Source organism: Papilio machaon, chromosome 13 (assembly GCF_912999745.1).
Source record: "Papilio machaon chromosome 13, ilPapMach1.1, whole genome shotgun sequence".
Taxonomy (NCBI): Eukaryota; Metazoa; Arthropoda; class Insecta; order Lepidoptera; family Papilionidae; genus Papilio; species Papilio machaon.
In genome coordinates, this window is record NC_059998.1 from 7,449,524 (window position 1) to 7,512,283 (window position 62,760).

A 62,760-nucleotide genomic window follows, 5' to 3' on the forward strand; every position below is an offset into this window, starting at 1 on the left:
ATATTATTTTTAATCATTTTACAATTACTTGAAAAAAATCAATTTTACTACTTAAAAAAAATCATAAAACCTTTCAAAAACCTTGCATAATGTAGGAAAATCTAATAAAAGTAGCTACGGAAGTAATTATCGAATGATTTAAGTGTGGTCTATAAAGAACTTCTTTCAGCCTGCAATATAGTCGTAATCGATTAGGGTATTTGTCGACGGCTTATTCCCAGGAATCCATTTCCTGAATCGTCCCTAAGGAGGTGAGAATTGAAAAACGACTATCATTTTAGATTAGAAAGCTCGAAGTTAATCTGTTCATGATTTTATTTATATTTAAAGAGGCATTTGCAAGCGACTTCATTGGCACGAAATTAAAAAAAAAAACAGGATAAATAGTAATATATATCATTTGAGACTTTGTTCTATACTTGTGCCAAATTTAACAGTGAAAGATCTCGCAACAGCAATATTTGTTGGGTCCACGAATTGGCCAGGTCGACCGGTGAAATACCACGACCACGAGGCGTGAAGTGGAAGCATTTGCGCCTTTAGTCTGATGATGACCTTTAGATGATGATGATGTCTGATGTATGGTGCTGAGGCCTAATTTTAGTCCTCTTTCCCTGTATTCTACAAAAACCAAATTTCATCAAGGTCCGTTGAACCGTTCCGTAGATACCTTCTAACAAACAACCATCCATCTATCTTAACTTTCGCATTTATAATATTGATTTAAGATATGTAGACAAAGCAAGAAACAAGATCGTAGAATTGTTGTACGGTTGTGCTGCTTGTTTTTAGGATTTCAATTAATTCAAATTATTATAAAAGACTCATTTACGACGAAACTTAAGTATATAAATTTTTTGATACGACATTATTTTGACGAATTATTACATAATCATTTGTAAGAATCCTTTAATAACCAACCAGTTCTTAGTGCCACGACTAAAAACAAACGAACCGCTTTATATTTTAAGATTATTTTACGATTAAATTTACCTATCAAACATACCAAGTTAAAAGCTTTCAGATTTAATTTTAAATTTCGAACAGAATCGAACAGATTCTATCTGTTACATAATAAAAATCGACTTTTCCAATTTAGCTCGCCGCGGTGGTTACGCATTTCTCCCGCGTATTTTTTACTCCTATTTTTTTCACAATCTCATCAGGCAAAGACAACCGCAATCGCTAACCCGCACCACTTGAAACACATTTGTTAGAACCGTTCTGTTCGTAACGCCTATTTTCTCGTACCTATTAATCGTATGGTCCGAGTTATAAACTTTAACCTCTTTCACCTTATAAAAATAGGTGACATGATCAATAAGGGAGTGACAACTGAGATGACGGTAGATAGATCGAAAACTGGCGCCTACTCGATGTACGTTAATGTGATATGGAAAGAGAGGTGATAATGTTGATCTTACAGAACTCACAATTTTTTTTTTCATTTCATATAAGCAATTGATCCACTAATTTTCCTATTTGATAAAAATCTGTAATAAATGCAGTAAAATAAAAATGTAACGTGACTTTAATATTTTGTATTCACAACATTAGCAACATCTTAATTTTAATTTAATTGCATTTTCTCAATATAATGATCTGGATATGATAGTTCATTTAATTTGCACCACACACAATACGGTAAATCCTCGAGGGAAACCATTCCTTCATCATTTATTTTATCTTTTGTATTACTGTTTTATCTTGAACGACTTCACTGACGACCTTAAACTGAATCTGATTCAGTTCCAACTGAACACTCTACATATACAGTGAAACTTGGTTAAGTGGGACCTGGATAAGTGAGAAACCTCCATAATTGGAACTCATGCTGAGGTCCCAACACTTTGGCACTGAATTACCTCTGTTAGTGGGACGAGGTAAACCTCTATATCTGGGATTTGTTCTTTCGATTTATCATCATAGTTACCTCTATAACTGAGACAGCGAGTAAATTTTATATGCATAAACCTCTGTAACTGAGATAACATTGTTTTTTTTTGAGCTTCGAATTTGGAGTTTCAATTACCTTCAGTTTTAGTTTCGCTTTACTATCATACAGATGTTTATTTGAAAAATGTCAAACTGAAATAACTGAAATAACCTGTATACTCACCTTTTAACATATACTTTAAGTTAGTTGCTATTTGAATAAAGTTAGGAAACTTTTTTTCCAATAAGTCAATGGCAAATCAGGTTGAAAAACTTTTAATCAACTAACTTTGAAAATATAAGTTCTACTTTTGGTAATATGTTACGTAAACCAATCATTATTTCTAAATGCTCTATTTCATAAGCGATCAAAAACACAAAAGTACAAAGTCCTACATAAATCTAGGTACAAAAAGTATAATAGGGAACACTTAAATATCTAGTTCAACAATAAACCTCCGCGAACTGAGCATAATTCGTTTAACTCCGGAATAGGATTGAGTTCATCTCCACCGGGGGATGTATTTGTTTGCTTATCTCCCCCTCTATTAACTTACTTAATACAGCCCTGGTGCTTATGCTCCGAAGCTTATTCAGGGACATTATAATAAAATAATACCATAATTAAATAAGTGTGGAATCAGAAAAATTGTATTGAAGCTTTTACGACTGGAAATCTATCTCGAATATTTTGCTTACCCGCGGTATGTTTCATTATTTTTAATCCATTTATATGATTTTTGGAAAAATTTGAACTTTTGCTTGAATTAAATTTAAACGATCAACTACGTAATAATTTGATTCAGAAGTTCCTTAAAAACACTCAATTGCAAAATTCAGATAGTACAGACATTTTATGTCCAATTTACACATTAATTTTATAACACTTTATAATTTATCCATCCATAATACTTATATTCTAAAGGTGCATACTGACGTACGTTACGCGGTGTTATGTAACACTCGCACTCTGTGGCTCGTTATTCCCTGGTTTGCCATAACTACGTACTGACTGCATGATGTTACGCAGTGTAACATGTTACACCGCTTAACAGAAAAATGCAGATAAAATTAAGTAATATAATAATCTACTTTATTTGTTAGCTACAGTATTTTTGTTATAGAGATAGTTGAAACAATTTCGCAATAAATTTAATATTCAATTTTATCTATTTTGTGTAAAATCTTTGAAGGAAATTCGAAAAATATTTCACATTTTAAGTGCGAAGCATCTATTTATATGAAAATTTCAATATTTATTGTGAAATATGAATATTTGCAATCTCAAATAGAACGTGTGCTATCGTTTTCTTTTCAATATATGTGCAATATATTTTCCAAAGTTCAAATAAATATTTCATGAAATAAACTTTTTTAACTCCAAATAAATAGATAAAAAACTGTTGTGTTTTTAAACATGCAAAATTTTACCCAACTAATAATCGAAATATGTATGCAAAGCAATTTTAATTCTAACTCATATAAAAGATAGATTATTAGAACCGAAAATGAATTCTCAAATCTTACGAAAGCAATCAAATTCAAATACGATCTTAATGCGTTCTTTACATTGTCACATTTCATATTTCTATTATCTCCAACCTTTGAACACATTCACCTTTAATGGGCTACGTATCAAAGAGGGCGGGTTTTAATAAGCTATTAAGTAATCCAAAAGGGAGAGATCGCAGATACGCGCTTAAAGGAGAAATACGTAGTAATTATTTCTGAGACTTAATACTACGCACAATATTACCGCGTTAAGTAGAGATATATTAAATTATATGTGATAACGTTTAATTTTATGTGTATTATAAATTATGAACTTATCTTAGATTCGTGTGTGTAAAATGTTAATGTAATAACTTTCACGTATTAAAAATACCCAGCATATAAATACCAATTTTACTCAAAGAATTCTTGGAAAATTATTATTATAAAATAGAATAAATACATGATAAAATATAGATCATCAGATTAGCTTCCTAAACGGTTGAGAGTAAACACCGATTGTTTCTTATCAGATGAATTATCAAAATTAATAATGACGGTAAATAATTCCTTATAACTGGTTAATGTCAGTTATAATTGATTAATGTTGGTTATAATTAATTAGTTTTGATTAACATAACAATAGTCGAAATAAGTGTAATTAATTCATCATACTAATATTATAAATGCAAATGTTTGGATGGATGGATGAATGGATGTTTGTTTAAAAGTATCTCCAGAACGGCTCAACGGATATTGATGAAATTTAGTATAGATGTAGAATATAGTCTGGAAGAACACATAGGATACTTACTATGTTTTTTTAGAGTCGCGAGCGACACCTTGTATTATATATATTGGATTTATAAATAACAATATAATGCATGACGTAATTAAAGGAATTTCTTGTAGGGAAAATGTATTTAATATATATAAAACATATATCAAAGGATGCTACTAAGTGCCTATACACACCAATCCTCAGTAGGTCATAAGACTATTGTTGACAAAGGATTCCCCGAGATCAAAAGGATTGCTCACAATCGCCGCTGTTCGATTTAATTGGCGGTCGCACTATTCAATGATACCTTTTGAACCTTTTCATATATATTTATAATCTTAGTTATTGAATCATCAATGGACTTAAAAGAGATTATTAACTTTAAATTGTAGGTAAGCTACAATTTTATAATGTTTTCTTACTCATTTTTATTTTTTCTGTATTTTGAATTATTTATTTTATATTATATTTAATTTTACCAAATTCCTCCCAAGTAGGGTTGGCGACAGGCAGGCGGCCGGTCATAAAAACTAAGGCCAAAACTATAACGTTTATAAAATCTTGTGTGCAGACACCACGTGAGTGGGAAAAGGCCACGGAGATGATGATTAACCTTACCTAAATATTGTATTTGAATAAAGATATTATTATCTTTTTTTAGTATTAATTAAAAATAAAATATTTAAAACTCTACTAATAACTGATTCATAGGAAAGATTTATTCAATTGTTTCCTATTATTAGAATTTTAATCTGTAACAACATTCAGGTTTATATACAATATAGTTACTTAACAAAAGATAAGAAAGGCATTTAAAAGATTTATCACCAACTTGAAGTATTTAATTGGATATTTGGTACGTATTAATTATTCTACTTTTAATTATCTGAAACCGTTAATATAACAATTGCTTGATAAAATATTTTATCGCATCGTAATTTAATTGACGTTAATTGTAAATAATATCTTTGGGAGGTGAGAATTTTACTAAAATTGTCAGCGACATTTTGGGTTCCCGATAAAATGAAACGTTCATTTACATAATTGTCCCGCTTTGTAATAAAATTTAAATATTATTCTGATATAATGATTATTATAGAAAGTTGTTGCTTGGAATTCATAACAATATATACAATTTTAATATAGAACAATGTGATCAAGAGCTTTAAGCTAAAAGCATCACTTATCAATTTTAGAATCTAAGAAACGAAACGATTTTAATACTTACAACTAGAAGTATGGTAGTATATGCGATATATTTAAAATTACTCTCCAATAAGCGCGTCGGTGGCTCAGGGGTTAATCACTTGACTTGCAATCTGCAGCTCCTGGGTGGAATCCCGCCATGTACCAATGTGTTTCTTGATTTTCCATTTACATATGTACCTTTATCTGACGTTCGTACGGTGAAGGAAAACATCGTGATTCAACCAGCACATATGTGTGAATTCCAGTGAGAAAAAGACGGCGATGCGGCTCGCCACCCATAACGTTCCGTCTCCCGAAATGGCGAAAAGCGGATTGCGGAGTTTCATTTGGCCACACCAAATGGTGGTCCGGGATCTCTGCCTACCCCTTTGTGTTACAGAAGTGAGTGTGCAGTGTTCCAGCAGTATGCATTTTTATCTTAATTTTAAAGGTAAGCAACGCATTTGCTGTTCTTATGGTGTTCCAAATATCCATTGATGTAGGTCACTCCTCTAGACTGGACACACTGACGTGTTAGCTCCTATCCAAAAAAAAAAAAAAAATCACATTTAACAATCTTGTTTGAATACTGACTATATTTCTTTTGTGTTATCTACTACTACTGTAACAGTTTAAGAAGCCCCTTTATCAGTGATAGATACCGCAGCAGCATTTGTTGCATGAAAGGCCTGCTCGACCGGAGCAATATCACGACCACAGTAACCTTGAGGATCACGTCTTCTGTCCCAAATAAGTTAAGCAATCGCAGTCGTTTATCATGTGGGAACTGTCAATGTAGCATTTAATAAATCGACGACCGCGCTCCCGTCAATGGTTCGTATTGAGACAGATTGCAGCAATTTCCTATCCAATATATTGAATACCTCCGCTCCATTATACCCAATTACAGCAAGAATTGATTTCATATAACAATCCTTAGAATTCGGCAATAGATTTGTTGATTGGAATTGTGAAGTGAACTTCTATACTTAACTAAGGGAGATTATACACAGACTTCTTGAATCTATCTGCATCAACTGCTTGAAGTAGTCCTTTTATGGCATTTAGAAGCAAGAACCTAGGACCTGCAGATTACAAGACAAGTGTTTAATCCCTGAGCCACCGACGCGCATTTCTTTCATTACTACAACTATAATTATAACGTAATTAAACACGAATGTTTGTATTAAATCAAAACAGGTTCACAAATAACATCCGGCGTTTTCTATTTAACATCAAACTACCTGTACTCTCTCATTATTACTTGAATATTGACAGACTATATTGGAGTAAAATTGCCTGGGATTCGAGCGCATGTAATTAGCACACTACGTTTACGGATCGAAAATTTCGATTTCAATGTAGGAAAGTTTGCCTTCAATCCAATATTTTGTTTCATGATGATGATGATGATGATGATGAACATGGTGATGATGAGTTAATAATTTTTATATACTATTGTTAGAATATAAAAGATGGAAACAGTGCTTTGTTACCATAATATTTCTTTTCTCATTACTCATTTAATTTATACTTTCCTTAAAGTTATTTTAATTTAAATTAACTTAACTTATTAACTTTTATTTTATATTAATTTAAATTTAAAAATAATTTTTGATCCTACAGTCAAATTATTTTAAATAGTTTTGTGGGACATAGTTGTATTTCCAAAGTTATTATAAATAAATAGTAATAAATAAAAAAGAAGACGTTTTTATTACAGCGATACAATGTCTAAAGTTGTTTCATACCGGCGAGTGTGAGATGACTCATCTAAATTAAATCGGTATTGCCTCAAAGTTTATTGTTAGTTATCAATTAATTATTTTTAAACATGTTTTGCTGCTAACAATATTTTAACTCGAGCTTGTATGTTTCTACGTACATACGTTCAATTGTCACCCCTAAATGATAGAACTTATTTTGACTAGTTACATTTCATTCCATTCGTATTCTTAGTAAGTGTTCTGGGGTACAGAGAATCAGGTATAAATTTCATTATGTAAATTAATAAACAATAAACAATAGAAACATCTAGAAATTGTATTTGATTAAATTTGTGCTACAGGTGAAATATTTCTTGATGCTTATTCAGAGCTCGTGGAGTTGCGTTAAGATTTCAAATCTCTTAAACAATTAAATCAAGAGAACTTCATCCGCAGTAGAAAACATTGAGCGTATTAAAACTTTGTAGGAGTTTGTAAATTCAAATGTCGTTTAATTCATTAATAAATCATTTGCTTATTTCAATCAACGCACATGCGTATATTCATTAAATTAAATTGCAGTTTGTAAAGTAACAAGTAACTTCCTTACTCAGAGTCCTTAAGCGATTACGTAATTTTATTTATTGAGAACTTAATATGAGATATCTAAAATACTCAGGGCCTTACCATAAAAAACTTACACAGTCTTTGACATACATTTTAGCTTAAACATACGTCAACCGTTTTATACTGTGACTCTAGCGCCCGGCGGGGATTTTTGACAAAACATGGTTATTGAAACATTATTATGCGCAGGCTTGGAAAATACGATCTTTACCAATAAATAATGAAGTACTTATACTAAAAGTATTGTGGTAATACTTAGTTATGTTGAAACATATTCACCACGTTGACGTCAATAATATTAATCAACGGCGGTCAAAGGGTTAAAACATGTGTTTAACTAAACTAAACAGTTTTTTGAAGCAATACAGTCACTTGTGCACTGTTTTTAAATTAGATCTCAAATAGTACAAAAGCGACATTCACTTTCTTTGACAACAAAACAATTTAAATGCGATATTCAACAATATTCATGTTTGGGTCACTTCAAGTAGTCCGTCTATCTTCCAAACTATAATCCCTTATCAAAAAACTGTTACTTATCTGGGATGTTCTACGACATAATGGCCCATCCCAAAATTTATTTTGATACTTTGTTCGCTTTATCTTTTCTATGATAAAATATAAAAGTAAATGAACAAAATGTATGTGTATGACATTTACATTTCCTTACATTTAGATTACAAATAAATTTATATTATCATAACATATTTTTCGAGCTTGAGAGCGTCGGTGGTTCAGTGGTAAGCACTTGACTTGCAATGTGCAAGTCCTGGGTACAAATCCTGTGATGTACCAATGTATTTTTTTTTTCGATTTACAAATGTTCATTTATTCAGCCATATGGTCCACATGTGACTATGACCTAGGCATCTGTGACTTGGATAGGCTCCGAGCCTCTCGGTGGGGACATATAGTGAGCTGATAATAATGATAATTTCGTTTTCAGCATTACTAAAAATTATCTAAACTTTAAATTAACTTTATATTGACGAGAGCACCTTAAACCGACGTGCCGTAGTTGTATGGATGTAGACGAAATGAAAAGGGTGTGGCAAAAGTGCGCAAAATGGAAGTCCATGGACTCTACCTACCCTTCAAGTTTACGGGTATGAGTCGTGTTATTGTTGTATAAAATCCAGTTAAAGGCAGTCAATGTGGGACGTATTAACGAAACATAAAGAAATGAGATCACACGAAATCCGTTTCCGGAATGAAGGGAATTTTACTAATCTTTATCCGCCAAAGTGATTAATTGATTCTCTTAATTCTAATTGCTATCTGATTACTTGTATACTTGGTTTCCTTTTTCTCGTTTTTGTTATTTAAATGATTTCGTTATTTAATTAGAAGTATAGTATATATATATGTTAAACTATATATATGTATATGTTTACATTTTACATCAATATATATAAAAGAAAGTCGTGTTAGTTACACCATTTATAACTCAAGAACGGCTGAATCAATTTGACTGAAAATTGGTGGGCATGTAGCTTAGAACCAGGAAAAGGACATAGGATAATATTTACCCCGTTTTCTATTTTTTATTCCGCGCGAACGGAGTCGCGTGTAAAAGCTAGTTAAATATACAAATAAATATTTAGAAAATCCACCTATTGTTTTTAATTTGAAAAAATAAATATACTTGTTACAAGAATTTTCCAGGGTTAGTTTCAATAGTAGAAAGCATACTCATTATTTGCGTAAAAATTTTGTAGTAAAGTATGAGGTTATTAGAAATAATATTAAATGATTAATTTTATTGTAACTTTAAATGATACTTTGTTTTAAACATGAAATAGTGTATCAACATTAAATAATAAAAGTAGAGCATCAAAATGAACTTGTTAATCAAACATTTTAACCTTTTCCTGTAATCTTTTACAACTGAGTCGTAAGCAAAAACACATTTCTTTCCTTTTCAAATAATCAGAACATAAGGCCCAGAAGTTCACAAGGTAAATGTAAGCAATTTGTCTGTAGTTGAAGGCAATAGGAAGTAGAGAATTATTGATTTAATGGTTCAGTGTCAGTTGTCACCTGATAAACGACTGTGACTGTCTCACTGTGTCTAGCTCGCAACCAACTGTTTGTTAAGGGGCGGCACGTCTGCACAATAAGTACATTTATCTAAAACAATTCTAGTATGTATTAAAATTTTACAAATGGTAAAAGAGAAAGAAATTGTTCTGTGGATGAATCAATATTATTTATATAAAAAAGTAGATGTTTTTATCAACTGATAATGTGATTTACCATCATATTATTTTATAAAGCGCAGAAAAAAGCCTGAGACAAGTGACAGAAATTTATTAAATACTAGCTTTTACCCGCGACTCCGTCCGCGCGGAATAAAAAAAAAAGAAAGAAACGGGGTAAAAATTATCCTATGTCCTATTCCTGGTTCTAAGCTACCTGCCCACCAATTTTCAGTCAAATCGATTCAGCCGTTCTTGAGTTATAAATGGTGTAACTAACACAACTTTCTTTTATATATATAGATGTCATACTAATCTAGAATGGAAATCAATCAACATCTAGTGCATTAACTTATATAGGAACGGCTAAAACACTCACGTATACATATCCGGTGTCGGCACCGACTAGTTTCGAGCCCTTCGGGGGCCCTTCATCAGGGTGAGAGGGACTGGACTGGTTGTTTTAGTTCCTATTCAAGTTAATGATAATGTCTCACGAAAGTTTGAATAATTTAATATCTAGTGCATTGTATATTTAGATTTGGAAGATAAATTTGTCCTCGTCCTCGGCGGTGTTTCCAAACCAGTACGACTTAGTGTCCTTAAAGAAGCGAGCATACTATTTCCTTAAAAGCAGGCAACGCATCTGCAATTCCTCTGATGTTTCATCCATAGTTGTAGTTGATCACCTCGGTGTTCCCGCTACTCGTTTGCCCCTTCCCTTATAAAAAATATAATTACAAGATAAATTATAAATGAATTATGAATCTTACATAACCATAAACTAGCTTCCTCTTCAAAATGAGAACCCTACACCCGCCGTCTTTCAATATAAATAACTATGGCAAGAAGAGAGATCGGTCGACCGAGGAATTTGTAGGAATTTACAATTTAAACGAGGTACGGTATTCAGAACAGGTACGGCTTTAATTTGTGGGATTTCCGTTAACATTAATGATACATTGTGATTTATTCCGATGCTCACGCTAATTGAAAAATAATTTAACATTTATTTTAAACTATTTACAGTTTAAACACGCACCGCCTGAATTCGTAGGTAAATTGGTAACTTTAATTTCGAAGTTGTGCAGAAAATAACAATAGTATCATATTTTATAACATGCAATTAAAACTAATAATAATAATTTTCTTCCCACATTTGTTGAATAATTATTCAGAAGTCGCATTGAGCCAAAATACAAGTCATTCTTCTTCTTCTCTTATCTTCAGTTTTAACAAGCTGATAACAATCATCACATTTAAATACTTCTTCTCAGTCGCTTCGTCTTCTGAAACTGGTCATGATCATCAATTCGGTGCCGTGATCTATTTCAAATTATGCCTCCACTTTTAAGATTGGTTCACACATAATTCGGACTACAGATTTTTCTGACCTGACATTCCCACCTCGTTGGGATCACCTTTAAATACTCCGTAAGATACTTAGCAACAAAAGCGAATTTAATTTAATACATGAATTGAATGAAAAATACTTTGGTCCTTTGAGTCGGATTCCTCTACAAATTCATTTGAAAATATTTCCACAACTCTTCGCCTCTAACTCAAGTGCTGCAATCTAAATTTGCTGTCATTCCAATACTAAAGTCCTCAGGGACGTCGGAGAAATTGATTCCTTCAAGTAAATGTTCGACAAATAGCATAGCAGATTAAGAATTTATTTCCAAATTTGTGATGCATTTTTCAAATTTATTTTGTTTATTTTGTTGATGGTACATATCTTTTCTGTATTCAAAAACAACCAACTTACCGTCTCTCTTGTATTTAGATTATTATAGCAGTTTTTAACCTGAACATAAAAAGAACAACAAATTCATAAAATAACAATGGTTATTACGAAATATTACGTTAAATTTAGAATAATAATGAAATAAAACACAATTAATAACAAATAAGGATAATGCAAGATTACTTAATCCTTAATATTTTTAAGCGTAATAGGCCTTAAGTATCGTCTGGTAAGTATCCTTACAGAAATCATAAAATTTAATGATACATTAAATAATAATATTGTAATTAAGTCAAACTTAATTACAAGAATTAAATTCAGTGTGTTGATTTATTCTATACACTTCAACTAAAACCAAATAATTTATTAAAAGGAAACAAAAAAATAAGAATTGTGAGTGTTTTGAGGCAGGCGTGGGCAGCAAAATAGCCAATTAACTTTGAGAATGAATGCACACCACGCCACCCCTCGAGTATAAAGTGTCGGAGCTTAGTTTACTCTGCAAATGGCTATTCCCGAATAAATTGTCTTGGCTTCTCGAACCAAACAATTCTGACACTTTTTCAAAATTCAAGTCAGTGGACCTATCACGAATATTTCTGATAATCGCCTTCGTATCGTCATTGACAATTTTGTCAAAATTTGTATATGATTTTTGGTGTACTTTACGCTTGATAGTTCACTGCACAAAATTTAATACAAATTAATATTAGTGCAAGTACTTCATAATCTATGATATCATTTTTTTATTATTATGTGAGTATATAATACCGATGTACGCAACAACTGAACTGGTTGAAATCAGTTCTTATACTGTGAGTGGATTTCAGAATAGTTTAAGAATCCATCTTCTTAAGTAGTACAAATAAATGGTCAACCATCACGAATCGTCTTATCTTTTAACGATAAAGAGTAATAATAATCCATCCATCTATTCATTCAGTCTGTGGATGTCCACTGCTCGTAATCCTCCCACTAAATCAGCCCCAACTCTCGTCATGTCCACTTTCGAAACTTTGACCAAATCATTACTCCACTATGGGTGGCATATCTAAAAGCAACAATACAAGAAAAACCACACGCACAAATATTAGGTACGTAAAAAAAATAGCTCGTGAAAAACAAACAGAAAAATGAAAAAAAATATTGTGTTTAATTTGTCCGTACCCTGTTTATACAGCGGAGAAAGCGGCCCGCATAATTCATGTGGTTCCAGTTGGATTTGCAATGAAATTTGCTTCACAGCGTCTGTTTAAGCCACAAGGTATAGCGAGTGACCGTGTTCATTTAAGTTTCTAGTTTTACTTTATAATTTTTCTTTTACATCACGAAGTAACTCTTTAATAAAACATACATATTTTTCATCGTAATTTAATAATTATCTTATTTCCTTAATTATTCCCATCTATATATATATATAAAAGAAAGTCGTGTTAGTTACACTATTTATAACTCAAGAACGGCTGAATCGATTTGACTGAAAATTGGTGGGCAGGTAGCTTAGGACCAGGAAACCGACATAGGATAATTTTTATCCCGTTTTCTATTTTTTATTCCGCGCGGAGGGAGTCGCGGGTAAAAGCTAGTTCATAATATAAGATCATGAGAAATAAAAACCGTATACTTTTTGCGGATGAAAATTTTCATTGAATTTGTATTCTTCTTACTGTTATAATAATCATGTGCCTGTTTGATCTATAAAATTTGCTTGCTATTATTAATTGATGACTGATAAAGAGTTATTGACCCTGTTAAGAAGAAATTCGTAACAATGTGAAATCCTTATATTAAATAGTTAAAACTATTTAATTTATTTAAGTAGCTCGCAGTTCATCTCATTTTGTCGTATAAAATTAAATCCACAGCACAGTCGTTAGAATAATACTCTAGTGAGTTTACCGTCTACTGCGCTACAATACTCCACTTTGCAGACTGTGTGCAGATTACAAATGTTACTCATGGGAATGTTATTACTCTATTTAATTACTATATGTTCTGTGACTGCGCTTCAGGAAATTTAAAAAGATGTAATGACTGTAAATAAATAAACTATGAGAGAGTTTTTAATAATAATCTATCTCTTTTCCCTTAGCTACTATTCCACATGTAATGTATATAATGGTGGTAGAGTCAGCTTTTATAGATTCATATTTTTTTTCGGGTGATTACATCAATCTTACTGCCTAACCAAATTATTGTTCTCGAACTAGATTTTACCGTTCACATTGCTAAGCAATTTATTTCCAACTACCTGTAGCCCGCGACTCTGTCCGCGCGGCATTAAAAAAAAACTTAATTAATAGCCTATGTGTTCTTCCAGATTATGTTCTACATATGTGCCAAATTTCATCAAGATCCGTGGTGCCGTTTCGGAGATACTTTCCATCCACCCATTTAAACATTCGCAATTATAATATTACTAGCTGTCGCCCGCGACTCCGTCCGCGCGCAGTTAATAGAAACTAAATGGGGGGGGGGGGTATGAAAAATATATGTAGTCCGATTCTCAGACCTACTCAATATGCTCACAAAATTTCATGAGAATCGGTCAAGCCGTTTTGGAGGAGTTTAACCACAAACACTGCGACACGAGAATTTTATATATATAGATCTAAGGATCGAATAGCGATCGAAAACTGCGATATATTGTTCAGAAATTGAATTAAATCCCATTAAAAAAATGATTATGAGATTATCAAAAATAATTCCAACATCATTGTCTTTAAAATTATCGTAGTGATGTTGAAAATAATTTGCTTAGGAAAGACAAACAAAAAACACGCCGTGGGAAATTAGGAATTAATTGCGTTGGAACAAGACAATCAGATTAGGGGATATTTTCTAAATAAATAAATTGTTTTCTATCCCAGCGTTTGAATGAAAAAAAAAAAACTTTTTTTCCATTCTACTAATTCGTTTTTCTCTCTCCAGTACCTATAATGGATTTATACGTAATATATAGAGTTGGGATTCCAAGGACCTGGTAATCTTTTGGGATTATTTCCTACCAAGTAAAGAATTTATCTTTTTAAAAAGTAAATTATGTAAGTAATAAGTCTCAAAAATACTTATCTTTTCTACTTAATAAAACATTACTTTAAGTTGTTATTCTTGTCTCATTTTTCTTCCTCTCTTGTACCCATCTCTTTCTACATAAACGGTGGAAACTTCTCACTAATATTTACTTTTACTGTTTGAATAGCGGTTCTAATATTTTTTAATCGGAGATTCTGGTCTCAGAAACTGTCGGTTAGATCTTTTTCTCATCTGTCAGATGTCGAATGTCGTATTTTGATATCGCCGTCTTTCTTCACACTAGTCAACCGACCGTACCACAGATATTGTCATGTCTACCGCCAAAAAGTCGTCGAGTAAAAGTAAATAGCTTCCTGTTAAAAATTCAGATGATTTTATAGTGCGCAACATCCGACAGATGTGAATGATTTGTAAGTACCTAGTATTTCGATCGCTTCTTTATTTTTTCTGATATATATTTTTATTAAAATAAGATATTTTGGTATGTAAATATTGTAACATTGTTATAAATATTAGCTAGAAAGTATATAGCATGCTAAAAATAACTATCAATACATTAAATGCAGCTGTTACGCTGACTATAGCTCACAGTACTAATAAATATTTATTAATGTTCAGTTTATTACTATCACATTTAATGTATAGATAAATGAAGAAAATAATAATGTGAGTTTTCTCGTTGTCTTCTTGTTGCTGTCTAAACATATTAAACTCGTAAATCAATATCTTACTAATATTATAAATGCGATTGTTTATATGGATGGATGGATGAATGGATATTTGCTTGAAGGTATCTCCGAACGGATCAACGGGTCTTAATGAAATTCAGAGTCGCGGGTGACAGCTAGTCTTACTAATATTATAAATGACTAGACAGGAAGGTAGCTGATGCAAGCGGGAATTATTTTTTTTTTTTTTAATTCTGCGTTAACGAAGCAGTGGACGACCACTAGTTTCAAAATAAATTCATGATATAATTTAATTCTTATTCTTTGAAATATAAATTCAAGCTAAAACGCAGTTGAAACTTTTCGATATTAAATATTTATTAAATCCACCGCATAACCACAAAGAGGGAAATGTGCTTTAATCCACATTATATTTAATTATATACAATTATGTATTAATATATCATTGCTGGCTTATTTGAAATAGTTTCCTGCCAAATGTAAAATTCAACTTGAGATAAGCCATTGACACGTTATAAACTTAAGAACATAAGAACTTCAGAACAATTACATTATTTTTTTAAGTAAATTATTATTATTTATTTAGTAAAAATTTAGTTTTTATTTAAAAATTATATAAATCAATGTCTAAATTTATAAATCTATGTCCATAACTTTAAAACTTTATATTTCATCTTACATTTTAAACATATTAGTCTATTTTTTATTAAATTAATTAAAAAACTTGTTGCAAATAAAGTTGTAAGATAATTAGCATACAAGTGTACAAAGTTCTTCCATTTTTATGTAAATTTTTAACACAAGGCGCTGCATGCACGCTAGCTGGTAACAAAATTAAGATGGATTTTAAATGAGTTTGCGACATGTAACACACTTTTTAAAATATGATAATACATTTATGTTAAAAAGCAACTAAAAATATCCACTATTTAGTCTTCTTTTAAAGATTTTATAAAAGAATTAAAATAAGTATCGAAATATCAAGAGTCTTGACAAACCCACAACGGTTTTTTATGATTTTATTATATATTTTTTGTGTTTTACATTAATAATAAAGAAGTTTGTACTTACCGTATCATAAAAAATATATTGTTACCTCTTCCATTATCTTTAAAAAAAAATAAACTATAAAGGAGTCATCTGTTTTTGTATAAGTACCTTAAAAACGAATAGCCAATGTTTGTCATATATTTGAAAGAAAGTAAACAAACTAATAACCTGTACAATCTTTGGCACTAATAATTTTAAATGTCTTAAACATACATTTATCATTATTTATTTATTAATTAAATGAGACAAAAATATAAACAATATTTGTAAAATAAACCAAAAGATTTCTTATGTACGTTTAAGTAAATTTTATTAGGTCAAGAATAAAGTTGAAAGTCTCATTTTGATTGATGTTCACTTTTAAAAGATACAAAAGAACCATTATGTAGAGTATTCGACTTATCTCTAATCTTTTTTGACGGCATCTTTGTTTAAAGTGATGATATGTCTATAAAGTTTTAAGGCAAAATCAACTTGATATTATATACTTTGAAATACAGTGTATTTTAATTTTTTTTATAATAAACAACGACAATAAACTGCAAACGTGGAGCTGAAACACCGAAGTTATTACCCATGGACTTCCCCAACACCAGAGGAACTGCAGATGTGTTGCCGTCCTTTGACAATAGAGCTTGCTTCTTGAAGGATACTAAGTCGTATTGGCTTGGAAATACCGCCAAGGACAGACTATTCCACACGCGTTATTTGGCCTTAACCAATCTCTAATCAAATCATTGTCTTCTTTTTAGTCTGTTAGGTTTATGATACATTTATATATTGTGCTGGCAACACTGTTTTCCTTCTCCTGGCCAATAGTGACATGGCGTAACGTGTGTAAAAATGAATATTAGTAATTAAGTGTTTATAATCAAGCATCCAGTGTTTTAAAGTGAATTTATCAAAGAACCAAGTTTTATATTTTATAACATAGTCGACCCAAACTTTAATTTAACAGTAGGAATTACTTCGAAGTAAGAAATGTTTTGCGAGCCACAAAATGACTATATGTTTAATTTTGAAAGACCGAAATCATCGAAGGGCACATTATTTGAAACTCCTTATTTATTTTTCGATTATTTTACATTTAGATTTAAATTAAAATAAAATTATAATTACCGCTTTAAACGTCTAATTAAATTTATTCCGTAATTATTGTATTAGGACGTGACATTTTGTAAGTTTTGTCCATTAACTTCGTTATTTCAGTCATCTACGTTATCTCGTCCCGCATTCGCAATGGCGGACAAAAATTCAAACTTGTAGTCTACTAAATACTAGAGATATTTCTGTTAATATTAACACTAGCTGCTGTGCTGTTTCATTTTTTTCTATCTATATAAATAATAATTAATATCTATATATTTGTAATACCTATAAAAGCTAATTTTTTTTATAATTCTGATATCTATTTAAGTAAAAATATTAATTGTTTAAGTAATTTTTTGCTCTACGATTCAACAAAGATAACATCCACAAAAAATATTAAAAGCAAAATGTTCTTGAGAAACTTTATTGCTTTATCACTACAACAAACGTATGGAACAATTAATGTATGTATTAGGTACGAGGCTATATAACTTAGTATTTTAGTCAAAGATGTGTTCATAAGAGCGACTAATTACAATCTCTAAACGCAATACGGCCTGTATATTGTGACTGTATTCACAAAGAGACACTACAACAAAGCTAGATGAATTGTAGTAATTACGTATTCCATTGAGCTTAAGTAATATACAGGTTCGAATACTTGCTTAATTTATGAAGACAATAGAAGATTATGTTCATTCATATCTATGTTATCTTATTTTAAGAAATTGTTGTATTTCTTAGTGCGTTTTGTTTAAAAATGTTCTATTTTAAAGTCGATTTTTTTAGAGAAAAACAAAGATGAAGTATTTCAATGAAAATGTTTAGAGTTGATGCGAAAAATATAATTTATAGAGAGACTTCAACACCTTTCTGTATAAAATCTGTAAGAATTATGATAAATGTACCGCTGGCTGCTACAGCCTTAACGACTATTTAATTCTCGCTAAATTGTGATTTATTTTACGCAGCAAAATTTACGGCACTCAAACACTTCTTAAACCTTAAACTAAAAAGAGTGTACTCTTTTAAACTTTTTGCTATTTAATGACATTTTAAACATATTGTTTTGGTTTTTATTTTCCTTAAAAAAATAAATGAAATTATTATGCGGTAGATATATGGTTTTATATTTTATTTGTAATTGAAAAAGATAATAAACGAAATTTTTTAAAATATTATATTAAAAAATATTAGTTCCGTACTAATTGCGGCCCTAAGCTCTGAAGTTATAACTGGAGTATTATATATGTATGTCACACAAGCTGTGCGGTGGCAGTGAGTTGACGCACCGCTACTGATGTGTGGTTACAATACAAATTAAAAAAAAACACACTTCAAGTACATGAATACGACGAACACATATCTTAGAATTATCATCAAATTGCTCTCTATTGTCATTCAAACTTACTGAGCGACGTTATGCCTTGCGTCATCGCATTTAGTCGTGTGGCATCTACTTTAAAAATAATTACGGAATAACTATATTAAATAAGTATTAACCGATGCGTATACAAAAATAATTAGAACTTTCTAAGTCATCATCATCATCAACAGCCTTTATCTGCCCACTGCTGGGCATTGAGCTTTCACAGTACGCGGTTCTCCACTTTCCGCATATAACAACTTCCCAACGTGCAAACTATGTCATCGGTCCTGGTCCCGTGGCCTCCATTCTAAGACCTTCCTTCCCCAACTGGCGTCGTTGGCCCGACAGATGTGACCGGCCCATTGCTATTTCAGCCTGCCTTCCTAAGTCAATTAACATTAATTTCAAACTACAAAATAAACGCTTTAAATAAAAAAGCTTTTCCATTAAGCTTTAAATTATAGAGTTTAAATTATAAATACGATATCTCGGTGCAATATCGAAAAAGCTTTATACGAATTATTTTATTTGCTATTTGTTAAAAAGGTTACGTTTGCGGTTTTATCGAATTAATATGCTTTCGAAAACTGTTGAACATTAAATATAATTCATTTAAGATTTTACGTAAAAATTTTAAAAAAAAATCGTTTAATTTCTCATTTGGATTTCCGTTCATTGTTTTATTTGAACTTTAATTCTGATTTCCACTATTGAATTATTAACATATTTTTATCATGTCTTTTTTATGAAGGAAAATTCGAACTATACAGTTATAAAGCATTGTAATATAGGCCACACACGATAGCCTATACATAACAGATTTAGATATATGGCTGGAGGCATAATGAGGATAGTGTTAAGGCAGGCTCGCATCTTGCGAACCAGGGAGAACAAACAAAACGCTTCTGCAAACATCCCTGATGTGCTAAAAAGCGAAGCCCAACAATCCTCTGAATGCATTGTTATTCGGCAAATTCAGTTGTCCACTTTCTCGTTTGCCTTTCACCTAATATTAAAAATATTTACTATGAAACACAATTATGCTTGCAAGGTCCTAACCTTTTTACAGTTATATCATGCAAAATCTAACGTGTGTGTCCTGTATAAGGATCCTGGTTTGGGTCAGTGAATACTTTAACTTCGCCAAAGGACATACGCTACGCGCCGATCTTGCTTTTGATCTTTCCCTGATTTTCATTCGGCTACTAAGTAGGACACGTATATAGGGACATCACAATCCGTCTTTTGAAGTATTATACCCGTCGATTATATTCATTGCACACTTTTATAGATTCTGTTTTAGACCTAAAGTTATTAAGACCATAAAAATAAAATCTCCCTCTTCCACGATTAGTAAGTCTGTGATTACCTACTAAATTGTCATCCTCATCATTATCAACCTGCCCTTATCTCTTTGGAGGGTCGGCACAGTATGTACTACTCTTCCATACATCTCTATCAGCCGTCACATCTGAATTCACCTACTTCTTACGCATATCCTCTTTCACACAGTCTATCCATACTTTCTTTGGTCTTCCTCTACCTTTGTAGCCATCCTCAATCTCACGAAGAGTATATGCCTTCTAAATTGTCAAATTATTTTAATGTCCGACTGACCACAACCTTTGTTGTGATAGGCTGTAGTACAAATAACAACAAATAATATCTCAAAGGCGAGAGGATTGTCACAAAAGAATAACCACTTAGTAGTAGTTATCTTTATTATTTTAGTTTTAGTTATTTAATTTCACTGGAAACTCTGGATGCAATTTTGCAAATTTACATGAAAAGTAAGTGGACATTTCCCTTATTTTATTATATATTTTAATGTAATTACTTGCTTCAGTGCTTTCTAAATTAAAAATCGAATAAATCATCATTACATTGTGTTTACACTAACGAAACATACTCAAAAACATAACTATATCACAAATACCAACTCAGACTTATATTGCTTCTTATTTTGTTTACATTGAATAAAACAGACAATATTCCTCTGATAAGAATAATATCTGTTGTTATTAGTATCAAGAGAGAAAACAACAAACTTTTAGTTACGGTCCTTTTTTGCTCACATTACTTTTCATTTGTTTATTGTTGAACAAAATACAAAGCCGTGTGTTTACACCGCTGAAACATCTGTTTCTAAATTGCCTTTAATTTATTTTCAAATGGTGGTATTCAATTGGTGTTTTTCTAGAGCTAAGAGTAAAAAGATTTTGAATCAAAGTACAGTATTTTTTTTTAAATAAATAAATACATAAATAAGAAATTAAGTCTAAGTTCAAAAACCGTAATTTGAATTTGCAATGTCACGTTTTATGCATCATAATGTTATCGCGATTCAAAGAATTCTGACCACCTTTATGTCCTGCTTCAAAAATTAATTTTCTCACGTAAATGTCACGTAATTTTGTACGGAACATCCAGTGTTCCAGAAACGTGTTCCAGATTTAATGGCATTCAGCGACCATTCCATTGAACAAAATAGTTCGAGAGAACTTATCTTTTAACTTTTTTAGTCTTTTCTATAGCACAGCAAAATGTAGTTACATGTTAATTTTTAGTCTTAGCTACTAATGGACTACACTTTTACGTGTGCCCTCTTTTTGGAATCGGGGGGGTAAATTTTAAAAAAGATACCCTGCTGTTGGGGGGGAGGTAAGGTTATGTGGAGGTTTTTACTTGTGTCCTAAAGGATAAAAGAAAATATGTTTCAAAATTCTCCTTTTTTCTTGATCTAACTATATAAAGTTGAAAACTGAGTGGATGACTGATACATCCCAAACTACTGGACTTAGATACTTGAAATATTCGCCCGCGACTCCGCACGGGCGGAATTAAAAAAAAACTTAATAAGTAACCTATGTTTATAAGTATATATGTAAGTATAAATAGCACAAAAGTTTTACAAAAAAAAATTAAAAACTTTTCAATGCAAATGATTAGCACGTGAAAGCCAATAACAAATATATTTTAGCCAATTTATGATCGAAGTAATATTTGTTTTATATTTTATTTTATATTACAAAATACTAGTTAATACTTCGGTGAAATTTATTAGCGTCTTTTTATCTAGGCTATATATAAAAAGAAAAGCTTTTTATGATGTCGGTACAAAGATCTCTTTAATAAATAGAGATCATCTTGAACTTTCACACAGAGACACATAAATAAAATGTAAACAAAACCTTTTCTACATTAACTTAATATTGTTGTCTAAAACAAACGCAAATATAAAAGAAAATTGTATGTAAAATTTACAACATTCCTTAAATGGTTAATTTTATTGTTTATTTTATGAAAATTGTGAGAAAGGCCATTTTACCTATATTATAATTTACATGTGTGAGTGTAAAATTTGTAGTTTTTCTATGATTGAATACTTAACAATTTTGAAATGGTACTATATACACCTTTGTCATATACTGTATTGCAAAAATAAAGAGCTATTTTTCTTGAGAAAGTGTTTTAAGTTGAAATACGTGTAGCTTTGCTTGTAGCAGCTTCATTTCTGCAGGAAATACATTTGCGACGCAGTCTGATTGTACGTGACTAAAGCTTCTTTAAAATGTCTCTACTTTAAAAAATGTCTTAGTACTTTGTCGATGCATCGGAAGTGATTTAATGTTCATATTCCTTGCAAATTAGACGAACCTTAGACTAAAATCACCGGCCACATTTCGATAAGAATTCTATAAAAAAACATAGGTTTATGTACTTAATAACTTTAAAAAATATAGGAGAAAAAGTTAATTTTGAAATAGAAAAACGTAATATTATTACAAATAATTAGCGGCCAGTTACTTTTAATTCTACTGTACGTATATCTGTCTATATATTCCTCGCAACTCTAGCAATAATTATGAAACAAAAGACTCGGCCCGGCCGTGCAATAACATCATTGGATCTTAATCGACTTTAAAATTGACACTGTTACGAAATCAAACTTATCTTCAATTTAATGATCAATGAAGTTAGATTCATATTTGAATTTATTGCAAAAGATTTGAATGTTTCCATATTATCAAAGTTTGGATTTTTTTAATCTATATATATAAAAGAAAGTCGTGTTAGTTACACTATTTATAACTCAAGAACGGCTGAATAGATTTGACTGAAAATTGGTGGGGAGGTAGCTTAGAACCAGGAAACAGACATAGGATAATTTTTACCCCGTTTTCTTTTCTTTTTTTTTTTATTCTGCGCGGACGGAGTCGCGGGAAAAAGCTAGTAATTTTTAAAACTAATAATTATTTCTACTTTATTTCGGAGGATAAAAAAGTGTCATTTTGCATAAGTTTTACATTATCTTTCTATTGAATCATATCTAAAGTATCATAAACAAGACGCCAAAGGTTATTTTGAGCATATGACGTAATTATATCATACCCAAGAGAAAATAGAGCTTTTGTAATGAGATCAAATGAAGGTGAGACTCTTATGTTTCATGATATAATTATGTGAATCCTTTAAGAAAATCTAAGGAATAAAAAAGTAAAAATAGAACTAAGAATAGAGTTAGATAAAGCCATAGTGGTATTTCTCAACCGTGGTCAGAATATTTAACTACGTTATTTATTATTTAATTTTACTAGGTTATGTTTACTACTCAATTAAATTTTTTTTTAAATAAAATACTGGCCATTTAAAATAAAAACAATTGTGACGGTAACTTTAGAATCATAATAGCTTCTCTTTTAATTTTCCAAATCCGGATATTAAAGTTCGAGTCATTTCGCTTCTGTTAACCCGCTTTAAAATCTTTTTCGTTGAAACATTTTAACGCACTTAGCAGCTTCTATACTTTTAAATTAACTGACGATAAAGATGTTACATTTTAAGTTGGATTTAATTAAAGTATTTTACAGTTAAATCTAGCAACCTTTTAGACTTTATATTCATGAGCTATGTCCCAAAAAGCATCGGTGCTTCAGGGGTTAAGCACTTGACTTGAAATCTGCAGGTCCTAGGTACGAATCCAGCCATATACCAATGTGTTTTTCGATTTTCGATTTACATATTTACATTTATCCGAAGTTCTTACGACGAAGGAAAACATCGTGATGCAACCTGCGTATATCTGAGAAGAAATTCAATGATATGTGTGAAGCTAACAAGTCCGCACTGGGCCATCGTGGTTGACTATAGCCTAGTCACCCCTAACTTGGGGTAAGCTCCGAGCCCCTCAGTGGGGACGTTTCATGACTTGGAATTTTTTTTGTGTATAAACAGTAAAAAATTACATCAAATACATATATTCAACAAAATTGTGTACATATTTGCCTTCTTTATCTTTATACTGAAAAACTATGGATTTCCAATGTAGAAACAATTATACAAAAACATGTTCGACAAAAAGACTTAGAGATAACAGTATACACAATTTTATATGAACACTATTACACCACATCCAAAGTGATATGAACGAGAATTGTCTGCTACTAAATTAACATTAAGAGAGACAATTTCACGACTTGAAGTGCGGCAGTTTAGTATATAACTATCTGTAATAGTGATAGAAATTACCCTACTAAAGCTCCAACAGATTAGAGAGAACGTTTTAGTCAGACTTTAAAATGCAGCTTCAAAACTATTATACACTTACACGTTTTAAAAAAGACTTTATATCGAGTGTATTTGCTTTTCAAACAGCTACGAACCAAACTGTCTGGAAATGTTTTTACTGGAACTTTTAGTTTTATTTATTCAGGTGGATTGTTTTGAATTTAAAATAAGCCGATGGTCGAATGAAGCTAAGTGACTTTTAGATAGTGTTCTAAAGAGAAATATTTCAAATTTAGAAGGTTTAAACTTATCGAAACTATAAATTGATGAAAAAAGCCACAAAATAACTGAAAATAAGTTCCTTAGCCATGTCAAAACTCAACTGTCGAAAGATAGCAAACTTTACTCTAGGTTTCTAAAAGACACACCAAAATCCTCTTAATTGCCGTGTCAAATAGTTGTAAAATAAAATAAAAATTGACGCATTTTCAGTTCTTTGTTTAATCAGCAACTAAACGCAAATTAAATACCTGATTTAATCGTTTAATCTCAAATTGTTTTTCATTTCCTTTTTTATTTATTGAAACGCATATTTAATTTGAAAAAAGTAATAAATCATATTAGGTAAATGTCAAATGTAACGTATTTGTCATTGCAAATGTTGAATCTAAATGTTATCGGAGCTTTCGTAAGGAAAGCTTTTATCAAAAGCTCACACAGAACATTCCATTATCGGGATAAGACAAAAGACTTTAGTCAATTGATTAAAAGATACCGTCGGCGTAAATATGAAAGCTTTTTGACATAACCTATATGTCACATGATTGATAAGGTCTGAAAGAATTTCTTTTTGATTTAAGAAATAGAAAAAGATCAAAAATACAATTTCAACAGAGGTAAGTAGAGCCTTTAATAACATATATATCGGGAATGGCCCGGCTCAACCACAATGTCATGTACCACGGCCACACAAAAGACAGGCGTGAAGTGGAAGTAATACCGTGTTTCGTCTGATGAAAGTGCGTTCCCAACCATTTCTCATAAGGAAGGGATGGCAAGGGGAGGTGGATGTGGCAAAGAAGGTACTAATAGAAAGGGGAAATATTCTCGTTCTATGGGTCCCCTACTCTTACAATTTACTTTTAAATTAATTTTAGATAAGAAATTTTCGCGAATTGGTCGCTAGCTATTATTGACACGTGAATCAATTATCGATTAACTGAGAACAAATAATTTGTACTATGTGTAAAATATACACAAGTCAAATTACTTGAAAATTATGTCCTCAATTGTACATTAGCGATTAAAGGAACAGCCTGCGTAAGTTTTCCAAAGTTTGAATAACTTAAAGTATGGAGTACTGAAGTTATTTTACGTTGAAACTTTGCCAAACGATAAGATTGTTTCGTTCACATAATGTATATGAGAAATTATTTTATACAAACTTCTCTAAATAAATACGCTCTCTTTGTTTTCAACGAAGATATCTTATAGTATTAATTTATTGATGATAGGTAAAATTATCAATAATATAAAGGTTATTAATGAATACTTACATTTAGAGACCAAAATCCTTGTATAAAACTTAGTGTTATCTTTGTTTTGTCAATCATAATACGTATGTATGTTTGACGATATGTTTCATACAGGGATTTCCGTCTCAGAAACCAACGATTATGATGATTGCAATTCGTTTATTTAAATTTATGTAGAATCTTACTAGTATTATAAATGCGAATGTTTAGATGGATGGATGTTTGTTTGAAGATATCTCCAGAACGGCTCAATGGATCTTGATTAAATTTGGCACGGTTGTAGAACATAATCTGAAAGAACACATAGGCTACTTATAAAGTTTTTTTAATGCCGCGCAGACATAGTCGTGGGCGACAATATTTATATAAACGACTTCAATAGAAATAAGAAATTTTACAAATATTATCAATGCGACTGTTTGGATGGATGGATGGATGGATGTTTGTAAGAAGGTATCTCCAGAATGATACAAAGTATCTTGATGAAATTTTGCATGCATATAGAACATAGTCTGGAAGAACACATAGGCTACTAAATAATATGTTTTTTAATTCCGCGCGAACGGAATCGAGGGCGACAGCTAGTTCTAACTAAATCTAAAAATATCTAAAAAATTTAACCTTCAATTGTAATCACAGATTTATTAAAAACGAGCATATTTGTATATAATTTAAACATTAAAACAGGTACTGAAATGTGAAAACACTATTTATAATTTCTGTTGAATTTTACTATAAAATCTTTTTCCTGTTCATTACAAAATATCCTCTTATAAACAGTAAAAATGTTGATAAAACACGTAACTCTACTAACATTATAAAAGGTTAACCAAATGAATTTATAACACCTGCTTAAATAAAAATAACACAAAAATTTATGTCATCTCGCTAAAGTTGCCGAAAGAGGCTTATCCCACTTTTTTTAACGTCAACACAAAAACAAAAGGTGTTAAAAAAAAACAAACTTGAATGTCTGTAGCATTGTAACCGCTATAAGGGTGAATCGAATTTGATGTGATATTTTTATTACAAATTAGCTTTTACCCGCGACTCCGTCCGAGCGGAATAAACGCGGAAAACGGGTTAAAAATTATCCTATGTCCGTTTCCTGGTTCTAAGCTACCTGCCCACCAATTATCAGTCAAATCAATTCAGCCGTTCTTGAGTTATAAATGGTGTAACTAACACGACTTTCTTTTATATATATAGATACGAGTAGATAGATGAAATTGTAATTTTCTTTGCTATCAATTGAAGTCAAATAAAGTTTACTATTATTTTGACCAAATATCAAGAGCATCGGTGGCTCAGGGGTTAAGCACTTGACTTGCAATCTGCAGGACCTAGGATCTAGGTTTTTCGAATTTCGATACATATGTACAATCATCTAACGTTCTTACGGTGAAGGAAAAAATTCATGATGCAACTAGCACATGTCTCAGAAGAAATTCAAAGATATGTGTGAAGTCAACCCGCACTTGGCCAGCGTAGTTGGCTATGGCCTAGTCACCCCTAAGTTAGGGTGGGCACCGAGCCCCTCGGTGAGGACTTATAGTGAGCTGATGATGATGATGATTATTTTTACTAATTAAGACTTCGCACGGAAACTTTGTCAGCGCTGGATTAAAAAAAGGAGGCTATAATATACCCTCGTTCATCAACTATCTTTCGGTCAAAGTCTTTTTTAACAAACTGTATTTAAAAATAATGTTTAGTAAATAATTTAATTTAATCCCATCCCAAAAAAAAAGATAAAAAAAACTTAATTTAAATAAAAAAATGCGTATAAACAAAACCATCAATTATCTTATTTTAAAATAAAACTCCCTTATTCTGCTTAGTGTTTAGAAAATTGATAGACATTTCAATTTCCATTTTTTGTGATTTCGCGATGACATTTCAAATCACAATACATTATTACTAAAATCCATTAACGTTATTGAAGTATTAAAATCGTAAAAGATTGGTATCTTTTAAACGTGAAATATTCCTTTTTATGTGACGGCTGTAACGTTCTAAAAAAAAAACAGATTTTTGAAATTTTTCTCAGAATCGCATTATGTTAATATTAATTAATTTATGATTAAATGAGATTTAATTTATAAGCATTTTTAAAATTTTAAATATCAAAAAAACTATTATAATTGTTACTTTTACATTTTCATTTACATATTAACAATATTATTGTTAAACTAACGTTTTATTTAACTAGAGCACTATTTAGGACTTTTATTTTTTAATTTATTACACAACCAAAGATTTTTTTTTTTTTTGCTTGAGCACAAAGCTATTCTAAAGTTCTTATAAGTTTGAGATTTATGTTAACCAGACACTAGTTCTGTCCCTTCCCTTTTGTTATTTATGACATGGGATGGGGATGTGGTACATATGAAGGTACCGCGTATTATTCGAACTGAAGACATCTGAAAATGCCTTCATGACATATAAATTTATTCTAATAGTTTTCTGTAATAAAAACTATCATTAAATTAATTTAAAATTAATAAATTTACAATCGATGTTTTTTAATTTTTAATTAAGGTTTTTTCGATTATCCTATTGATAATAAGGTAATTATTTCTAGGATTTCTAACATCTAGATTATAGAAAAAAGAATAGAAAATAGACAAACAAGTTATTCAAACACAACATAATAATATAAGTATAACTTGTTCCTACAACCTCACGGAGTCCGTGTGAAGCGGTCCACCTGTAATGTGCCTTACTTTGAGTTGTCTTAATTAATTCATGAAAGCCAAGATAAACATTTTGTGAAAGGAACTTAGTAACTATAGAAATCCACTGTCGTCTCACTTGCACATGTTGTCATCTGTTTAATTCTCTTTAACTAAACAAAGACAACATTATGTATTAATACAAGTTAAAAGTATTTAATAAATAAACATATTCATAAATACTCTACCATGTTTTACGACTGAATCAATATTCAATCCTAAAGATTTGTTCTAAAGAAATATTTTTAAATATTAAATACTAGCTTTTACGCGCGACTCCGTCCGCGCGAAATAAAAAATAGAAAACGGGTTAAAAATTATCCTATGTCCTATTCCTGGTTCTAAGCTACCTGCCCACCAATTTTCAGTCAAATCGATTCAGCCGTTCTTGAGTTATAAATGGTGTAACTAACACAACTTTCTTTTATATATATAGACTAGCTTTTTCCCGCGACTCCGTCCGCGCGGAATAAAAAAAAAAAAGAAAACGGGGTAAAAATTATCCTATGTCCGTTTCCTGGTTCTAAGCTACCTGTCCACCAATTTTCAGTCAAATCGATTCAGCCGTTCTTGAGTTATAAATGGTGTAACTAACACGACTTTCTTTTATATATATAGATTTATAGATTAGCTGTAGCTTCTGACTCTAAAAAAAACAAAACTAAAAGAAAAAAACTTAATAAGTAGCCTATATGTTCGTCCAGACTATGTTCTACATGTATGCCAAATTTCATCGAAATCTGTTGAGAGGTGCTGAAGATACCTCAAACAAACATCCATCCATCTAAACATTCGCATTTATAATATTAGTAAGACTGCATGAAACTGAAAACAATACGATCGCCCTCTATAAAATAGATTTTGTATTTACTATTGCGGTTTAGATCAGTTAAATGTGAACCATTTAAGATGTTAATTTAAAAAATCGTGGAAAATTAAAATAGGTCCGAAATCTAATATTAATTTAAACCGTCAACCGCAACATAAGTACACATTTAAATATAATTGATATAATTCAAATTTAATCAAAGATTGAATGTGCTAGAAGAAAAAGAATAAGTGCGTCTAAGTGCTTGAATAATTCATACAATTTCATGATTTCGGACCAAATGGCAGCCAAACCAAACAATTTTGTCGTTTATTGAATTCTTGACAAAGACAGAATTCGGTTTGATTTACACGCAATTTATTTTCGAACGTTATAATGAAAATGGCGGTGATATCTTTCATAGTCTTCTTATATATATAAAAGAAAGTCGTGTTAGTTACACTATTTATAACTCAAGATCGGTCGAACTGATTTAGCTGAAAATTGATGGGCAGGTAGCTTAGAACTAGGAGACGGACATAGGAACTTTTTTATCTTGTGTGCATTTTTTTTATTCCGCGCGGATGGAGTCGCGGGTAAAAGCTAGTTTTAAATAAATATTACCAAAGCCTCACGACTTCATCTACGCAATAAAAGACAGCGTTAGAAAAAGTACTGTAATAAATTTATCATAATTGTAATGTCAAAGCACTTGAATAGAAACATACTAATCTCTTCCTTAAAATAAAATAAGGAGACGACTGTACGAATTTAAACAAGTGTTTCGATAAGAAAAACACACACTAAAAATGATATTCAAAGTGATAATAGTCTAAGAGCTATTGGCAGGTCGACTTCACCCATCTTATAACAAGATGAGACATATTTTTATCAAATACTAGCTTTTACCCGCGACTCCGTCCGCGCGGAATGAAAAATAGAAAACGGGGTGAAAATTATCCTATGTCCGTTTCCTCGTTCTAAGCTACCTGCCCACCAATTTTCAGTCAAATCGATTTAGCCGTTCTTGAGTTATAAATAGTGTAACTAACACGACTTTCTTTTATATATATAGATATAGATTATAAATTAACAAACATGCTTATGAAAACTTGTCTATCAAAAAGTTCTACTTGTATATGAAGTAGATTTCTATTGTCTGTAAAAATAAAATACAAAAAGCTAGTCAAGTGTGTATTACTATCCAATATGTATTACGACATATATTTTGTGAGCAATCAAGTGTGAGTTTTAGTTACAAATGTCCTTTTGTGCCAGCTTTGTCCTGCGTAATGGACGCGAGGACAAGGCTTATTATTGTTTACGCTTTTATGTCAAGAAATTCGTTGAAATATCACGTCATAGTTCGTATTTATTCTTCTTTTCTTGTAAGTAAACCTTAGAAAAAGCGTAGTAATAAAAATAATTAAGATAAATAGTGATCATATTATGTATCAAAAATATTCATAACTTTCAAAAATGCTTCCATTCAATATAATAGTATCACAATAATATCATATTAAATATGTTTAATTTATCGTGTCAATATTTTAATCAATTTATTCAAAATATAATTTAACTTTTTTCACATTTTATTAAAACTATAAATGTTCCCCAACATCAGTCTGAAATCAATAACAGCACTTGTAACATGGTAAATACAGACCGTATGTTATTTAACAAAATCTTTTACCACCAATACTTCTAAAAAAAAAAAATGTGATCTCTCGTCGTCATTTTCAGAGGTTTAATTTTAGTCCTCTTTCCTTTCCCACCCTTTTCTCATTAAAAGATGGGTAGGGGAAATGGATTTGGCGGAAGAAGGGACGCGTAGGAAGGGGAAATATCCTATTTCTATGCGTCCCCTTCTCCTTTGATTAAAAGTAGGCATTTGCGAATGTCTATGGGCAACGGTCGCCTTGCTATTTCGTCGAATTTAATGCCCATTTGATCGTTTACCACCTTTAGATATTAAAAAAAAATCATACCAAGAAACTGTATAAGGGCTTAGGGGTCTTCAACAATTTTTCTTCTATATGACATCGTCATCGTAGTTTAATAATAAATATTAACGAACATTTCATTAATTGACGTTAAATTAAATACTTTAAGAAGATGAACAAGCTTTTTGTTAAATTTACTAATTCCACTTTCATTACAGCGTAGTGTCTTTTTAAGGTCGCAAAAGCCAACTAATATTTCACGATAAGAGAGTCCCGACACCGTAATTGCTGAGAGCGTCAGCATTTGACTCTAAATAAAATATAAATTAAATATTAAATGTCCGTGTGGAAACCGAATTTTTCGCACCAATTCCATAGGGTCTGAGAAGACGAAATCAACAGTTTTGCGCGCGCGGCTACGAACCCACCCTTCAGTCGGCTCTTGGACGTGAGGGCGAGCACACGTCTTTTGCCACCGCAAACGCTCACGATGTCGATGTAGAAAAATCTTAACAGAAACTATATCCACTGTGATAACTTACAAATACTAACAACTTAGATTACTACGAACTGACATCGTTAAAATTAATTTTAGCATTTGTAAAGTGACTTTTGTGAGTTAGGGGTTAAATAATGTGGTGTAAAACCGACGTGGGATGACTATGAACATAATAATATAATGACAGTATTCACAAAATGATCACGAGAGAAACGGAGCGGCACTGAACGTGTAGCCAGGTAAGTATCCTTATTTTTTCCATCTGTATGATACCAACTGAAAATTTTACTTAGTTATTTTTTATTTGATGTAATTTCTACTTTTTAAATTTTGTAATTATATTTTGTGTTAAGATAATTTCAGTTTTCAAAAATATGAAAATAAAAATAATAAATACCGAAAACACCGCTTATTACAATTATTTTGAAATTTAAAATATTATTTTGCATATATTTATATTTTATTACATGCATAATTCTCGATATTTTTTTTTAATAGTTAATCAAATATTTAATTATGTATTAGAAAAAAATTTAATATTTTCTAAAATAATTAAGAGGAACTTAATTGCTGAGTTGTTTTAAACTCGAAAGTTACGTCATTTAACAAGTTCCAAATTAAAAAAATATACCTTTTACATACGTCGTACTTTTTTAAATAGTAGCCTAAATTTGATTAAAAAATTAGTAAAGTCATTAAGTAAATTAAAGTTAATTATATAGTTTATTTTATACAATGTTAAATACTTAGCGAAGATATAAAGTATTAAAGGTCTAAGAGTTTCTTCTCAATAATAAATTGAACTTTTCTTTAGAAAATAAATTACAACTAGGATCTATTGAGAACCAGATAAGATGTGACCAAGATTATCGAATTTTCCTTCAGTAAAGATTAAAAAAAAATAGAGAAACTCCTAAATAATAACCGACTTTACGAAAAGGATTGTAGTTTGAATATATTTCAATCATTTTAGAAATGATTTCTCACATCAAAGTTAAAATACAAAATACTTTTGTTTTATTTAAAAATACGAGACTACCAAATTAGTGACAAACTTAACATCTCTGTATAAAAGATATCGTCATCCCTGTATACTGTATACAGCTATATGTTTTGAAGGAAAATTTCGGTCAGAAAAATCAATGTTACAAGCATATATTGTTGTACAATTTTAACACATAACAAGTAAAATTTATTTGTCATGCCGTTCGTCAGATATATCCTTGTCCAAGTTTCAGAAACTAATTTCAAGCAACAATTACATTGCTCATTTCAGTTTCCACCAGTCTGTACAATAGTAAACTGACAGATTGACAGCGCCCTCTATAACAAGTTTAGTTAATCTTGAATGTTAACAATCATTTCCCTTAGAAAGTTCACAGAACTATTTTTGACTACAGACTGTCAAACTTGTTTGACCCGGTGGGTATAAGTGAATCAAAATAAAAATAGCGTTTAGCACCCCTGTGGAAAATTAAAAAAAAACTGTCACAAGATCTTGTCATGTCATGTCAGATTAATCTATCTATTCTCGTTAAATATGACACCATAAATTATAGATGTAGTTGTTTTGTCTAAGTAGGTTTTAACATATTTTCTGTCATTTAAAAAGTTGTCATATTAAATGAGATTAGAAAGAAAAATTGCTTTTAAAATTTAGAATATTGGATATTTTAAATTTTAAAAGCTTTGCAAAACATTATTTTTCTACCAAAAATAAAAGATCCTCAAATAAATCAAATTTATAATGTTTGTGAGAAAAAAATAAGCTTATTTGATACAACGTTAGATATTAAAAAACTTAAATAAGTATGAAGAGGCTTTCGCAAAATGCAATTTGTTCTCTGGAAATTTCTCTGGAAAATATTTTTAAAGCTCACTGAAGCATCGAACGCATTCGGATGAACGAACCGACATTTTTTTTATATCTTACAAGCCTGCCAGTACGCATAAAGTTTATATATATATTTTTTTATATATTTTTAGTTGCCAGTACTTCTAATATCAATACTAATCGTCTGTCGTGTTTGGGGCCAAGAATTATGGCATACAATATAAGAATTGTCCACAGTTAAAAATCTTTAAAAACATGTTTTAAATAGAGAATGAAAGGGAAAACACTACGACTGTTTCGACAGTGGAAATCTACGTTTAGAATCTCGTGCCTTTACTACTTCAAAAATTTTATTTTAAAACTTTGCTATGCAAATAAAAAGTCTACGTACTTAACTGTCATACCAATAATTTTCAAAGCTTCAATAGCCTAATGGTTAAAACGGACATCCGATCACGTGGTTGTGGGTTCGAATCCCACTATTAATGTACCATATCCTAACATACGCCTGAAACTTAAAATGGTTACAAGAAATAATAGTGAATTAATAAATATCTAATATTTAAAAAAAAAACATGTTTCTATCCGTTAATGAAAAAAACATTTTTTTTTTCAAAATATAATAAAACGGCAACTTATTCGTGGTTCGAACGGAAAACCTCAGTTACAAGTCGATAGCATATTGACTTGGCAACAGAAAATTATAACATTAAAGTTCTTTCTAAAAATAAGTAGAGCAAGCTAACATTGAAAGGTCCTTAATTAAGGTAATTAAAGATTAAGGGTACTGCGTAATGGACGGAGCATACAATTAAGGGCCTTTGATTAGTACAGTTTTGTTGTACAACAAATTATTAACAAAGTATTAAATTTCTACAGCTTTCTTTGACAAAGTTACAATTACGTAATTTAAATAAAGACTGTCAAACTGGAGAGTGTTATTAAGTGTTCCATAAGCGGAACCCTTAGTGTAGGTTCTTTTGAGAAATCTACACTCAAGGACAGCTAACAAACATTAATAGTATTGTAGATCTCGATGAAGTTTCAAATAGTATGCGGTCTAAAACGATACAATAAGAATAATACGTGCAAATAAAAATTAGGTTAAATATTCCGATGCAGAACTACGAGTATAGACATCTAAATAGACTAGGTCGCGTATTAAAATTACACTCGTAATATTGTATGAAAATTCAAAGTAGTTGAAAAGTCAACCGGATGCAGTCGGAATCCATTGTTCAGACTAGAGCAAATGAACCGCAAATAGAAGTTTATAACTATTGCATTGTATTGTTCAAATAATTGTCTACTAATGGCATAAAAGAGCAAACGCATAAAAATCCTTTTCCACTAAGCGTCTATGTACGCGCTTTAATTCCATTTCTTTTTTTATTAGCTACCAAATCCACGCGGCTAGTCACTTAGCGGAAAAAAGTCTAAAGCCTTTTAGAAGATAGTACATACTTATAACGTTTATTTCTTAGTCAAGTACGACTTAGGGTCCTTAAAGAAGCGAGCGTATATCTTTCTCAAAGGCCGGCAACGCATCTGCAATTCTCCTAGTGTTGCAGATGTACATGGGCGTCGATGATCACTTTGGTGTTCCCGCCGCTCGTTTGCCCCTCTTCTCTTATAAAAAAAGTCAGACTATCACATTCAAAGCAACGCTGAACACTTAGGTATATCTCTTTGTATAAAAGTAAAAAAGTGTCTTATATATAGAGGATGTTTCGAAGTTTTGCTTGTGATAAAAAGGGTAAACAAATGTAGTAAATTATTAAATAATATTCAACGAAAGAAACAAAAGACGTCATATGTAAAGTACGTTTCAAAAAATAGTATGCTTAATACAAAACGTTACGCAGAAAGGGACGGCTTTTAATTTTCTTTTTATGAACGTTTGACAACTTGAGAGACATCTCTTGTTTGTTTCACATCAACGTTTGACGCGAATATCTAATGTGGTGTAAAGTCACAATGACATACACATTAAAGATAATGTAAAACAAAGAATGGAATAGGCAAATATTATCACATATGAAATACGCGAAAACTAAAGCCCTTCGTACATAAGGCAAAGCAAATTTTCGAAACAGCGCGATTTTTGTCGCTAAACGACGAACGCACGACGTCTAATACAATGTCATAGAGCTTCGTAAACCGCGCTTTTAAGATTGTCTTGAGAAATGTCGCTGCGATATTCAAGATGGCGGAGCAAATCTTTATAGTTGACATGTAATCGCTATACCTGTACTAACCGAATAGACGATTCGCGTCGATGATAAAAGTTGTGTGTATGGAGCGCGCATAACGCAATTCCTGCAACGCAACTAGACAATATTAGTTTCGACGAATTACGTTGCGTACGAAGATCCTAAATACTTGGTGAATTGTAGAATAGTATAAAGTAAAATAATTCTGCTTGTGTAACGATTGTACTTTTAAATTTGAATACCACTTAATATAAATACTTGAACTTACTTAGCTTACAGTAACTAAGTTATCGTGGAATAAAAACAAATTTCTTCAGGAAAGATTGAAATCTTTTATTAGAACCCCGATTGACTTGATCAACATACCTGAGATAATAATAATCAAACAGATTAGGTTACAATCACAACTTTATGTACAGTCGCGGAAATCCGCGGTTTTCCACTTACAGAAAAATCGCCTTGCTCCTTGCTGTAAGACTTCTTACAAATAACCAATTAGGTAGCAATGACGGGAAAATAATAAAAATAAATTAGCCGTGACACATTTAAAAACTGCGTCCTACTGGCTATTGTTCGACGTCGTAGTCACAATGTACACAAAACGTTCAAACGACTATAGCTTTTAATGTATAACGCCAGATTCACCGATTGTACATACATAAATACATACAAATATACAAAAATACTCAGTAAATATCCTATGAATATGGCAAAGAAACAAAAGACTCAGTAAATATGTTAATAGTGATTGTATATGAATCGTGTAACGTAAGACGATTTTCCTCAAGGCGTGTAGGGTTCGCTGCAAGTGATTTACGGCCTCAGTTATATCAGCGAACATGCGAGTTATATTGTAACAGATCGAGTGCGATATTACACAAGAATAATCCCAGATTAGGTTTCGAATTAATGTGTAACTTTTGCTGAAAGAATTTATGTACTAATAAACATTTCTAATAACTTTGATTGTACTTTGTACTATTCTATTTAAAGAAAAAAAAACAAATACACGTTAGTTACTAACCTGAGTAGTAAAACTAGTAGAAGTACAGATTTGTAGAAAAAAAATATTTTGCCCACTATTTTTGTGTATTCGTTAAGTTTAAAAAACTGCAGTGCCATTATTTTTTCAAAGCTATTAACGGCACTTTGAAGAAGCTTGTATCCTTTTAAAGTATTATTTAAAAACAAAAACATTGACAGACTTTGCTATTTTTTCGTTTACGTAATGATGACGTCACAATATGGCGCAGGTTTTTACACATTCTTATTTGAATCGCAATGTTAAAAAACTGTAGGATACGTACTTCCCTATATTATAAACGATAATAAAACGAAGAATTTATTAATAAAATATTCGATTCACAAATTTCAATAACATCGGTCGAGTCAAACTGTCGGCGATGCAAGCTGATATTGTACGAGAAATAAATCATATGCTCTTCACATCCAATATGTTTCAGACCAGTCTCGAGTGCTGTACGGTTATGTGATATTTTCATAAAAGTTCTGTTTCTTTATTGAAATCTTACTAATATTATAAATGCGAGTATTTAGTTTAGATGGATAGATGGAAAGATGTTAATTTGAAGGTTACTCCGGAACAGCTCAACGGATCTTGATGAAATTTGCCACCGCTGAAGAACATAGTCTGGAAGAACACATAGGTTACTTAGTAAGATTTTTCTAAATTCCACGCGGACGGAGTCGCAGGCGGCAACTATTAATATTATAAAAAGGGAATAATACCTGTATTTTTTGCGTTTTTCATGATCACAGAATAGTAAATCACTGAATAACAAATGCTATATTTAATACTGTTTGGGAGTTAAATGGTTACAATTATCCATACATTCAACCGAGTTAGCATCTATTATATTATAGTAAATAACCCTAGTAATATTCGAACATCTGGTTAGCTGTCTTGTGAATGATATGAATGTATTGTATATCGAAACAATTGTATTACAAATATTATATTGACCTAAACAAAACGTCTAAACAAAAGGTCTACTCCAATTCATGAAGGCCAATCTCGCTCGCGCGCCTCCCTTCATGAATTATTTATAATGTAATGTAACACTCAATCGGTAAAAGATATTTGGATACGTATTGATCGGTACAAAGGCTCTGAATCAAGATTATTTAAACAATAGTATATACCAACTAAATCTTAAAGCGCCACTAGCCTAATGGTTAAGGGTACGGATCCCATATCCGTACTAGGGTAAAGGTAGTGAAACCAGATCCCGGTCGTGGACTTAAACTCCCAATTCGATTATCGACTATTATTGTGAACCACATTCTAAGACAAATATCGAGCTTATTTCTAATGAATAAAAAATTAGTAATAATAAAAAAAATACATATATTTATCCACCCGGGTTACCGTAATTCACCAGCGCTTGAGTTGGCGCGCCGTTTATAAGACTATATATGTTTCCGGTGTGCAAAATCAAATGCCGAGTATAGTAATTGTCCATGCCCGTTTCGCGACTCAGGAGGAGCGACTAAACAGAGGTACGAAACCAAATTTATTTTGATATATTAATTGATATAGATGTATTAAGTGACCACGATTTGATACATGAATTGAAAACTAACACAGGTTTTTCTACCCTAACTGTACCTAAACTTCAAGAGTGTTTCACATGCGAGGTTAAGAAAAATCATCATCATCATCAGTTCACTATACGTCCCCACCGAGAGGCTCAAAGCCTACCCTAACTTAGGGATGACTAGGCCATAGTCAACCACGCTGGCCACGTGCGGGTTGGTTGACTTCACACATATCTTTGAATTTCTTCACAGATATGTGCAGGTTGCATTACGATATTTTCCTTCACCGTTAAAACCTCGGATAAATGTACATATGTAAATCGAAACTCAAAAAACACATTGGTACATGGCGGGATTCAAACCCATGACCTGCAGATTGCAAGTCAAGTGTCACTGAGCCAACGACGCTCAGAAAAAACAAATTCGCCGATAAGGGAAATATTATTGGCGAATTTGTTAAGTATCCCTTCACAAGCGGGCACTTATTTGATAAGTTTATTATCTCTCATTAAGTTCGGGACTACTTTACGACTGTATCATAACGTTAAGTATTTATTACGGACCGTCTTATTGCTTTGCGGTATGAGGTCGGAGGATATCACGCGAGAGTTGCCAACTCTATAAATATTCTAGGCTAGGCTTTAAGGTCACACGTTATACCAAGGTAACCAGTCATCTGAACTTAGTAATATGACCTTATGTGAATCCAATCATTCATACCTTGACACCTTTTCTTTGACATTTCTAATGCCATTATTTCTTCTAATGTGAGAATCTATTCCATGTATACCATCTGAATACGACTTCGTTCGTGTGGAGTAAAGAAAAAAAAACTGTACGGTTATTTCGCTACTGAGTTTTTGAAAAATTTTTGTTTTTTATATATAAAGGTGGTAAATGAGCGGCCACCAAAGTTCGCCGAAATAGCGAAACGATCGCTACCTATAGACATCTACAAATGAAGATGCGTTGCCTACCTCAATCGACGGAGGAGGGAACGCACAAGAAAGAGATTATATATTCACTTCTTATGCGTCCCTTTCTCAGCCACAACGCCTACCATTTTCCTTATGAGAAAATGGTGAGAAGGGAATAAGGATTAAAATTAGGCCTCCGACATACACTTAGCGGACGAAATGGGAATCGCTTCCTTTCGACGCGTCTGATAATGGTCTATTTCTATGCTAAATTTCATTCAAATTTGTCCAGTCGTTTCGTATTTACCTCGTAACAGTCAGCTTTAAATGCTTTCGAATCTATATATATATAAAAGAAAGTTGTGTTAGTTACACTATTTATAACTCAAGAACGGCTGAATCGATTTGACTGAAAATTGGTGGGCAGGTAGCTTAGAACCAGGAAACGGACATAGGATTTTTACCCCGTTTTCTATTTATTTTTTATTCCGCGCGGACGAAGTCGCGGGTAAAAGCTAGTTTACAATAAAGTAAGATTATAAATATAACTTTGTATCCAAAATTCTCCAATGGACCCAATATATTTTATAGCCCAAAAATTCTTGATTTTCAGTTTCGCTAGTGAAATGAGATTAGTAGTGCTTACATGGGGGTTGAAGGTCGGACCGAGCCAATAAATACACCCCGGATCCCAATCTTCCCTTGTACCGAAAAGGGTCCGTCGAAAGGGTGGCTTATTTTCAGTTTCGTAGATTTTTTTTGTTCGAACAAGTAACATGTGAATAAACGAAGTGTGTGATTGTATTCGACAATTCTTTTATAGTGAAAAATGTTCTTTTTTCAATGTTTTACAATGTTAGCAAAATGAAATTAACCAAGCTTTATATTTATAACTTCAAACTTTCGTGGTTCTTACTAATACTGTTCGTAAGAATCCCGTTTCTTACGAACAGTAAATTATATAACCAAGCTTTGATGGTTACCTTTTCAATGCATACTAATCGTGTGTTGTCACTGTCAAAACAATTACTTATTTAAAGCTTATTGTTATCTCTTTTTTTAATTAAATTGAAGTTAAAACATCTTATTATACAAATATAATAATAATCATTTTTATAAGTTGATTTAACTTTATTACAAAAACTGTTAGATTCTTACTTGAAATAGATTCCTATTGACAATGTCTAGTCAGCGAATCAAAAGAAAATCTTGACACCAATGTCGACTGAACGCTTTAAAATCTGACGAAGCAGTCAGCGTTTGATTTTCTTTGACAAAAGTATCGGAAGCGAATACTTTTTGAAATATGTTTTTACAAGAGTTTATTTTAAATGTTATACTCTAACTTTCTCCATCAAAATCGTTTATTGATGACTAAGGGTATGAGAGATCTATATAAGTAGCTTAAAAAAACCTTTAAGCGATTCTGAGACGTCTGTAATACCTCTTGGAATAAGATTTGTGTCTATGCCTGTTTACATTATTAAAAAACATACATGCATTACAAATTAAAAAAATAAATTATCAGTTTACTCCTACTATTTACAATAGCAAAAAATGTGTCAGAAGCTTCTTTTCGATTGCTAATTTCCAAGATTAATTTATATTACTAACACTATACTACTACTATACTTATATTACTAACACCTCATCCAAATACACATAATCTTTGTTACATCATAAGATTCAACACAATATATATACTAAGGTTGCCAGTCATGGGGTCATAACTGTCTCCTAAACTATCCAATATTCAGGGTCTCAAGTAACTAGCCAACAACTCAACAAACTTGGGCTGACTTTAATGATATGCGTGGTGTGAAAATGGTCTTAATTACTTTAAAGCGAGGTGACAGTGTCTATTTGACTTGACTTTTAAAAGACAGGACCTGTCAAACTCACGCTTTCCCTTCTGTTAATAATAAAAACGAGTAATAAGCTCTAAAATTGCTTGTGTGCCGGTTTAGTATGAAATTTTGAGTCCCATGTGTAATTGATCCCGCAAAAAGTGATAGAATTTATTAAGCTCTTTGTCTAGTCCGTTTTTCTATAGTCAAAGCTAAATGACGTCCTTCCACATTTCTCCGGATAGAACTCGTCAAGTCAGCGTCAGACAAAGACAAACGACGAACGTGACGCATGCAAAATATTCCCAGCATACCGTTCGCTTTTCTTTAAACCCTTAAATAGATACCCTGTTTCTGGGATAAAGTATTTCCCTTTTTTTCTGTCCTCAAATTTTTATAACATAACGTAAATTCCATAATATTGTAAAGAACACAAGCCAGTTATAAAATCAGTGATTTATATTTCTTTAAAAGTAATTGTAGGGGAGACGAAGTGGGGATATTTGGATTTACTAGCGCGTGGCAGTTAAACATAACGACTCTACCCTTATGTCTTGCACCTAATCAAGTATTCCCACCACACATAGAACCTTCCATATAGAGCCACATGTGTAGGGCAATGATCAGGACACTAAGTTAAAAAATCTATTATATATGTATGCTTCATATTCTGATCGGCTGTCATAAAAGCCCTGTATGGAGTTATCCATTTGTGATGAGAGTACTTGATTGAGTGTAAGGTAGGGCACCTTATATTTAACTGCAATGCTCGAGTAAATTCCAATATCCCCGCATCGCTTCCCCTATTATAAGTGCACAATGCTAAGTCCCGAGTGATGGCATTTCATTATGCCCAATATTAATCTTGATTAAAAAGTTATATCACATTTATCAAGAAATTAACTTTCACAACCGAACTAACCTAAAACAGAGTATTCATTTAATCTTAAATTACCGTCTCATTTTTCATCTTCTCATGTCTTCTACAAAGGTCCTTACAACTGTCCACAAAACAGACTCTGTTATAATTAATTAAAATTCTCAGTTGGCACAGTACTATTTCATCACTTCCAAATATTTTTTTCTATAAATTTTCGACTAATAAAATGAACTCTCAATATTATTAAATTTATAAATTATAGCTTAGAATGTAACCAAGTTATTAGTCAAATATGAAGAAGTTTTCTTTAACTTCACTTAAAAACCAAAAAAACATTGACCAAACCATTCACTTACGTGATATTCGCGAAAACATCATATCGTGTTGATACGACGGCACCCAATAAACGATCCTTGAGATTGATCCACAGATAGTTTTAATTATTTTATATGCGAGTGGTACCAATAAACGATCGCCTAATCTAAACGATACATTAACCTAATGCTTACTAGAAATATAAAAGGTATTTGAAATCGTTATCACCTTACCATTGAAAGTCTGTTTCCATTTTCCACTTGTAACGTCAACCCAAAATAGAGGGGAGGACACCGTTCGAAGAGAGACCACATCCGGCGGAAAACATCGAAGTCGGATTTGTCTGCCTGGAAAGCGGTGCAGAGCTGTCCGAAAATGGTTCCATAAAAATCTTTACTGACGGCAGCCGAATAGACGGCAAAGTTGGAGCGGCATTGTCTATTTGGGACGGCGCCGCAGAAATCAAAACAAAGAAACTCAAATTAGACAACCACTGCACCGTTTACCAGGCAGAACTATTAGCGTTAAAAGAAGCGGTTAAATACGCCGAAAAAGCCCCAAAAAGGAACCACAGTGTGTTTTCGGATTCACGATCGTCCCTTCAAGCAATCGCGGATGTGGATTCGGTCCACCCTTTAGTTGGAGAGATAAGAAAGGATATAAAGAGAATGAGAGACCGAGGGCAGAATATAGAACTATATTGGGTAAAGGCTCATGCAGGAATACCCGGGAATGAGAGAGCGGATATTTTAGCAAAGGAGGCTGCTCAAAAAATTAAACGGAGACCAGACTACGATAAATGTCCGGTTTCATTCGTCAAGCGACAAATCCGGTTGGACTCGCTTGACGAATGGAACCGGAGATATAAAAACGGAACTACAGCCTCCACTACTAAGCTATTTTTCCCAGATGTAGTGGATGCCTACCCAGTAATAAGGAAAATAGAGATGAATGCCTCAATAGTACAAACCTTAACGGGGCACGGTGGGTTTGCAGACTATCTTCATCGGTTCAAACGCAAGGACAGCCCATCGTGCCACTGTGGAGCAAACGAGAACCAAACAGTATTGCATTTAATAACAAATTGTCACATGTACATGAAGGAAAAAATAGATACAGAAAATAAAATAGATAAGGACATTAGGAAAGAGACATTAGTAGAAATAGTAAATAATAAAATAATAAGACAAATCTTCTTAGACTATTGCGAAAAAATTGTAAAACAAGTAGCAAAACTAAATAAAACATAATTGGTGTTAGCGATAGGGAAGAAATGATGGATATTTAGAAAGCAAATAGACACAGTGGTGCTTACCTATATGTATGACTGCATACATGGGGAGAAGCGCCACCCAGCAACTTGCATATCGCTGGCACCTATAAACTGTAAATAAAATACATTAAACTATAATAATTGTAGAAACAAAGTAGAAATGAAGTAAATATAAAATCGAATAACAAAGTCTCTGATAAAATGTCAGGGGTGAAAGAAAGGGCGGCAATACGCCGCTCATAAAAAAAAAAAAAAAAAAAAAAAAAACGTCAACCCAAACATGAATGAAGGTTTTATAAGCCAACTCTTTCATACAAAATCTACATACATATGTAACATTGGTTCATAAATCACATAACCACGCGCCCTGTTACAATTGTCTGGTCCCTTTCTTCTAAAAGATTATTTGAATAATAACATTTTCTGGACAAAACCTCGTTTGCGTCCTTTACGGTTTCAATTGGAAGGGTCTTTTCTATAACGAATTGGACATCGGAACGACTAAAGATCGTAACGAGTATGTCGGTCGGTATTTGAACATTTTACATAAATTATTTTTAATGGTGATATTACTGAAATACAAACAAAAATAAACTGATTTTTTTTATAGATTTAAAACAAAACACGATAAGTTATTAATAAATATAACATTAACCAAATCTCTCAGAAGACAAAGACGAGCCTACCTCTAACTTGGGGTAGAGAGACTCCGAGCCCCTCGGTGGGGACGTTTACTGAGCTGATGATGATGATGATGATGATGAAATCTCTCAGAAGAAGTCAATGATCATACAATAATTTTTCAAGAGTCAATAGTTACCCCACAATAATAATACTTCCGATTGACGAATAGTGACGGGTTGCACAATGGAAACTTGCTCTAAGTAAAATTAACTTTTAATTGCACCAACTTGAATTCTTATTATTTAAAATGTTAGAAATACATTCATAATATAATCAGAGCTTTGATATTTTTTAAATCTTCCTTACTTCCTAGTTTACTTAACTAGTTATAGTATTCCGAGATACATGTCTTTATTTTACATTTCTTACTCTAAGCTTCAACTCAATTGCTAATAAAAAAATATAACACCGTTATTAAATTTATTTATTTAAACTCTTAAGTGATGAAAAAGTACTTTCCTCATCACTTAAGTACTTTTCAAGTATTTTCCTATTACTTAGATAAGTAATCAAGTTAAGTAGACGCCTCATGAGCGTGACTCTATCTCAAGTTTTTTTTCATTTCATTTTATATATTTTATCATTTCAAATAAATCTAACTAATAATATAAATTTGTATGTATAGATATATAGATGTATGGATATTTGTTTGAAGATATCTGCAGAACGGCTCAATGGATCTCGATGAAATTTGGCACAGACATAGAACAATGTTTGGAAGAACACATAGGCTACTAATAAAGTTCGAGAGGACGGAGTCGCAGGTGACATCTATTAAGTAATAAACAATTCGTATTATATTGAATATTAAAGAAGGCAATATTAAGAATACCCAGAACCGTTGAGATTTCGTAGATGTATATGTGGAAGAGCCGAGAAAGTTGTTAAGGACCGCGTCAAACGGAAGTTCGATATCACTGCCAACCTTTTTATGTCACATGAAGGTATTTTTTGTGATTTAATTATCGTTGAACAAAAGATCACGGAATATAAGTTTAAGAACCATACCATATGATATTTTATATGAAAAGTTTAACGGCTTTAATTAAAATTCGGTCTGGTTTGTGTGACCTTTGATTCGACCTTGATCGTTAGTGGGATTGTCTTTTCTTTAAAATGTTCATTTTCAATGTTTGTTATATTATTATCACCACCGAATAGCCTTTGTTGACTATTTGATTACCTTTACTATAATATATGGGGAACTCTATCGCTAAAATTTTAAAGGGAATACGTTGGTAGTACGCAACGGTTATAAATATATTATAATTTATTTCAAAATCTAGGGAAATATAAAAAATCTTTTATAGTAGCTAGTAATATAAATTTAAGAACGTAAACTCTACCATTGAGGTTTTCGGTTAGACGAAACAGTTTAAACGTTTCTCAAACAAACAACCCACGCTCTCTGTTCGTGTATTAACTTGCGGCTTAACCTTTCAAAAGATAAACTGATTATGTATGACTTGATTGGGTAATTTATTTACTATTTAGTTTTATAAATAGGTCAAAAATTAATCCTAAAAATTTATTAAAACGTGAATTGTCATAAGATGTTTCCGTCTTTAGACTATTGAGGTTATTGTTTTTAATTAATGATTTTAACAATAACGTATATTTTAATAAAAGATTTCAAAAAAGGAACACCGAATTTGTCAAAAGAACAGAGAAAAAAAATTAAGATAGTTTAAAGAAAGGCGCACCCTGTATTATCACGAAGTTCATGACATTGCTCAGTAGACGATCTCAATGTCTTATCAGACCGCAGCAGGGAAAGGTCAACTGAAGGTCGATCGGAACGACGCTTTTATCAGACCTTCAAACAAAACCCTTCGTGATTTCCAGCTATACGATATCGCTACGCAATACAATATTGGTAACATGGTCGACAATAAATAAATCTCGACTAAACACTTATTTTACGCATTGACAATGCCTTGGTAATGCGTAAAATAATTAATCACAACTAAATTGATAAATGTTGTACGGGACTCTGGAATATTTTTTACTTTGTTATTTTTTTTTTCTTCGTAAAAGTCTATCGAATTCCACTGCCGATAACAAAAAAATAGGCTATTCTTGAAGACCTAATAATCTTATTTTTTTACTACGTATGTACTACGATAATTTACGTAGGCAAGATTTAAAAATCTTAGTTATATTATGTCATAAAATAATTTATATAATTAAAATATGGCAAAAAGTTACTCCGAATGACGTCTTTTAACTTGGCAGAACTCGAGCATAATTAAAAAGTAAACGTCGAAAAAGAGGCGCGAGTTATTATTAAGGCTTTTGAACCGTATCGAAATGAGAAGCCGAATTGAGTCCGTGCCAACCTTTCTTCTCCCCGCCGACTTAAATACAGTTTTATATAAAAATATTTTAAGCCTTGTGATATTGGAAAATATAAAATCCTATAATATTAGCAATTGGAACATATAAAAACTGCTATAACGAAAACAACAACAGAGTTGTACCTACAAAAATGTGATTCACTCTAGTGGCAATACCCACATTTTACTACTCGAGTCGGTTCATTTAAACAACTGTCTCTACCACTGTTTAATTTAATAACTGATCTCCATCATTATCATACTCTTTCTGTTTCTATGCTTCAGGGGTTATTAATGAAAAGAATATTATTTCAAAAACATTTAAAATATACTCGAGTATTCTAAAATCTTGAAGCCAATATTAAATCTAGTTCACATTCCGCGAACACTTTACGCAAACTTCTCGTCAGTTTCGCCGAGAGCAAAATCTCGCTTCACTCGCAAAAATCCTTTTTCATTATTTAACCGCCGACATGATACCACTAACATTGTATAGCCGACGCTTTCCAATTTTCCTCCACATCTGGTTATATTTACGCTGGAATATAAAAGGATTGCCTTCATTTAATATGCCGTCGTTACATTGTTAAGTTTTGTTACAATATTACAATAAAGTGCTTTGTTTTTTAAACATTTTCCAGCACCGTTTTCACACAGAGAGAACTAAAGCGTTACGTATTCAGTGTAGAACACTTGAGTTAAAAGAGACTGGATTCTATTGTCGAAAAACATGTATAAAACTGAGTTTATTTGCATCTCGAGTGAAAATGTATGGTATATAAGGAAATAATATGAACAAAATTGATAACAAATGTGTAGCAATTAAACTTCTAATAATACTAATATTATAAATGCGAATGTTTAGATGGATGGATGTTTCTTTGAAGGTATATCCGGAACGGCTCAGCGGATCTTTATGAAATTTGGCACAGATGTAGAACATAGTCTGGAAGAACACATAGGCTACTTATTATGTTATTTTTTAATGCTGCGCAGATGTAGTCGCAGGCGACAGCTAGTACTTAATAGAAAAAGAAAAATCTAGAGATGGAAATTATTCTTTTCGCGTGGCCTACTGGCTGACTGAGAATAGATGAATGCACAAAAGATCAAACAATACTTTGCTATTTGGCACAAACTTTAATTGCTATTGAAAAGTTATCATGAATAAAGCGGACCTCATCTTTATTACTACCAACATTGCCTTCTATTTTTTCCCGAGTGACAAAAAAATGAAATGTCCACATTCATTAAACAATGGAAAGATACATTCAATAGTTAATTAAATCTCATTTAAAAGTAATGTGTATTAATTAAACACAAATTGAATCGTGTCGTAAATAAATGGACTCCATTCTAAAGGACGCTTTTATTGAAAAAGCTATAATTGATGTGTATTGAAAATGGTGGACAATGACATTTGTATACTTTCTAGGGTTGTACCAATTTTGTTGTTTACTAACGCGTAGAATTTAAAAAAAAAAGAATGGCAACAAAAATGACGGAAAATAGATCGATTTGAATAAAGAACAGCTGTTGTTACAACCCCACAGACTGTTTAAGAGAAAGAAAGATATTAAGATGATTAATTTAGTCTATCAACAACTCTTTGACATAATTCATTTGATTAAAAAAAAGTGTAATTTTTGTTTATTAGTGGAATAAATATCTTTAAAATATTTTCTATTACTGCAAGTTTCCATATTACAATATTGAAGGACAAACTGGTCAACGACAAGTTTGCTTTGCGACAAATTTTCATTGTAAAACTTAACAAAGTTAAGCTGCTCGATACTTAAGTTTAATTCCTTTTCTTTTCATAACTTGTAACTTCGGTAGCACCACGCGGCTGTTTCAATATTACACAACTAGGAAAAGAATACAATCTTATACAAAACGTCATGAAAAATAACAATAAAACATTCATTTCATTCAGAAAATAATAATAATCAATATGATCCATCATTCCATTAAGACAAATACACGTTAATTCACTACCATTATTCTGCCAACATAACTACATATACTATGGAAATTAAAGAATTTCATCTTCTTTATCTATCTATATCTATAAATATAAAAGAAAGTCGTGTTAGTTACACTATTTATAACTGAAGAACGGCTGAAGCGATTAGACTGAAAATTGGTGGGCAGGTAGCTTAGAACTAGGAAACGGACAAAGGATAATTTTTACCCCGTTTTCTATTTTTTATTCTGCGCGGGCGGAGTCGCGGGTAAAAGCTAGTATATATATAAAAGAAAGTCGTGTTAGTTACACTATTTATAACTCGAGATCGGTCAAACTGATTTAGCTGAAAATTGATGAGGAGGTAGCTTAGAACTAGGAGACGGACATAGGAACTTTTTTATCTTGTGTGCATTTTTTTATTCCGCGCGGATGGAATCGCGAGTAAAAGCTAGTAGTTGATATTTATACGAAAATAATTCCTTACTATTTTGTTTACAAAATATAAATAAAAAATATATCACCGGATCATCATCAATATAATTTCTTAAGTAAATATTTTAACGCAATATTAAGTATTATCAATTTACACTAAAACGACAAAATATTAATCTGAGAGCGAAGTCAATAGCAATTGTTGTCGAGAACACAACCTCAGTGAGCGCGATTCATTTAACCTAAGAAATAAAAGATAGTCATAATCTTTTCCTTCCTTTGTAATCTGAACGTGACCCAGAATGATTGGAGAGATGCATTCTTTTCTTACTAAACGCAATTATTCCAGCTATTGAATTTATTTCTGAAAACTTTATACAACAAACTAGTTAACTGATATATTAATTGAATTATCCATGTTAGTTACCAATTAACAACTTCGCCAGTTTATAATTAAGCTAGGCAAATTACAAACCGTCAACATATTGTAATTTGATGTGTGTTTTTCACTGTTTCACATAATTTTGTAAACAAGGCATTCATCATTCCAAAATACGATTGGTTCTAATTGAGATTCGACGATATATTAATTTCATTACCTATTATCAGTTCTGCCAAGAAAGTGTATATCGACACTGGAAAGCATAAACGCTGTAACCCTTGAAATCGCGAATATGTTTTTCGCACGTTAATAATTTCAACCATTATCAAACGATAATGATTTTATTATAGGTTAGCACAAACTACACAACATTGCTAAATACCGCATGCTTGTAGACGTATCAGCTCACGAGTTATCATTTTTGGCTCTCCTGTAAAGTTCATACTTTCGGGGTTACAGCGTTTACGCTTTCCAGCGTCGATATGTAGTTCTGTATGATTATTACTATTAGTGTAATCGACTTATCTTACTACTTACTAATATTATAAATGCGAATGTTGGGATGGATGGATGTTTGTTTGAAGGTATCTCCAGAGCGACTCAACTAGAAATTTGGCATAGATGTAAATCACAGTCTAAAAAATCTTTTTCAGTCAGTACTTCGATGATTTCTTTTAAACTAGCATCGTCCGTAAATTTCAGGTTTAATACACGAATTAGAATTAAAAATACATTAAAATCAGGTGACAAAATTCGAATGACAAGATATTGTTTATTTTATTTCCAACTTTAAAGAGCTGTAGCATTTCTCTGATTTCGCTCAATTATGGGCAATTATTTTAAGTGCTTAAGCGTGGCTTGATAATTGCAGTGCGGCTGCCTTTAATAACTTGTTTAACTTTAGTTCATCTTCTTTATTTCTAGATTAGTATTCAAAATATTTCACTTTAAAAATAAAAGCATTATTTACACAATTTATAACACTTTAGGAATGACTGTGAATCTTTAGTGTTAACACTTTTAGCCATCTAACGTATTGTAGATATCGTACCATATTTTAACTTATATAGGAACGGCTAAAAAACTCACGTATATATGTATATTCGTTCACTGAGCGACGGGCCGCGTCCGTGAAATAATGCCAGTCCCACTCACCCTGATGAAGAGCCCCCGAAAGGCTCGAAACTAGTCGGTGCCGACACCGGATACATATACGTGAGTGTTTTAGCCGTTCCTATATAAGTTAATGATAATATCTCACGAAAGTTTGAATTTGATTTTGACCAGATTTTGTCTGTTATTAATTTTAAATTTATAACTAAGATAGAAATTAAAAAGTTGAATGTCTCTCTTAAGATCTGTTAAATCGAAATAATGTATGTTAAACACATATTTCAACGAACAAAAATAAAAAAATGAAAATAGGTAATGTTGTTATACATACGAGTACTTTTCGCTATTGATTTGTACAGTTCACCTGAACATATTCCCGTCTCGTATCGTCTCCCTCGGCGATACATTCTCAACACAATAGAATTTATATTGACAACATACGAGTACTAAAGTTGATGTACAATACGTATGTACGCGGAATCGAATTTACGGAATATGATGCTTGATGTCTTATATTCGAGGCATGGTTAAATAATAATAAACGAAAAACGTAACAAAAAAAAATCAAATAATAAAATCCAAAAGGATCATAAAATACCAAAAAAAATTATTTACCAGACTTAAAGTCAGACATTCAGAGAAAAAGTCAGATAGGTCTGAAATTTCTATATATCTTACTAATATTATAAATGCTAATGTTTAGATTGATGTATGGATGGATGTTTTAAGGTATCTCCGGAACAGCTCAACGGATCTTGTTGAAATTTGATACAGATGTAAAACATAGTCTAGAAGAACACATAGGCTACTTATTACGATTTTTTTTAATTCTGCACGATTTCGTTCCGTAGCTTTTACGTTGAATTTTCTAACATCGTTAACTCTTACAATTTCAAACAGAAAAAGTTGTTTAATGAATCGGCTAATTATAAACTGTTAAGATATCAAAGACTGAGAGAGAAATATCTAATAAAATTACAAACGTCTTATCTAGAGCACTGCTTGTGGATATTAGAATTGTTTCAATGTTTCAATTTAACAAAACTCAACGGACGTTTCCCTTCTCTCTAATCAAACAGAGAGCGAGCCAATGTTTTCCTCATTTCCTCAATTTGAAAATAATTACTGCGCAGACTGTTCAATGGTCGGGTCGGAGTAATTCGCCGGTTTCTGTAAACAGAGCGATTTGTTTTTAAAAGATCACTCAGTTTGTTTCCACAATCTGATGTTTTAGCAAAAACAAAGAAGAGACTAAAATAAAAAAACTGAAATTTGAAACATTTTCCAACAAACACCTTAATGACAATCGGCACTAGTCAACAAATGACTAGTATAATAGTAACAAGTCGTGGATTAATTTTTGGCTCTCGTCATCCCATCTATTAAATGCTTTTGACAACGAAAACTAAAAAGTAAATTAACTAGATAAAGAAATTTTTTTGAAATTTTCTTTTTAAAATATTGTACTTTAATAGTTGAATAAATACTTCACTTTATTCCTGTGAAATTTTTACATAACAAATATTTTAAAATAAGTTAAGAAATAGGGTCAAATTGCTTTGATTTACTAAATAATCTGTTTAGCATTATGAAACACAACAGACAGAATTATACAAAACCATAACAAAATTTCATTTCCCGCCTAAATTTACGTATTGCGTGATCCGAGTACATTATGACGTGCAAATAACTTCCACGCTCCCTCCGCTGTTAGCATGACTCTCCAAAAACTATTCTTAATAAATTGAATACAGCAGTTAATTTGTTTATACCAATGTTTACTTGCATATTTTAACTAACAAATAGAAGCAAATAGTGGATAAACGAATAAAAAGTAATCTTACAGTTATCTATTGCCAACAACTTTGTTTCTCGCAACACAAAACTCGCATGTTACTTAGAGTCACAAAATTAATATAAAAATTCAATTTTAAATAAGCCTATGCCACTCCTGCATACATCATTTACAGTAAAAACCTTTCAAAATCAGTCTAGCTGGTCGGAGATTACCCGAACTTGCGGACAGACAGACAATCTTTTTTTTTTCCGGAAATAAGGAATATAAACCTACTACCTATACCTATGTATGTATCAATATACTGTATTAAAAGACTTATTGTACATATAATTATTTTTTTTCACATTTAAATAAAGAGAACGTAACCAAAAATATATCTCTGGCTCGTGTTATTTTTGCACTGCACTGAGCTTTATTACGATCGTTAGCGGAGATTTATATTTATTTTAGTTTTTATGGTATGCAATTTAACTTTAATGTTACAATCAAATTAGTTAGATTTATACCAATTTAATAATAGTAAATTTCTTCGTCAACCTTGGACTGACACTGATACTTTTTCAAACTTGATTTGAGTAGATTTGGTAGGCAATATAATGCTAACCCCAAGTTAGGGGTGACAAGGCCATAGTCAACCACGCTGGCCAAGTGCGGGTTGGTTGACTTCACACATATCATTGAATTTCTTCGGGGTAGGCTCCGAGCCCCTCGGTGGGGACGTATAAGTGAGCTGATGTTGATAATGCTAACATGTAACGTTTAAAGAAACTTATTAGCCTATGTTGTCTTCCAAACTATTTTCTATATCCATGCCAAATTTCATCCAGATCCATTAAGGCGTTCTGGAGATACCTTCAATCAAACATCCATCCATCCATCCATCCAAACATTCGCATTTTTAATATTAGTAAGAATTAATTTTAAGATATTCCTTGACTGGTTGGCGACAAGTAGGCGGCTGGCCGTAAAAAGTTAAGCCAAAACTTTAAGGTTTATAAAACCTTGTGTGTCGACCCCACATGAGTGGGATAAGGTCAGGGTGATGAAGATGATGATGATGTTATTATTACCTTTTCACATACAAATATAATTTACGAAATCACCGCAGTAATTTTTTTTATGAAATTTTACATTCACTGTAAATAAATCCTCAAGTTCCTTAAACTAAAATGTATAGATATCTTCATATCAGATTAATATTTACTATTCTTAGTATTTCCTTTTAGTTTATTTTATAAATCTAAATAACTGGTTATATAAAAAGTTACGTACTAGAATGTTACTAATTAAAGCAGAACAGCCTGGAGTTTTTATTGCGGCTTGCGTTTGTACGAGCTGTGTCGCCCGCATCTGTAATAGCTTTTTCTTTGTTTAATAAGAATTGTATTATAAATGTTAGTTTAATTTGTTTTAGTTTAACCAGAACCTTATTCTTCATTAGTCATACGGAAGTGTTTTATTCTGATCCTATCTTCAAAAACTAAAGACTAAGACTAAAAATGATTAAAAACTAAACTAACTTAAAATAATAAAACTAAAGTTAAGACATGTTATTTTTTTCAATACGAAATCGTATTCAAGCACAATAACGAAGACACGACTGTATCGATGCGAAGCCAACATTGCAAAACGTGACCTAGAAATGTATGAGAAATGCATTTTTTCATGGCTTGCGGGCGAAGCGCCTTTTATCATGCTCATTAGTGCGGCTTTAAATTCTCTGTTCAAGCGTTAATGCCTTCTTGAAGAGAACTAACTTAGTCACAATGAGGGAATACGACCTCTTTAGAGCAAAATGATACAATCTAGCCACTATTGTACACAAAAATATGAATCCTTCGATTTTTAAATTATGATTTTTAAACTACGAGCGCGCGGAATTAAAAAAAATCATTATTAGTGGCCTATGCGTTCTTCTATACTAATTACTAAATCTATTCTAAATTTTATCGAGATTCGTTGAACCTTCTAACAAACATTCATCCATCCATCCGTACATTCAAACATTCGTATTTATAAATACTAGTAGGATAGTTGAAAATAATTACCAGTGCAGGCTTTAAATGAATTACATAATGTAAGTAGAAATAAAACTATAACTAGAATGTAAGTAAAAGATTTTAAAGAAAGAAGTAAAAAAAATAATAAGGAAAGTTGGATAGAGTGCTTTAAAGTTGTGAAATAACTGTGAACTATGCAGGTTTTATTTCACTACCTTGGTTTTTTTCTTTTCTTTTTAGTTATTCCAATGAATTACTACATTTGATTTTTGAGGTAAAGTTTTCGTTTTCATATGACGTTGCAGATTATAGTTTAATTGACTAAATGTGGGTGAAAAGGTATTTAATTTTTATTATTTTTAAAAGACAGACATGACAATATTTTTAAAGCAAGTAATTCGTTAATAAAATATCAAGATAAAAATGTTAAACAAAATGCTAGAAGAATCATTACAATTGTATTCTATTTGTCCGCAGGGGGCGAGCGACAAGGTGTGCTATCATGAACGATTCCCGAATCCCGCGCAACTTCAATGACACCAATGGTATTTTTATTTATTATTATTAGTTAGTTCAACGTAGAAAGAAATCATGGTTAGAAAACATCACGGAGTGATTATGCATTACCGAATACCAGATAACTTGGCGCAAATTAGGTGCAAATTCTTTAAGATGGATGCCAACCTCCGATTGTGGAAAGGCACTAGAAGTTAATAAAAAATGTGCCGGTTAGTAGTTACTAAAGAGTGACAGAAACAAAGTAAGAGCAATGAGACTGGTATAATAGATTTTGGATAAAATATTGATTCGTTATTTATAATGGCAGATTTGTTGCAAAATATTTGCAAGCTTTAAATCGATGCTTGATTTTGGACAGGTTAATCTGCTGCATTCGACGTTTCATTCGCGCTGTTTACTAACAACTTGTCAGTTTTGGCTTTGACATCGCGCCTGACCTTGTTCAATTTTTTGTAAAGTGCAGACACAAAGAAAGCTTGTTCTTTGAGTAAAAGAAATCTAAGTACTACTAAATAAATATTTTTTCTTAAATAAACATAAAAGCTTTTTTGATTTTTATTCTTTACTACATAAAAAAATTAGTAAAGGTTGCCAGCTCAGCTCTTTTAGTTTTATAGTTCAGTGCAAATACGACATTAAACATTATGATTGTATAATTTAAAAATAAACTTAAAATATGTCTGAAATATAAAAGATAACCGTCGACCGTTATCAGTCCGTGCTAAAGAAATTCAATTTAGATGTTGGGCTATATCAAAAAATTCTTATCTCTCAACTTGGCCTCTTTGTGGAGAACAACAAATCTTGATGATATCAGAAAGTGTAAAGGTAAACTGTTTATCCCACTACTCCGCCTCGACTCCGTAATCTCAATTTAGTCGCTTCGTGGAACTCGAATAGAGGCAGCTTTCTATAGGCAATTCAGTGGTTTGCACAAACATTCGTATTCGATATTCTGTGTATCAGAAAATTCACTCAATTACTTTAGTGCTACGTAAATTTGTATTATCATTTACTTATCCTGCAAAAATCTAGATTCGAATTTGATTTGTCAGCGAAATACTTTCTTTCTTACGTCTAGTTTTACTTTGTGCAATGTAGCAAAATGTATTACTAAATAAATTAACCAATCACAATTAGATATTAGCATTAATTCTGCATCGTCATTGACAAAATTTTGCCCAGATGACGTCACATATTCTTCGACATCGGACTGGTACAGCGGCAACTGTTCGTGGGAGGACGCGGTGTCGTGGGGCTGCAATAGCACGAGCAGCGCCGGCACCAATACCACCGACACTGACGTCACCTCGCTCGTCCTCATGGCCGTCACGTCCGTGGTGCTCGCGCTCATCATCTTAGCAACCATTGTCGGTACGTCAACAGACTTGTTCTCTCAGTCGTCGTGTGCTTTAGCAATCAATAATGGTAAGTCACCTACCTCGATCCCATGGCCTTGTCCTAGTAGTACTCGTCCTCATCCTCCATCGATCTAAACTTTAGCATTTATAATTTTAGTAAGACATAAAGTTCTTGTCACACCTTCTTGGTCCTTCCTCATAAGATGCCAATGACGCGACTTTTAGTATATTTTTTTTAATTTAAATACGAGTAAACTCTTTCTTAGAATGTTACTGGACTATTTTCTATTCATTGATTAACTAAACAAACTAAACCATTGAATTTCCAAGTTAATTGAAACTAGAAAATCGATAAACCACAGTATCTGAACCGCAAACTTGAGTGGCTTAGTTAAGTGAATACTCAACGAAGTCGAGTGAGAAATCTCCCACGCTGAGGTCAAGTCGTTATTGTTAGCTGAGATTTCAAGCATTTATTACGAACAAATGTAAATTTTCTTCTCCTTCGCCGTATTTTGTGTGTATTCTACAACAAAATTAGATTGAACCCCTCGAGAATAAACGCTCAATCTAATTTGGCTTAATATTCATTCTCTTAAGCGTCTGGTAAACGTTTTTTTGACTAATCCATATTTAAGATGTCTGATGAATAGCTTAATCAAACAAATTTGGCAACCAATATCTTTTTAAAATCGTGTCCTGATTTCTTAGCATGAAAATTTATTTACAATCCCGATGAAAGAATTCTAAATGATCAGAAGCAGGTCTAAAATAACTATTGTTCCAGGTAATGTGTTCGTGATAGCAGCAATAATAATAGAAAGAAACCTTCAGAACGTCGCCAATTACCTGGTCGCTTCACTGGCCGTCGCCGATCTGATGGTGGCCTGTCTCGTCATGCCACTCGGCGCTGTATACGAGGTTACAATTTAATTACTACGAATATTTCTAAAATTTAATTAATCGTTATTTATTTGCTGAGGTACGACTCTACCCTGACAATTTAAATATGACGGCTGATAGAGATGTGTGGAGGAGTAGTACATACTGTGCCGACCCTCTATAGGGATAAGGGCAGGTTGATGATGATGATGACGTACGACTCTACCGTGACACTTATAAAGTTCGTACAGTAAAGTTTCTTCTTCCACAACAGATGTTTTGTGTTTGCCATTAGGCTTGCAGAATTTTTTTTTTCCCTCTAATTTATACTAAAAAGCTGTAATTTTGTGCACTGTCTATCATGTTACCAATAATATTGATCTTCCCCAATTATACACAAATAATATCAACAATGGTGTAACGAATTTTTTTATGAATATAAATAAAATAATTATCTATTCACATCAAATATGCCATCACTTAGCGATAGAGGCGTACGAGTAAACATTTCAATTCAATAGAATCTCTCATAATTTGTTTTGAAGTAATTGACTTAATTGTTTTACTTAGATGAGTATTATTTTACAATAAAGCGAATTATTTGAAGTGTTTAAGAAATAACTGAAATACTTGACTTGAATCTTCATTTACAGCTGTTTATGAGAACATTATTAATTGTTGCGACAGGTCAGCCAGGGTTGGATCCTAGGTCCAGAACTATGTGATATGTGGACGTCCAGCGATGTCCTTTGTAGTTCCGCTTCAATACTCCATCTTGTCGCTATAGCTACGGACAGGTAAGTTAACAATGGTCCATGACATATTCTTGTGTTTTGAATTCATAGTTTTTGGATTCTAAGTTCCTCTCAAACTAATACAATGAAAATTGTCTCGATTACCACTTTCCTTTATCTCAATGGATCATACGTTAATGTTATTTGCAGTACTAAAACATATCAAAACATTATCGTAACTTAGTAGGTTTATATTTTGAAAATATTAATCTACAAAATACTTACTTGCTATATTTACATCGAATAATATACTTGGCTTAAGCATGTATATACTGGTTACGCTGAAGTACCGACTATGTTTCGATAGCAAATTGATTTACATACAGCTTCATACTAAGAACCAGCTTTAGCAATTAACCAACTCTATGTAATATGTACTCAATTCCATGGTATTGTTAAGTTCAAACATAACATTTTGCAAGCCCCATTAAGTAAATAAAACCGAATTAAGTAGATAAAACTTTATTTTTGATACGAAACCTCTTTACAATTGACACGTTGCGTTATTGATTTAGTATATTTTTTATTACCTAGGTATTGGGCAGTAACGAACGTGGATTACATCCACATTAGAAACGAAAAGAGAATCTTCACGATGATCTTTCTGGTATGGGGCGCTGCTCTCGTCGTGTCCCTAGCTCCGCAGCTAGGCTGGAAGGACCCAGACTATCTCGCCAGGATAACACAGCAACAAAAATGTCTTGTCAGCCAAGACCTCGCATACCAAATCTTCGCAACATGCTCTACTTTCTATGTACCCTTGGCTGTTATCCTCATATTATACTGGAAAATATTTCAAACTGCGAGAAGACGAATCAGAAGGAGAAGGGACCCCCCACCACCCAGGCCCACGTCCGCTGATGGTGCTACGCCCTCCGGCCGACCAGTACAGTCAGCGAGGGACAGGAGATTTGTAAAGAAGCGCTTCTTGAATCTTAAGAAATGCAACCAACGTACTCGTGCTGAGACTATAGCTGCGGCGCTGCTACTAACCGAAGGTCAAAGCACATCAACAGTTGATACCCTAGACGAAGAACCTCGGACAACAGCATTCACAATCAACGAGAAAGTTCCCTCATCCGTGTCACCAGAAAAGTCTTCCTCAACAACAGTAACGAATGGTTCGAAACCAGAGCGAGCTATTGTTCCTGCTCTATCTCAAAGGGAGAAAAAGGAATCACTCGAGGCTAAAAGAGAACGGAAAGCTGCAAAGACGCTCGCTATCATCACGGGAGCATTCGTCTTCTGCTGGCTACCGTTCTTCATTATGGCATTGGTGATGCCTATATGCCAATCTTGTGTGATCAGTGATTACTTAGCTAGCTTTTTCTTGTGGCTCGGATATTTCAATTCTACCCTCAACCCAGTCATCTACACAATATTCAGCCCCGACTTCCGACAAGCATTCGCGCGGATACTCTTCGGCACTCACAGACGTGGTCGTAATAAAAAATTCTAACAGAAGTACGTATATTATGTATATAATTGAGCTTGTGCTCTTTAATGGACATTGTTACTCTCTTCCTTGTAAAATAATTTGACGCTTTCTGTATGTTATACATACTTAACTTTAGTCGTTAGTGTAAATACTGTTTAGTCTGATTTGTATATAATGTAAAAGATTTATGATAGAATGTTGACAATTGTTTTTTTACGCGTCATAGTATTTATTGTCGCGGCGGCGTAGCGCGTGAGTCCAGCGCCACGCCGCCGCACGACGTTTTGTTGTTTCAAGTGACATTACAAAATAAATATTCAAATTATATCATTCAAATGTATTTTATTCTCATCCCTAGATAATTACTCTGCTTGATTCTCTAGCACTGTCTTATTGTACCTTACTATTTCGACTGCAGTAATATTATTGACACGTTGTTCCCTTTGAAAAAAAAAATAGAGAGAACTATATGTGTCAATACAAGTGTCTACAGTTGAAATACGAAACATTTTATCGACTATAATCTTCCAATCAGGTAAGTAAAAAATAAAAACTACTTCTACCAGGTCTATTATTATTACCAGGTCTATTAATAAAAATAACAAAAGCAGCAAAAATAATGAGCTAATAACATAACTCAAACTTATTATCGTGAAACAAATAACGAAACAAATTCTTTACTATTCCTGGCATGAAGTGTTAGAAGATAAACAAAAAATACGCTCAAGTGAAGATTATAATCTTTCTCGACATGTTTTTGTTTTCGTTCTATGTTAAATAAAAATAACATTTTCAATGGGTAAGAAAAAAAAATTACTTCTACACTCTATATTTTAAAGCAATGTATTTTCACAACCCAGGGAGAATGAGAGAGAGAGAAACAATTTTTTTTTTCAAATGTTCTGTTAGTAGAAACTCTTGTATACTGCGTGGAAATAAAAAGCATTTAGTTTAGATCATGTCGTATTTTATCAGACCTTTTTGTTTTATCAGTTGATAAAAAAAATACGAAATAAGTAATTTGTCTATTGTGTACCGGATTCAGGACATCTCTATTGTTTTGTTGAAAGCATAATAGTTTTTTTTTACAAAGACAAGTACGATTTCCCTAGTGATTTATGGAACATTATGGTAATATAGCTTTAAAGAATATTGCGTTTAAGTGTTCCGAGCTGTAATTTATTAAATAAGCCAACCCGGACAAACAATACCGCAATAAGAAATGTAAATGAGACTTTCTGGGAATATTTTTATTTGCAATATAAATAAAAATCAGTTTGATGTCTGGCATGATTTATTTATTATTAGAACCTTTTTTTACAATTTAACGCGTTACTTTACGGTCGAAGAATTAAAAAAAAAAAGAATAATCCTCAAAATTGTGAGATATATTATGGAAGATTAATTAAAATAGATTTCCCTTGCAATGTTAGTAGAACTGCTTTTTTCAGACACATTTTTAAACAAAATCTGCATAAATTCTTGATTTAAAGTTAAACGGAAATACTAGAAAATAAAAGGTGAACATTTTCCATTTTTAAACACAAAACATTTCCAACAAATCATTTCTTTGTTACCGCTATTTTGCTCTTAGTTATTTATGGTCTGTTAAACCCTCTTTGGGAACTTTCCAAAACTTCTAATCTTTGGGAAAACTGAATAAAGGTAAATAAAAAGCAGGTTAACAATAATTGTACAAGACAACTTATACATTTCGAATAACCAGTGGAATGTGCACATAAAAAGATACTTATTATTATAATTCTCAAAAAGAGGACTATTTATAGCCGCAATACAATACAATACAATACAATGCAATACAAGACAATACAATACAATTTTATTGGTAATGTATAAATTACATGTCATAAAAGTAAAAGTAAAGTTCATCTTATGATAACAAAATATCAATATAAACTAAAGAAATAGTTTAGTTTACACTAAATAAATTGATTAAAAAAGAATAAACATTTTTGTATTTTAATCCATACATGGACTAGTTGAAGTCAATAACTACAGCTTTAAGAGCCGAGAGCATTGTAACTGCACCCGGGACACATACGTTGAAGTCAATTCAGTGTCTGTCCGTGTATGGCCCTTATTTACTCAATTATTCTACCTCGAAGTGCCTGTAAAATTAATCTTGATTTCGGTTTCTTTACGACTAGTCTATTCAAAATATTCATTTAAGATTCCAACATACATTGAAGGTAACTTTATAAACCAAAATAATGTAAGTAGGCCTTCGTGAAATGAAATTTCGACAAAATTCCTTCTCGTATAGAAATCAATACATATTTGGGAGCGAGCGGCGCTGGCCGGTGTCCAAATTGATGTTATTTCCGTGTACATTCAGATACTGTCAAATGCGATCATAATGGTAATAAGATCCGCTCCAATAAACATAAAACTGGCTTAAAACAATCGCTAGCACCACCGCATGCTGATAATCGAGTAATCTGTGTTAGCATTTGTCAACGCCCGAAATCGATATTCGATCGCCATTTTAGCTTATCTGCGGTATTTTTAATAAACACACTTAAAATTTAACTAATCTAAATTATTTTAGAGGTCAACATAAAGTTATTAAATCAATTTCGGGTAGATTTCAAGGATGCACAAATAAGCCGGTTTCACCGGTGAAATATCAAGACCACACAGAAGACAGGCATGAAGTGGAAGCAATTCTGCGTTTCGTCTGATGAGTTTGCGTGTCGGAGGCTATATTTTAGCCGTCATTCCCTTCCCACCTTTTTCTTATAAGGAAGGGATGGAAAGAGTAGGTGGATTTGGCAGAGGAGGGGACGGATAGGAAGGGGACATATCCTCTTTATGTAGCGCCCCTGTATCGATTGAAGGTAGGCAACGCATCTGCAAATGTTGATGTCTATGGGTAATGGTTACTTCGCTATTTTAGCGAATTAAATATTTTGCTCGTTTGCCACCTTTCGCTATAAAAAATCGTATATTGCTTTCAGCTGTAACCGAGCTAAAATAATTTTTCAATTTTAACTTGGATGTAAAGTTTAATTTTTTAACCATTTTACAATATAAAAATAATTCCATTAACGTTTACTTCAAAGTTTGCTGGAAATTGTGCAAATAAAAGAAGTGTTTCTTGTAAACGTTAGATGTAGGTCGAATACAGAAGAAAACAATTTCTGTGCACGAGCGGCGCTGGATATTATTTTTATAAGCGACTCCACTCCTCGAGAAAAGGTTCACAGGTGAGAAAGCTTAAGAACAAAAGATATGGCGGGAATAGAGTGAAAGAGTAGAC

The 62,760-nt window shown here is 32.1% G+C and overlaps 1 protein-coding gene across 1 annotated transcript; it reads left to right on the plus strand.

Annotated features, from left to right (window-relative positions):
• Positions 1–31,885: 31,885 nt before the first annotated feature.
• LOC106709203 (5-hydroxytryptamine receptor) lies at positions 31,886–59,501 on the plus strand. Its single transcript, XM_014500923.2, has 6 exons — positions 31,886–32,173; positions 54,964–55,031; positions 56,191–56,379; positions 57,154–57,287; positions 57,936–58,045; positions 58,577–59,501. The coding sequence occupies exons 2-6, from the start codon at positions 54,989–54,991 to the stop codon at positions 59,499–59,501; spliced, it is 1,401 nt and encodes a 466-aa protein (XP_014356409.2). The 5' UTR covers positions 31,886–32,173; positions 54,964–54,988.
• Positions 59,502–62,760: the final 3,259 nt, after the last annotated feature.

Coding starts and splice junctions, on each gene's coding strand:
- LOC106709203 (XM_014500923.2), top strand. CDS start 54,989: ATGAACGATTCCCGAATCCCGCGCAACTTCAATGACACCAATG. Junction 57,288..57,935: donor CACTCGGCGCTGTATACGAG/GTTACAATTTAA, acceptor TTGTTGCGACAG/GTCAGCCAGGGTTGGATCCT. Junction 58,046..58,576: donor GTCGCTATAGCTACGGACAG/GTAAGTTAACAA, acceptor TTTATTACCTAG/GTATTGGGCAGTAACGAACG.